This window comes from Phycodurus eques, chromosome 5 (assembly GCF_024500275.1).
Source record: "Phycodurus eques isolate BA_2022a chromosome 5, UOR_Pequ_1.1, whole genome shotgun sequence".
NCBI classification, from domain to species: domain Eukaryota; kingdom Metazoa; phylum Chordata; class Actinopteri; order Syngnathiformes; family Syngnathidae; genus Phycodurus; species Phycodurus eques.
The window spans coordinates 6,230,719-6,302,807 of NC_084529.1; the positions used below are offsets into that span (position 1 = coordinate 6,230,719).

The following is a 72,089-nucleotide window of genomic DNA, read 5'->3' on the forward strand; positions in this document are numbered from 1 at the left end:
AGAAGAAATTTGTGTTGTCTGAAGTAATTACTGAGTTGACGCAGTGACAGTATTACAGGTCTCAAATGATGGCTAGTAACGGATTGGAGTAAGTTTACAATTTATGTACCCATAACCCATCGAACAACACACACGGAGCAGCCCAGAGTGTTATATGCTTATTTTTTTATGATAACTATTAATGTGGACACAGAAAACTATTAAACGCCTACATTGACTGCATCTCTCTTCAGGATGTGACAAATTGATGCATGTCACAACAAATTACACTTTGGGGCAGGGGGGAGAGCCACAGAATTATTGAAGGGACAAACTTCAGGTGTACACAACAACAGGTTTTGCAGAAACTAATGCACACAGACATCCTGTACCTGCAGTTGAAAAACACACCTACAGCATGATGCTGCCACCACCATGGTTCACTGTTGGGACTGTACTGGACAGGTGATGAGCAGTGCCTGGTTTTCTCCACACATACCGCTTAGAATTAAGGCCAAAAAGTTCTATCTTGGTCTCATCAAACCGGAGAATCTTATTTCTCACCATCTTGGAGTCCTTCAGGTGTTTTTTAGCAAACTCCATGTGGGCTTTCACGTGTCTTGCACTGAGGAGAGGCTTCCGTCGGGCCACTCTGCCATAAAGCTCTACTGGTGGAGGGCCGCAGTGATGGTTGACTTTCTAGAACTTTCTCCAATCTCCCGACTGCATCTCTGAAGCTCAGCCACACTGATCTTTGGGTTCTTCTTTACCTCTCTTACAAAGGCTCTTCTCCTACGATTGCTCAGTTTGGCCGGACGGCCAGCCCTAGGAAGGGTTCTGGTCATCCAAAACATATTTCATTTAAGGATTATGGAGGCCACTGTGCTTTTAGGAACCTTAAGTGCAGCAGATTATGTTTTTTTTGCAACCCTGTCCAGATCTCTGCCTTGCCACAATTCTGTCTCTGAGCTCCATTGACCTCATGATTCTCATTTGCTCTGGGATGCACTGTGAGCTGTAAGGTCTTATATAGACAGGTGTGTGGCTTTCCTAATCAAGTCCATCCATCCATCCGTCCATTTTCTGAGCCGCTTCTCCTCACTAGGGTCGCGAGCGTGCTGGAGCCTATTCCAGTTAACATCGGGCAGGAGGCGGGGTACACCCTGAACCGGTTGCCAGCCAATCGCAGGGCACATACAAACAAACAACCATTCGCACTCACATTCACACCTATGGGCAATTTAGAGTCGTTTTTAAGGCCAAAAAGTTCTATCTTGATCTCATCAAACCGGAGAATCTTATTTCTCACCATCTTGGAGTCCTTCAGGTGTTTTTTTGCAAACTCCATGCGGGCTTTCATGTGTCTTCCACTGAGGAGACTTCCGTCAGGCCACTCTGCCATAAAGCCCCGACTGGTGGAGGGCTGCACTTTCTAGAACATTGACTTTCTAGAACTTTCTCCCATCTCCCGACTGCATCTCTGGAGCTCAGCCACAGCGATCTTTGGGTTCTTTTTACCTCGCTCACCAAGGCTCTTCTCCCCCGATTGCTCAGTTTGGCCGGATGGCCTCCTCTCGGAAGGGTTTTGGCCGTCCCAAATGTCTTCCATTTAAGGATTATGGAGGCCACTGTGCTCTTAGGAACCTTAAGTGTAGCAGAATTTTGTTGTAACCTTGGCCAGATCTGTGCCTTGCCACAATTCTGTCTCTGAGCTCTTCAGGCATTTCCTTTGACCTCATGATTCTCATTTGCTCTGACATGCACTCTGAGCTGTAAGGTCTTGTATAGACAGGTCTGTGGCTTTCCTAAGCAAGTCCAATCAGTGTAATCTGGACTTCATTGAAGGTGTAGAACCATCTCAAGGATGACCAAAAGAAATGGACAGCATCCATCCATCCATCCATTTTCTACCGCTTATCCGGGTCGGGTCGCGGGGAAGTAGCTTTAGCAGGGATGCCCAGACTTCCCTCCCCCCAGGCACTTCATCCAGCTCTTCCGGGGGGATCCCGAGGCATTCCCAGGTCAGCCAAAGGACGTAGTCTCTCCAGCAGTGTCCTGGGTCGTCCCCGGGGTCTCCTCCCGGTGGGACGTGCCCGGCATCCGGGAGGCATCTGAATCAGAGGCCCCAGCCACCTCATCTGGCTCCTCTAGATGTGAAGGAGCAGCGGCTCTATTCTGAGATCCTCCCGGATGACCGAGCTTCTCACCCTCTCTCTAAGGGAGAGCCCGGACACACTGCGGAGGAAACTCATTTCGGCCGCTTGTATCCGGGATCTTGTTCTCTATGGTCATGAGCTGTGGCTCGTGACCATAGAGAGCTTCGCCTTTCGGCTTAGCTCCTTCTTTACCACAACGGACCGATACAAAGTCTGCATCACTGCAGACGCTGGACCAATCCGCCTGTCGATCTCCCGTTCCATTCTTCCCTCACTCGTGAACAAGACCCCAAGATACTTGAAATCCTCCACTTGGGGCAGGATCTCATCCCCGACCTGGAGAGGGCACGCCACCCTTTTCCGACTGAGGACCATGGTCTCAGATTTGGACAGCACCCGAGTTAAATATATGAGTGTCACAGCAAAGGCTCGGAATACTTATGGCTGTGTGATATTTCACTTTTTCTTTTTTAATAAATCTGCAAAAATTTCAGTAATTTGTTTTTTTTCTATCAATATGGGGTCCTGTGTGTACATTAATGAGGGGGAAAAATGACTTTAGCAAATGGCTGCAATATTAAAACAAGTGAAAAATTTAAGGGTGTCTGAATACTTTCCGTACCACTGTATATCCCCTCCTGGACCCGTAGCCTTATCGTGGTGGAGGGGTTTGTGTGTCCCAATGATCCAAGGAGCTAAGTTGTCTGGGGCTTCACGCCCCTGGTAGGGTCACCCATGGCAAAAATGTCCGAGGTGATGGACCAGACAAAGCAGGGCGAAAAGACCACGATGATGAATAATATAAATGGATGTAGGTTTCCGGTCACCGGGGCCCCCCTCTGGAGCCAGGCCTGGAAGTGGGGTTCGAAGCAGAGCGCCTGGTGGCCGGGCCTGCAACCATGGGGCACAGATCAAAAGGGTAACGTGGGTCCCCCTTCCCATAGGCTCACCACCTATGGGAGGGTCCATAGGGGTCGGATGCAGTGTAACCTGGGCAGCGGCTGAAAGCAGTGACCTTGGCGATCCAATCCCCGGCTACAGAAGCTGGCTCTAGGGACGTGGAATGTTACCTCTCTGGCAGGGAAGGAGCCCGAGCTGGTGTGTGAGGTTGAGAAGTTCCGACCAGATATAGTTGAGCACGCCTCCATGCACGGCTTGGGTTCTGGTAATAGTCCTCTTGAGAGGGGTTTAACTCTCTTCCAGTCTGGAGTTGCCCATGGTGAGAGACGCCAAGCACGTGTGGGTATACTTATTGCACCCCGGCTTGGCGCCTGTACATTGGGGTTCGCCCAGGTGGACGAGAGGGTAGCCTCCCTCTGGCTTCGGGTGGGGGTACGGGGCTTGACTGTTGTTTGTGCCTATGCACCCAAGCAGCAGTTCAGAGTACCAAACCTTTTTGGAGTCCTTGGAGGGGTGCTGGAGAGCGCTGCCGCTGGGGACTCCCATTGTTCTGCTGGGGGACTTCAATGCTCACGTGGGCAATGACAGTGAAACCTGGAAGGGCGTGATTGGGAGGGAACCCCCCCCCCCCCCGGTCAGAACCCGAGCAGTGTTCTATTATTGGACTTCTGTGCCCATCATGGATTGTCCAAAACGAAGACCATGTTCCAGCATAACTGTGTCCACTTGGCACCAGGACACACTTGGTCACAGTTCGATGATCGACTTTGTGGTTGTGTCATCAGACTTGCAGCTGCATGTCTTGGGACACTCGGGTGAAGAGAGGGCCAGAGCGGTCAACTGATCACCACATGGTGGTGAGTTGGCTCCGATAGTGGAGGAAGATGCCGGTCCGACGTATTGTTGTCTGCTGGGAACGTCTGGCAGAATCCCTGTCAGAAGGAGTTTCAACTCCCACCTCCGACAGAACGTTGCTCATGTTCCAGAGGAGGCGGGACACATTGAGTCAGAGTGGACCGTGCTCCGCACCTCCATTGCTGAGGCGGCCAACCAAAACTGTGGCAGTAAGGTGGTCGGTGCCTGTCGTGACGGCAATCCCCGAACCCGTTGGTGGACACCAACAGTGAGGGATGCCGTCAAGCTTAAGAAAGAGTCCTATGGGGTCTTTTTGGTCTGTGGAACTCCTGAGGGAATTGATGGGTACCAGCTGGCCAAGCGGAATTCAGTTTAGGTGGTCGCCAAGGCAAAAACTCGGGAATGGCAGCAGTTTGGTGAGGCCATGGAGAAAGACTTCCGGGCGACTTTGAGGAAATCCTGGTCCACCATCCGGCACCTCAGGAGGGTGAAGCAGTGCACCAGCAACACTGTTTATAGTGGGGATGGGGCACTGCTGACCTCGACTCAGGACGTTGAGAGTCGGTATATTATTCGAAGACCTCCTCAATTCCCCAGACACGCCTTCCCTCAGTAAATCTAATCTCAGATTCAGGAGGAGCGGTGGAGTTTTCGTCCTAGCCGTGGACCTGATGAGGTGGCTGGGGCATCTGATTAGAATGCCTCCTGGACGCCTCAAAGGTCAAGTGTTCCAGGCACACTCCACCGGGAGGAGACACCGGGACGAACCAGGACATGCTGGAGAGACTATGTCTCCCGGCTGGTCTCTGAACACCTCGGGATACCCCCAGAAGAGGTGGATGAAGTGGCTAGGGTGAGGGAAGTCTGGGCATCCCTGCTAAATCGAATGCCACCGTGACCCGACCTCAGGTAAGCGGAAGAAAATGGATGGATGGATGGATGGACAATATTTATCGGTTAAAGAAAATCTTTTTTTTCCAATTTTGTGCTGCCCGAACTAAAGGTAACCATTCTCATCTGTGATCCGTTTTGATGGTAGGTAAATGTGTGAGGGGAAAAAAAGGATTTCTGGGATCCTGCATGTTTGGCACTGATGATGAAGGGTGGAGAGTTGGGCAGTCGAATTCGGAATTTGATCTAAAATGTAAACAAAAATATGGTCCCAAAAGTCACATCACAATCCAAAATAGGAACAGAAAGGTATAAGACAAAGCAGGTGATCTCCTGGCACACTTTCGTTTGATAGTTTTGGATGTGTGTGTGTGTTCTACATTGTGTATTAGGAATTAACAATATGGCTTAAGAATCATGGTAATTTTTTTTAGGAAGTAAGGCAAAATAATACGTATTAACAGTAATGGCAGTTGACGGGCTTCATTATTTATTCTCAAAGTGCATTGCAGATTCCAGTTTGTGGAGCAATGTTGCTCCCATTTTTTGGTACAAGACCATAGCCCATGCTGACCAGTTGTTGCTCTCACTCTTGGATCCTTGAGTGTTTGTTGCGCATGTGTGAGTGATAAACATACACATACACACATCTATGTGAGAATTGAAGTGTGCACGAGTTCATAACTGTGACCTTACTCTTGCCATTGTGCATGCGCAATGTGTCCAGGATATCTATTGTAGCACTGCCCAGTAACTCTTTCCTCAGAGTGTGGCAGCTCCACAGCTTCAGATCCAGACGACTCTGAGGTGTCACATTTCTGTAAAATGTAAAACAAAAACAAAACAAAATTAGGTCAAGACAGTACAAAACAGAACAGCGCAGTGGTAACTTGCAATGGTTGAGAAGCATTAACATGCAAATAAATTTCTTTTTCTAATAAGAAATGTCAGTTAAAGGTAATTTAAGATTCTTCAAATTTTTACAATGCTTTGTTATATCTATTGAACTCTTTGAGTTTGATGATCTATAGTTTCTTACAGGGTGAGGTCTTCATTCCACTGCAGCTCGTGTCCACTGCGTTTGGCTGTCTTTTTGGTTTCACTGGACAGGCCGTCTGCAGTCACCTCTACAAAGGAGCTGAGCCGAGAGTGACGGGTTGGCAGCTTGGGAGACTGAGGCTTCGCTGACACCACTATGAACAAATTAGAGGACGACTTTATTGCAGTGAAAATTGGCACTTATTCCAGAGTTCTATCCATCAATCTGCTTCCGCTTAGCAGAGGTCAGGTCGAGGGTGCAGTAGCTTTAGCAGGGATGTCCAGACTTCGCTCTCCCCAGCCGCTTCATCCAGATCTTCTGGGGGGATCCCGAGGCATTCGCAGGCCAGCTGGGAGACAGTCAGTGTCCTGGGTCGTCCCCGGGGTCTCCTCCCGGTGGGATGTGCACACCTCACCAGGGAGGTGTCCGGGAGGCATCCTAATTAGATGCCCCAGCCACCTTATCTGGCTCCTCTCAATGTGGAGGACCATCAGCTCTACTTTTGAGGCCCTCCCGGATGACCAAGCTTCTCACCCTATCTTTAAGGGAGAGCCCGGCCACCCTGCGGAGGAAAATCATTTTGGCCACTTGTATCTGGGATCTTGTTCTTTCGGTCACGACCCACAGCTCGTGACCATAGGTGAGGGTCGGCTCGTAGATCGACCAGTAAATTGAGAGCTTCACCTTTTGGCTTAGCCCCTTCTTCACCACAACAGACCAATACAAAGTCCGGATCACTGCAGATGCTGTACCAATCCGCCTGTTGATCTCCCGTTCCATTCTTCCCTCAGTCGTGAACAAGACCCCAAGATACTTGCACTCTTCCACTTGGGTCAGGATCTCATCCCGGACCTGGAGAGGGCACGCCACCCTTTTCCGACTGAGGACCATGGTCTCAGATTTGGAGGTGCTGATTTTCATCCCAGCCGCTTCACACTCAGCTGCAAACTGCTCCAGCTGAGAGTTGGCGATCACGGCTTGATGAAGCCAACAGATCTGCAAAAAGCAGAGATGCAATACTGAGGCCACCAAACCAGACCCCCTGTGCGCCTCGGATGCACCGAGAGATTCTGTCCGTAAAAGTAATGAACGGAATCGGTGACAAAGGGAAATCTTGGTAGAGTCCAACCCTCACCGGAAACGAATCCGAAATACTGCCAGCAATGCGGACCAAACTCTGACAATGGTCGTACAGGGACCGAACAGTCCATATCAGGGGTTTCGGTACCCCACACTCCTGAAGAAACCGCCAAAGGACTCTCTGAGGGACACCTTCTCCCAGTCCAAAAAAACAAATGTATACTGGTTGGGCGAACTCCCCTGCACCATCGAGGACCCTGCCGAGGGTGTAGAGCTGGAACTCTGCATCCTCATGGGTAAGCGTGTCGGTGGAATTGAGGAGGTCTTCTCCCCACCGAGTCGAGGTCAGCAGCGCCCCATCCCCACGATACAATGTTGATGGTGCACTGCTTCCCCCTCCCGAGACACTGTATGGTGGACCAGAATTTCCTCGAAGCGGCCCGGAAGTCTCTCTCCATGGCCTCACAAAAATCCTCCCATTTCCGAGTTTTTGCATCGGCGACCACCAAAGCTGCATGAGGACTCCTTCAGCTTGACGGCATCCCTCACCGCTGGCGTCCACACCAACAGGTTCGGAGATTGCCGCCACGACAGGCATTGACCACCTTACGGGCACAGCTCCGGTCGGCCGCATCAGCAATGGAGGCGCGGAACATGGTCCACTCGGATTCAATGTCCCCCACATCTCCTGGGACGTGGGTGAAGTTCTGCCGGAGGTGGGAGTTGAAACTCCTTCTGACATGGGATTCTTCGAGGCATTCCCAGCAGACGCTCATAATACCTTCCCCCACCATAGGAGCCAACTCACCACCAGGTGGTGATCCGTTGACAGCTTTCTCTTCACCCGAGTGTCCAAGACGTGTGGCTGCAAGCCCAATGACACAACCACAAAGTCGGTCACCGAGCTGCGACCTAGGGTATACTGGTGCCAAGTGCACGTGTGGACACCCTTATACATGGTGTTCATTAAGGACATTCCATGATGAGCACAGAAGTCCAATAACAGAACACCACTCAGGTTCTGATCGGGGCGGAGGCGTTCCTCCCAATCACGCCCTTCCAGGTCTCACTGTCATTGCCCACGTGAGCACAAAAATGGTGGGTACTCTAAACTGCTGTTTGGTGCATTGGCACAAACAACAGTCAGGACCCGTCCCCCCACCTGAAGGCGGAGGTAGGCTACCCTCTCATCCACCGGGGTGAACCCCAATGTACAGGCGCCGAGCCGGAGGAGCAATAAGTATACCCACAACTACTCTCAACGTGGGCAACTCCAGAGTGGAAGAGAATCCAACCCCTCTCAAGAGGACTGGTACCAGAGTCCAACCCGTGTGTGGAGGCGAGCCAGACTATATCTCGTCGGCTCGTCTCTCCATCATCAGAATCAGAATCAGAATCATCTTTATTTGCCAAGTATGTCCAAAACACACAAGGAATTTGTCTCCGGTAGTTGGAGCCGCTCTAGTACAACAGACAGTCACTTTACAGAACACTTTGGAGACATAAAGACATTGACAAAAAACAATTGTGCAAAAAGATGCAGAGTCCTCTAGCACTTAGAGCAGTTCGAATGACTAATATTGCAATAGTCCGGTGCAATGACCATTGTGCAAAGGGCGCTGAGACTTCAAGGAGTGTATGCGGTTTAAAGTGACGAGTAGTGCGATCATCTGGGACAATGTTGGTTGTGCAAATGTTACAGATACTCCTCAATCAGTGTGCAAATGGAGCAGATGCTACTCTGGCATGAGTGGCCAGTATATGCAAATAGTGCAGCATGGCGAGACAACTACAGTGAGTGCACGAGTAATACATAATTGGCCCCACAGAAATGTGACAACGAACTCAAGTCAAAAAATTTCCAGCTTGTTGTAATGGAATTATAGGTTAGGTGTTTAAGAAGTTGATGGCAAGAGGGAAGAAGCTGTTGGAATGTCTAATAGTTCTAGTTTGCGTTGATCGGTAGCGCCTACCTGAGGGAAGGAGCTGGAAGAGCTGGTGACCGGAGTGCAGACGGTCCGAGAGGATTTTGCACGCCCTAGTCTTAGTTCTGGCAGCGTGCAAGACCTCAATGGTGGGTACCATATAGTCCTCATACATCAACACGGGCTCAATCACCACCTGGTGGTGAGTTTGCGCCGATGGACGGGGAAAATGCTGGTCCGACCTGGCAGGCCCAAACGTATTGTGAGGGTCCGCTTGGAACGTTGTGGTTGTGGACCTAAAAATATTTTATGTAGAACGAATTCCCCCCCAAAAACATTTTTTATTTGAAGCCCTTTTTTATGATGGCTTTTAATAGAGCTTGGCCCACTCACATTTTGGTCAAAACCAAACTGTGACATATACACCAGAAGCTTGTCTGATTTCCCCATACTAGTTAACATACTTGGTTGGCTCACAAGCAAGCCTAGGGTGTCATTGTTGCTTATATTAAAGGCTGAATATGTTTTTAGTCGACAAGTGAAAATAGTACGGTAAAATTAATTTGTGTATCCTCTGTTGCGGAGCTTAACTTGGATGCCGGCGCACTTCCCCCTTCGTCTCCATGCACCATAGACCGGAGCCGCCCCCCCACCCCCAGTGAGTAACTCAGGGGGAAAAACTGAGCTGATTTGCAAATTTGTGGCCATTTGTTTTGTTTGGTCATGGGGCTCGGCAGACCAGGACTTTTATGCACCGCTAAGGGACACTTGATATGCAAGGCTGGACTTCGATGGGCACGGAAGGCCATCATACCGTATTCTCCCATTTCAATCTTTGACTGCGAAATAAATTTGCGATTGAACATAGTTTTGGGGTGCTTTCGATGTGTTCATGTGAGAGTGCAATCATATATGATTGCTTGGCTATGACGAGGAGTCTCGCAGCCACCGCGCTATGCTTACCATTTTAATCAGTGATACCCTAATAAATTAGCGAATTTTCAGCATATTAAATGGAACATAATTTTGGAGTGCTATAGCTGTTGTTTTCATTTCAGAATGCAAAGCAACGGTATATGACTGCATGGGTTCATTAGGCTTGCAAGGATGTGGAACGTGCCCACCTTTTTCCTTTGTTTCTTCTGTCATTTTAATTGATGACACCCTAAAAGATCACTGATTTTTCAGCATATTAAATACGCGATTTCACACAATTTTGGGGTGCTAGCTTTTGTTCATGTGAGATAGCTATTATTCATAGAAAGAATATTGAATCCAACTGATACAATTGAAACAAACTGAAGCAATTTAATAACACCTGCAGGTACTTTGAGTTTAGTCGATTAATGTCTGACACTCAGTTTAAAACATTTATGGCCTACAAAATTTGGGCTGATTTCTTCACAGTTTTCTATTATTTTGAACTCCTGATTTCATGAGTTTTATGAGCTGGAAGCACGAATTATGTCGAGGAAAGTTTTACATTGTGAATAGAATTATGGAAAAAAAAATAAACTTTTCCATGATATTAAATTTTTTTGGAAAGGGTCTGTGTACACACACACACACATATACAGCATCTGAAATAAGTATTTAACACGTCACCATTTTCTCACTAAATAAACTTCCAAAGGTGCTATTGAACTGAAAATTTCAACCCAACCCAAGTAATCCATACATACAAAGAAATTAGAATATAAACTCAGAAATTAAGTTCTGTGCAAAAATGTGAAATGACACAGGGAGGTGCAAAAAGGCATGGAAAGCCAAGACATCACCTAACATTTAATCAATAGTCAAACATCAATCCAGCCCCTTGAAAGTGCAAATGAATACCAGCTGGATCAGTCCTAATTGATGGCCCACAAAAAGGTCTCATTGCCAAGGTCTCTGAGTCAAGACACATCTTATAATGGGTAAGAGCAGAGAGCTGTCTCAAGACCATCGCAAACTAATTGTTGCAAAAAATAACGATGGCAATGGTTATAGCTAAGCTTCTGAACGTTCCAGTGAGCGCGGTTTGGGCCATAATACCCCAGTGGAAAGCTAATCATACCGCCATAAATTTGCCTTGATCAGGTGCTCCTTGCAAGATTTCTGACAAAGGAGTTCAAAGAATAATCATCAGAGTGGTCCAAAAGCTAAGGACCACATGTTGAGAGCTTCAAAAAGAGCTGGAATTAGCAGGTACTGTTGTCACAAGGAAAACAGTGAGTGATGTACTCCACTGCAATGGCCTGTATGCACGCTCACCACACGAGACCCCCATTGCTGTAAAAAAATAATAATAATAATGTCAAACTTGTTTAAAGTTTGTTAAACAACATTCGGACAAGCCAGGTAAATACTAGGAGAATATAGTATGGTCGGATGAGAGCAAAATTGAACTGTTCGGATGCCATAACGCACACCACGTTTGAAGGAGAAATGGCAGTGCACATCACCCTAAAAACACCATACCAAGAGTGACGTTCGGAGGTGCAAATATGATGGTGTGGGGCTGCTTTTCAGAAAATGGTACTGGTGAACGTCATATTATGGATGAATGGGCAAATGTATCGAGACATTCTTGACGAGAATCTGCTGCAATCTACGGGGATGAAAATGAAATGAGGGTGGACATTTCAGCAGGATAATGATCCAAAACATACTGCCAAGGAAACTCTCAATTGGTTTCAAAGGAAAAAAATAAAGCTGCTAGAATGGCCCAGCCAATCACCTGACTTGAATCTAACCGAAATTCTATGGAAAGAACAGAAAATCAAGGACCAGAAAAGAAGCCCACGGAACCTTCAAAGATTTGAAGAGTGCTTGTGTGCCGGAAAGGGCCAAAATCACACCACAGCAAAGCATGTGACTAGTTTCTCCATACAGGAGGAGTCTTGAACCTGTCATTGCAAACAAAGGCTTTTGTACAAAGTATTAAATAAATACCAGTTGGCGTGTTTAATACTTTTTCCCTGTGTCATTTCACATTATTACACAAAACTTAATTTATGAGCTTGTTTGTTCTACTTTCTTTGCATGTATGGATTACTTGGGTTGTTTCCAACAACTGGTGAAATGTTAATGTAAATAGCACCTTTGGAAATATATTTGAGAAAAATGGTGACGTGTTAAATACTTGTTTCAGCCGCTCTGTGTGTGTGTATAAATATGTATATGAGATAATTCTGAAGGAGAATGTTCAGCCAACAGTTTGCGACCTCAAGCTGAAGCGCACTTGATCCACAAAACATCAGCAAGTCAACTTCTGAATGGCTTAAAAAAAAGAAAGTGAAGGTTTTGGAGTGGCATAGTCAAAGTCCAGACTTGAAGCCGATTGAAATGCAGTGGCATAACCTTTAAAAAGGCCGTTAATGCTGAATTCAAACAATTCTGCAAGGAATATCTCCATGTGAGACACTCATTGCCAGTTATAGAAAATGTTTGATTTTAGTGGTTGCTGGTGAGGATGCCCCAACCAGTTATTAGGTTTAGGTGTGTGTGTGTGTATCCCCAAAGGTTTTCACTCACCTGTCTTGACTCAGATATGAATTTAAGTGATGTCACATACTCCCATTAAAATGACATTGGTCCCCCCTCAACAACTATTACAGCTTAAATTCTTCTGGGAAGGTTTTCCACAAGGTTTTGCAGTGTGTTTTGGGGAATTCATGATTTTTTCAGAAGCGCATTTGAGGTCACACACTTTTGTTGGGCGAGAAACTCCAGTTCATCCCAAAGGCTTTCTGTCAGGTTGTGGCCGTAACTCTATGCAGGCCAGTCAATTTCATCCACAACAGACTATGTCATCCATATCTTTATGGACCCTGCTTTGTGCACTGGTCTTGTTAGAAGAGGAAGGGGCCAGTTCCAAACTGTTCCCACAAACATGGGTGCATGGAATAGTCCAAAATCTGTTGGTATGCAGAAGCATTCAAAGTGCCATTCACTGTAACTAAGGGGCCAAACCCCACTCCTGAAAAACAACCCCCACACCATAATCCCACCTCCAACATACATTACAAGTGGCACAATTCAGTCAGTCAGTCAGTATCGTTCTCCTGGAAACCACCAAACCCAGACTCATCCATTAGATTGCCAGATGGAGAAGCGTTTTGCTTCCTCCCTTTTTTTCCTTTTAATATTGTAAGACTGAAATAATAAACAGAACATTTCAAAAGTATAATGTTGGTTGTGTCTTTTACACATAAAAGGTTTGCAGTATTTTTCATATTAACACTTTTACACACCAGACTATTCACCTGTATGTTCCAAATGTGTAGAAATGAACACACATCCACAGCACAGCAAGTGCATATGGCATGACACACGACGAAACAGGTCAGCCGTTTAACTGAGGTGTAGCGCTGAGACCATCTGCTGGGAGAATTGGGCACTACATGAGCCCGAGTGAGGATAAGCAATTCAGAAAATTGATGGATGGATCATGAATAACTTCGTTTTTCAGAACCTTAATGCTTACCACAAAGAAGACATGAATTACTGGCAGAACATTTTACTGTTTTACAACACTTCACATGCATGGTCCATAGAAAGAAAATGCACAATGCAATTCTTTTCAAAAACAAAACAAAAAAAGAACCCACCTTATGTATTTCTTAACTAATTTTTACATAATTTACATGCTATGCTTTTGTGCTTGAAAATTCCTCTTTGTTGTAAAGTTATAATATATAACACACACACACTATACAGGTGGCACGGTGGAAAACTGGTTAGCACATCTGCCTCACAGTTCTGAGGACCGTGGTTCAAATCTCGGTCTCGCCTGTGTGGAGTTTGCATGATCTCCCGGTGCCTGCGTAGGTTTTCTCCGAGTACTCTGGTTTCCTCCCACATCCCCAAAATATGCGTGGTAGGTTGATTGAAGTCGCTGAATTGCCCATGGGTCTGAATGTGAGTGTGAATGGCTGATTGTTGATATGTGCCCTGCGATTGGCTGGCGACCAGTTTAGGGTGTACCCCGCCTCTCGCCCGAAGTCAGCTGGGATAGGCTATAGCACGTCCGCGACCCTTGTGAGGATAAGTGGTACAGAAAATGGACGGATGGATACCACGCACACACAGTACATACCACATCTCATCATCACACCCTCAGTGCCTCGGCTGCGCATCGAAATTGTGTCCATAAAGTTATGAACATAACCTGCAACAAAGGGCAGCCTTGACGGAGTCCAACCGTCACTAGAATCCAATCCGATTTACTGCCAGAAACGTGGACCAAACTCTGACAGCAGTCATACAGGGACCGAACAGCCCATATCATGGGGATCGAGAACCCCATACTCATGCGACACGACCCACAGGACTCCCAAAGGGACAAGGTCGAAGGCCTTCCCCAAGTCCACAAAGCACATGCAGACTGGTTGGGCGAACAATCATGCACCATTTTTTCTTTCTTTTTAAATTCTTCTAATCACGTAAAGCACATTGTATGATGTGTGTGTCCTTATGTATGAAACGCGCTATATAAGTAAATTTGCTTTGCCTCTTAGTTAGATGTCGGCTACAAGCTAATTTGATGCATGCTGGGTTATTTCATTAACCCAATTCCTGGGTAGTTTGTGTTGGGTCAAATTTCTGGTTTCTTATTCTGAGATTTACCATTTTTTGGGTTATATGTCCGCTTTGCTCACCCAATTCCTGGGTTGTTTGCTTTGGGTCAAATTTCTTGGGTTATTTTTCCGAGTGTAACCAATTAGTTGGGTCAAACTTCCCCATTGTTGTGTGTGCCACACTGAATTCATGTCTGCCACAGCCTCTTCAACTGTCATTTGCTAAAGTGGTAAGCGATTTCAGTGATAACACTTTATATCTGTAAGGGTTTAGTTGTAGTAATGTTTCATCTGCATTTGATTTATCTTGACCTTTAGCACCCCCAAGTGGTGAAATGTGTTATACGTCAGCTTTTTCTTGAGCTAATTTCATTGTTCATTGACATGGCTGAAGAACTACAAGTGTCTGGTTAAGTCTTGGCCCATGCTGTAAGTCATTATTTGTGGTAGAACACATCCCGTAAAGATCTAAGGTGTTTACGAGTCATGTTTTTGGGAATACAAATGTTGCTAAAAATGTGTTAAAAATTAGTTTTTCAAAATGTTGCCATTTGTTAGCATTCTATGCAGCAGAACCTTCGCGCGCTAATCAGACTAACCATGTTAGACCTGCCGCACACTGCACGATGGAGGTCGAACCCAATTGTACCGCGCCATCGCATAAAACTAATCAGAGTTGCGGACGTGGCCCCGCAGATTGAGCATTTGGCTATATGGACGCCATGAATAGCGAGCCTGTATCGGCATTAGATACTTTATAAACAGTATATTGTACTTCATCACATTTCTTAAAGCACAAAAAGTTAGATTAGTAGTTAAGGAAGAGGCTGGTTGCTGAAGACAGTGGACACAGGTGAGAGTAAAACCGTGCGTGTGGATATTTTAAAGGAGTCTCGCTGACTCCATTCATTTGAACGTACCCAGCGAGGTACATGCCGTTCGCATACACAGGAATCGCTTTTTCATCCACTGGCACATAATACATGATGAATATTGTTAAGTATTGATGTAAAAGACAATATTTGATGCTTTATATACGCCAATTATATGGCTTGGGGCAGCGCGGCGGCCGTTTGGTGTCTCGCTTGCGTAAAAACCCGGAAATATATTTTCAGCGTGAGTGAAAGCTTGTATTCATTTTGATTGGATGTAAACTGCGACGTTGCGACGATGTACGCCGGCGATGCAAAAACAGTGGCCAACTGATTGGCCACTCATAAAAACAGTTGGCCTAAGCACACTGCGGCGACAATTCAGTCGGGTTCAGCTCCATCGCTCGGTGTGCGGTAGCCTTTAGCAGACTTTTGTTGTGTTAACTCCAATTTATAATGCATGTTTTGTGATTTAGTCACCCAGAGCTCCCTCCCCCCCAACCCCATTTTAACAACGTATCATCTACAGTGGGGCAAGGAAAACGGCTAAGATTAGTTAGATTTACTTCAGTTTTCTTTTTTTATCAGGTGTTAGAAGTTCTACTTTAATTCGAGAATCTGCTAATCATCTCTTAAATATTATGTTGTACTTTCAGTAGAACTCCATCTATCTGAGCTGTACCAAAGTTTTGGTGTGGGTGAAGTCATTTAATTAAAAATAAAGTAATTTAATTTCAGTAAGTTAGCACCCATTATTTCTATCATGTAATGTTGGTTTGACCTGACTGAGTAGAATACACGATCTGACTAGAGCACTGATTTCCAACTTCTATGGAGCCAAGGAACAGATTTTACAATTGAAAAATCTCACGGCACACCAACAAACAAAAATGTCACAAAAAGTGGATACATTCATTACTGTATTTACTTCCTGACATCTCTTCCGGCTCCTTCCATCAGGTAGGCGCTACCGATCAATGCAAACTAGAACTAGCAGACATTCCAACAGTTTCTTCCCTCTTGCAATCAACTTCTTAAACAGCTAACCTACAATTTCATTGCAACATGCTGCCAATTTTTTTTTGTCTTGAGTTTGTGGTCACATTTCTGTGGGGCCAATTATATATTAGTCGTGCACTCACTGTAGTAGTCTCGCCACGCTACACTATTTGCATATCTGTTGTTGACCAATCCTGGCCACTCATGTGCCTGAGTAGCATCTGCAACATTTGCACAATCAACATTGTCCCAGATTATCGCACCACAAGTCACTTTAAACTGCATCAATTTCTTGAAGTCTTGGCGCCCCTTGCACCGGACTATTGTTCTATTAGTCATTTCAAACTGCTCTAATTGCTAGAGGACTCTGCATATTTGTGCACAATTGTCAAGGAAAAAATATATATACATTGTACCGGCATTACCATATAACTGGTAACCTTTTATTCCTGAGTGACTGTTTTTCTCAATGTCTCAAAAGTGTAAGTGTCGTACTAAAGCGGCTCCAACTACCGGAGACAAATTCTTTGTGTTTTTGGGACATACTTGGCAAATAAAGATGATTCTGATTCTGATAGAAGACCATTCATTTGTTTTGTCTGTCACTATGCCTCACTGGCATAAATAGTACACAAGTATATACAGTAAATTAACAGGCCATTTAAATAGACACATTCCTCCATCTTGTGATCGGATCGGTGATCGTTTTTCTTTTTTTTTTTTTTTTAAACTCGGTGATCGGCCCCAAAAATCCTGATCGTGTAAAGCCAGCCATAGCTACACTTTCATTCAGAAAGGTTTACACTTTAGTTTTTATGGTGTGATGACTTCTAACATTTCCAAATTTGTGTAGATTAAAAATGATTTATAAATACGCAAGTTGTTTTATAAAAAGGTGCATACAGTTTCTTGATCTATTATGATCTGTAAGGTGCAAGTGGTAATGAAAACATTTTCATTTAAAAACTGTATTTTGTATTTACTTGGATTGTCATTGTGAGATATTAAAATTGGCTTGATGAGCTGAAACGCAAAATGTTTCCTCCACAAGGCGTAAGCAGGGAGGACAAGAAAGCCGTTTCAAGAGAGCTAGACAAGAAACTCCTTCAGTGTATCACTGTTGAACTGGATGAGGTGGCTGGTGATATAAATTTGGTCATCCCTACTTCTTCCACAAACTGGTTGGAAGATCAGAGTAAACTTACTTGACTGATAGCTGGTTGGCTGCTACCTAACATTTTTAAACACAACACTGAATGTGGATCTATACAGCAACAACTCCATCTTTTATCTAATTCTCTTGTGTTACATATTTTAATTTGAAGAAAAATTAAGAGGTTATTACCTTTTAAAATCAACTGCGACTTCTCAGTCGAGCGGACACCAGGTCTGGTCACAATGGCAGCTGCCATGACATCACAGCACTGAAACACAAACGGTCACATTTTCACTTGATCATGGAAAGAAGAAAGCAGACCATCCAAATGTCTTAAATCGTCTCCATAAAAGCAAAGACCACGTGTTTGACCTTATGCGATACAGTGTAAAAACCTTGAGACAAGGTTTACAACATCCCATTGTGCAAGGCTAGATATGCAACATACTGACTGGTACATCAATACATCGCCAGTCTAGTTGAACTTTAAAAAAATCCCAACAAGTGAGAAAGAAATTACGCTGCAATATCAGTGAAACATATTTTGCTGCAGTGCCAAGGTGACTGCGACTGGCACATCCACAAAGGCCAGGATGACGTGCTGCTAAAACTAATTGAAAATAGTTGCGTTCCAAACCAACTACCTCCAGTGTATTCCTGGTTTAGGACGAACAGGGTAACGTTTACGCAACTAAAACACACTTCTTTAGATTACGAAGTGATTACAAGCTAAACGACTGCGCAGTGTTAAGTGACTCCAAATACGCAGTGTGGAGTAAATGTTACGGGGATGACTGACCCATCCAACCTAACATGAATTCAATGCTGCGTAATTTAAATACCCTTGATTGTTGCGCATAAAATAAACACGGAAGAAAGATAAAGGCGTTCCTTTGCATAAAGAGAAAGCACAGAAGGCATACACACTTCCGATACGTTTTTCAAAAATCACAACATATATGTATTCTTACATGGAACTTGTTTATATTACCGTAAAGAATGCTATCCAGATATAAAAATCGTTACATATATAATTTTATTCTGAGTAAAGCGATATCATTTGCTCCAGAACAATTGAAATAATGTTGCTGTAACCGCTACCTGGACATTTGTTTTGAAGGGGAAATCAAAGGCCTTTCCGGTATATATGACTAACGTTCGAATATTTACCTGTAAGAAGCTAACTGTTAGCGAGCAGCAAGCTTTGTAGGGCTTTAGAGAAAATACGTGCCTAAAACCGGCTCTGACTAAGCGTCTGGTAAGAGGGATAGTTGACCTAGTGGTTGCCCACTTGTTACAGAATAACGTGCGCGTATTCACACACGAACCATGATTAGAATTGAAACTTTCTCATTACCTTTCTCGGTGGAGATCCGCTGGTGTTGCGAGTCAACTTTCATTTCCGCCACAGTTACAATACCACGTGATCTATCGTATATGTATTTATTGGACAACTCGCGTTGGCATTTTAAAATTATATTGTATTGCCAGGTATGCATTACGATGGAAAATTATAGCTGACATAGCTATTTAATTACAACATTTGAAACAGAATTGCTTTTTAGTAAAAAAAAAAAAAACAAATCACCGGCAAAAACGGTTTTCCCATCTATTAAAAAAAAACACACATTTATTTATTTAACTGGCGGGAATGGTCTTCCGTCGTATCGTGATGTTCGAGTGAGAGCTACAACATGAAACGGAAATCCATAAATGCCGTTTCCTTCCGTGATCAGAATCAGCTTTATTGGCCCAGTATGCTGCAAGACACACAAGGAAATTGTCGCCGGTAATTGGAGCAACTCTAGTATGACAACAAACAGCCACTATGACAAAATATACATATACATAGACACGTGTCTGGAGAGTCATTGAGCAATGAAAGTGTACCACTAGTGGTGATGCTGATATAATGGCAATTGTGCAAATGATGTTGAGTCCTCAAGCATTTAGAGCAATTTAAAGTGACTAATAGTGCAATGAACTGGTACAGTGACAATAAAACAGTGAGTGTACGAATAATGTAGAAGTGTCCCGACAGAAATCTGTAAAAATTTATTGATTGATTGATGTTACAATTAAATTGTAGGTCAACTGTTTAAGAGGTTAATGGCAAGAGGGAAGAAGCTGGTGGAATGTTTGCACTGATCATTAGCACCTACCTGAGGGAAGGAGCTGGAATCGGTACTGGCAAGAATGTGGGGAGTCCAAAAGGATTTTGCATGCCCTTGTCTTAGTCCTAGTCCCAGGTCTTCTCAAGAGTGGGTAGGTAGGTACGGATATATATTTTTCAGCAGCCTTAACTATCTGTTGCAGTGTGATTTTGTCCTTCTTTGCAGCAGCGCCAAACTGTATTGGATGAACACAGAACCGATTAAATGACTGTGGTATAGAACTGCCTCAACAGCTTCCTCAAAAGCTACTCCTGCAAACTTAAGAAGTTTGACAGCCGGGTGTGTTGAGGTGTAGTCATTTTGTGAAGAGAGAGAAGATTAGCGGAGAGAAGACACATCCTTGGGGGGCCGCGGTGCTGATGGTGCATGTTTATGAGGTGGTGTCCCCCAGCCTCAACTGCTGTGATTTGCCCGTCAGAAAGCTGTAAATCCACTGGCAGATGGCAGGCAAGATGTTGAGCTTTTATGCTGCGTTCTGTCATGCATTTTTGGGTCCTATCCTCTGTTCCGTTCATGACACGCGGAACATGGTCCACTCGGACTCGATGTCCCCCGCCTCCCCCAGAACATGAGCAAAGTTCTGTCGGGGGTGTGAGTTGAAACTCCTTCTGACAGGGGATTCCGCCAGACGTTCCCAGGAGACCCTCACAATACGTTTGGGCCTGCCACGTCGGAACGGCATCTTCCCCCACCATCGGAACCAACTAACCACCAGGTGGTGATCAGTTGACAGCTCCGCCCCTCTCTTCACCCGAGTGTACAAGTCCGATGAAACGACCACAAAGCCGATCATCGAACTGCGACCGAGGGTCTCCTGGTGCCAAGTGCACGTGTGGACACCCTAATGCTTGAACATGGTGTTCGTTATGGACAATCCCTGATGAGCACAGAAGTCCAATAACAGAACACCCCTCGGGTTCTGATCGAGGGAGGAGGGGGTGGCGTTCCTCCCAATCACGCCCTTCCAGGTCTCACTGTCATTGCCTACGTGAGCATTGAAGTCCCCCACCAAAACGATGGAGTATATCCACACCTGCTCGGCGCCTCTCACCGTGGGCAACTCCAAAGTGGAAGAGAGTCCAACCCCTCTCGGCAGGACTGGCACCAGAGCCCAAGCTGTGTGTGGAGGTGAGTCCGACTATATCTAGTCGGAACTTCTCAACCTCACACACCAGCTCGGGCTCCTTCCCTGCCAGAGAGATGACCTTCTCCAGAGTGCTCAGGACCTCAGACTGGACCAAAGGTTCACCTTCCAACAAGACAATGACCCTAAGCACACAGCCAAAATAACAAAGGAGTGGCTTCAGAACAACTCCGTGACTGTTCTTGAATTGCCCAGGCAGAGCCCTGACTTAAACCCAATTGAGCATCTCTGGAGAGACCTGAAAATGACTGTCCACCAACATTCACCACCCAACCTGACAGAACTGGAGAGGATCTGCAAGGAGGAATGGCAGAGGATCCCCAAATCCAGGTGTGAAAAACATGTTGCATCATTCCCAAAAAGACTCATGGCTGTATTAGATCAAAAGGGTGCTTCTACTAAATACTGAGCAAAGGGTCTGAATACTTATGGCTGTTCGATATTTCAGTTTTTCTTTTTTCATTAATGAGGGAAAAAAATAACTTAAATGCAACTTTTAGCAAATGGCTGCAATATAACAAAGAGTGAAAAAATTAAGGGGGTCTGAATAATTTCCGTACCCACTGTATACACACAGCGGCTGAAATAAGTATTTAACACGTCACAATTTTTCTCACTAAATATACTTCCAAGGGTGCTATTGACCTTAAAATTTCACCAAATACTGGGAACAACCCAAGTAATCCATACATACAAAGAAAGTAGAACAAATAAGAAATTAAGTTGTGTGTAAAAATGTCAAATGACACAGGGAAAAAGTATTGTACACATGAAGAAAGGGAGGTGCAAAAAGGCCTGCAAAGCCAAGACAAAAGCAAAAATCTATCAATCATCAAACAGCAATCCAGCTCCTTGTCAATGCAAATGAATATCAGTTGGTTAAGTCCTAATTGATGGCCCACAAAAAGGTCTCATTGCCAAGGTCTGAGTCAAGACACAGCTTCCTCTCCAAGGACTCCAAAGAGGGTGGGTACTCTGAACTGCTGTTTGATGCATAGGCACAAAAAAAAGTCAGGACCCGTCCCCCCACCGAAGGCGGAGGGAGGCTACCCTCTCGTCCACCGGGGTGAACCCCAACGTACAGGCGCCGAGCCGGGGGGCAATAAGTATACCCACACCTGCTCGGCACCTCTCACCATGGGCAACTCCAGAGTGGAAGAGAGTCCAACCCCTCTCGGCAGGACTGGCACCAGAGCCCAAGCTGTGTGTGGAGGTGAGTCCGACTATATCTAGTCGGAACTTCTCAACCTCACACACCAGCTCGTGCTCCTTCCCTGCCAGAGAGATGACATTCCACGTCTCTAGAGGCAGCTTCTGTAGCCGGGGATCGGATTGCCAAGGTCCCTGCCTTTGGCCACCGCCCAGCACGCACTGCACCCGGCCGGGCCCCATGGGTGCAGACCCAGCCACCAGGCGCTCGCCTTCGAACCCCACCTCGAGGCCTGGCTCCAGAAGGGAGGCCTCGGTGACCCGCGTCCAGACAATGGAAACCTCGATCCACTTATATTTTTCATCATAGGAGTCTTTTGGCCATGCTTTGTCTGGTCCCTCACCTAGGACCTGTTTGCCATGGGTGACCCTACCAGGGGCGTGAAGCCCCAGACAACTTAGCTCCTAGTATCAATGGGACACACAAACACCTCCACCGCAATAAGGTGACGGATTCTAAGAGGGAATGTCACCGATTCTGTTCATAACTTTTATGGACAGAATTTCGAGGCGTAGAGGGGGTCCGGTTTGATGTCCTCAGTATTGCATCTCTGCTTTTTGCAGATGATGTGGTTCTGTTGGCTTCATCAAGCGGTGATCTACAACTCTCACTGGAGCAGTTCGCAGCCGGCTGGGATGAGAATCAGCACCTCCAAATCTGAGACCATGGTCCTCAGTCGGAAAAGGGCGGCGTGCCCTCTCCGGGTCAGGGATGAGATCCTGCCCCACGTGGAGGAGTTCAAGTATCTTGGGGTCTTGTTCACGAGTGAGGGAAGAATGGAATGGGAGATTGACAGGCGGATAGGTGCAGCGTCTGCAGTGATACGGACTTTGTATCGGTCCGTTGTGGTAAAGAAGGAGCTAAGCTGAAAAGCGAAGCTCTCAATTTACCGGTGGATCTATGTTCCTACCCTCAACTATGGTCACGAGCTGTGGGTTGTGACCGAAAGAACAAGATCCCGGATACAAGCGGCCGAAATGAGTTTCCTCCGCAGGGTGTCTGGGCTCTCCCTTAGACATAGGGTGAGAAGCTCGGTCATCTGGGAGGATCTCAGAGTAGAGCCGCTGCTCCTCCACATCGAGAGGTGGCTGGGGCATCGGATTCCCTGGTGAGGAGTTCCGGGCACGTCCCACTGGGAGGAAACCCCGGGGACGATCCAGGACACGCTGGAGAGACTACGTCCTTCGGCTGGCCTGGGAACGCTTCGGGATCCCGCCGGAAGAGCTGGATGAAGCGACTGGGGAGAGGGAAGTCTGGGTGGCCCTGCTAAAGCTGCTGTCCCCGCGACCCGACCTCGGATAAGCGGTAGAAAATGGATGGATGGATGGATGGATATTTTTATATTTATATTTATATACAGAACTGTCAGGATGGCCGAGCGCTGCATTCAGGTTGCAGTCTCTATGGAGGCCTGGGTTCAAAATCCCGCTCCTGACAGTGTCTAATGTATAAAGACAATGTGTCCATCCCCGGCCCCGCCTGTGTGGAGTTTGCATGTTCTTCCCGTGCCTGCTTGGGTTTGCTCCAGGCACTCCGGTTTCCTCCCACATCCCAAAAACATGCATGCTAGGTTAATTGACGACTCTAAATTGCCCATAGGTGTGAATGTGAGTGCAAATGGTTGTTTGTTTGTATGTGGCCTGCGATTGGCTGGCAACCAGTTCAGGGTGTACCCTGCCTCCTGCCCGATGATAGCTGGGATAGGCTCCAGCACGCCCGCGACCCTAGTAAGGATAAGCGGTACAGAACATGGATGGATGGATGGATGGATGTATATACAGTATATTATAAAGAGTTAGGTGTTTGTAATGGTTGCTTATGTTTGATGAAGTTGATTTTCTTTTCTTCTTATTAAAATCCAAGATACTGCTCTTACTGATATAATCACTTGTATTATTGTCAGTGTACTGTATAAAGGGATAAGGACATGTATATATTAATATTTCTGACATATTGTTATTATATTGTCATATGATTATAGCGCAATATTGATGTTCTATGGGATTATAAGGAAGTAGAGCTTGGGGTAGGATTCGATAAGTTTTGTTTTCTTTGTGCTACTCCTTTTCGAACGTAGAAATTTCCTTTTTTTTGGTTCAAATCCTGTTAGTAATTCAGAGTGACCTTTGTAATGTGCTGAAACACACACTGAGTGTATGCATGGTATCGTGCAATTATTAACTCTGCAGATAAGGCAGATAAAGTATATTGTATAATGTTGAGCTGAACCAAAGAGGTTTGCTCAACAAAAAGTGAAGTGACGTCGGCCAAGAAAGCAGAAGGATATAGCCTCAGCAGTAGCAACAAGAAAGAAGGCAGCTTTGACTGTCGTATACAATATGTGCAGCCATACAACTGCCAGTTAAATGACCTACAGAGAAGAATCAAAAGTGTCCAGGTTTATAGAGCTGAATGATGGTTCAGAAATGCCACTGTTGGGTCTGGGGACATGGAAGGTAACCTTAACTTGCGCTCAACAGAAAGCATGCGCATTTGTCATTGCCTTGCTTTCACGGTGCATGTGCTATTTGTATCAAAACATTGGCTGAATTATTTTCTTTCCTTTGCGTATAGATTGTGTGCATGTCTGCATACACTGTTGTGAGATGGAAATTTGTGAGCTGTACCAAGAGTTGGACATTTTACACTATACCCTTCATTTTGCCTTATTTATACTGTACTGGTTAATTGAAGACTCTCATTTGCCTGTAGGTGTGAATGTGAGTGCAAATGGTTGTTTATCTATAAGTGCCCTGCAATCGGCTGGTGTCCAGTTCAGGGGTGTACCCTGCCTATCGCGAGCCTAGTGAGGATAACCGGTACAGAAAATGAATGGATGGCTACTGTAATAGACTTTAAATGTCCCATTCCATCAAAATCACCAATTTTCTACTTTTTTTATGCACAACATAGGTCAAAATGAGTCTGTAGCATGGTTTAAGTTTGACATACAGTATATGCAGTTTGTCGATTGAATGCAAAAGGCAATAAACTGCATAAGGCTTGCAAAACAGGTGGATTTGGAATAGCCGTCATTGTGACATAATTTCTGCAATTAATATTCAAGTACTTGTCCACTTCACTTTGGTACCCATCCACTCAACTCAGACTATAAAGTATACAGGATGTTGCATTTTGTAACCAGTGTTGACGGTAACGCGTTACTAAGTAACGCATACAAATATATATAAATATATTTAAAGTATAATTTTTGGGTGTTTTTTAAGTTAATACGTCACTATATTTGTAATTTATATTGTAACAGTGGATGAAATTGTGAAGCTTGTGGTCACTGTTGTCAAAATGTGCGCGAGCGATAAACGTCTGGTTATGTTTAAGTGAATGGGAGCGGAGGATGAGCTTGACCTCAAAATATACCCCTCCTTTTTATTTTCACCCACGTCCCTTTTCTACTGAAGTTACCTATTAGTGGGCCAACGATCCAACGCTTGGGGAATTCTGCTTCACAATGATAGTAAGACCCCACTCAAAGGATCCAAACTCGAGCCATAAGCTGCAAGATGCAGTAATATCACAAAGGACCAATCAGAGCAAACCTGTTTTCCATATCTAAATCAAGAATAACAGCAATCAAATCAGAGCAAAGCTTATTTACAAATCAAATATTAATGAGAAACCCCACAAAATCTTGGTAATTAATAATCCTTAACGGAGTAAAAATCTCCAACAGTGAAGACTGGTTTGACATTCATCCCAGTGGATTAGGCCAGCTTGTTTTGTGTAATTTAAAATAAGTATAGTTCTTGCTCCTACAAAGAGTAATACCGTATTTCTCCAATGTTTAAGACGTTTTAACAAAATTGTAAAATGATTTTGGAATTTTGAATTGTCAAAACATTTTAATTAGTAACGTAATCCAAGTACCATAATATTAAAGTAATGTAACTTGATTACTTTTAATTACTTTTGGATTACTCCAATACAAAATATGCTCCAAAATATAAAAAATAAAATAAAAAACACAAAATAATTTAAATGTCAATATAATTTATATGTATCTCGTCTTTTCGCTCTTATGGATGTTTATAATGCATGGTTTTGGAATGCTGGAGGAAGCCGGAGCAGCTGGAATTCAAATCCAAAACATCAGCGGACATGAGAAGGATGATGTGATTAAATCTTTTGGTGCGAATGAGTATTCTGGCAACACTATTTTGTAAAAGTTGTCACTTTATTTTGGTGTATAGGGGTATGTGGGAAAGAAGGACATTGCAATAGTCGGATCTGGAAGAAAGGAATGGATGTATTAGGGTTTCGGCATCTGCGGTTGTTAACATTGAGCAAATCTTGGAGATGTTATGGGGGAGAAGAAGGCTGTTTTGGAGAAGTCTTGAGCTGCAGGAAAGATCGACTGGAGTCAAGGAGGATGCACTCTTTTACTATGAAGCCACGCTGTTGTAACACGTGCAGAATGTGGTTTGGCATTTTCTTGCTGAAATAAGCAGGGGCGTCCATGAAAAACACGTTACTTGGAAGGCAGCATATGTTCCTCCAAAACCTGTATGTACCTTTCAGCATTAATGGTGCCTTCACAGATGTGTAAGTTAGCCATGCCATTGGCACTAACAGCCCCATACCATCACAGATGCTGGCTTTTGAACTTTGCGTCCATAACAGTCCGGGTGGTTCTTTTCCTCTTTGGCCTGGAGGACACGACGCCCACAATTTCCAAAAACAATTTGAAATGTGGACTCTTCGGACCACAGAACAGTTTTCCACTTTGCATCAGTCCATCTTGGATGAGCTCGGGCCCAGAGAAGCCGGCGGCGTTTCTGGGTGTTTTTGATAAATGGCTTTTGCTTTGCATAGTAGCGGTTCAAGTTGCACTTACAGATGTAGCGCCGAACTGTATTTACTAACATTGGTTTTCTGAAGTGTTCCTGAGCCCATGTGAGGATATCCTTTACACATTAATGTCAGTTTTTGATACAGTGCCGCCTGAGGGATCGAAGGTCACGGGCATTCAATGTTGGTTTTCGGCCTTGCCGCTTACATGCAGTGATTTCTCCAGATTCTCTGAGCCTTTTGATGATATTATGGACCGTAGATAATGAAATCCCTAAATTCCTTGCAATTGTACATTGAGGAACAATGTCCTTCAACCGAACTCGTCCAATGCGCAGGTTTTTGCTTCAGTAACCACCAAAGCTGCATTCCGCTTGGCCAGCCGGTACCCATCAGCTGCCTCAGGAGTCCCGCAGGCCAAAAAGGCCCGATAGGACTCCTTCTTCAGCTTGACGGCATCCCTCACCATTGGTGTCCACTAACGGGTTCGGGGATTGCCGCCACGACAGGCACCGACCACCTTACGACCACAGCTCTGGTCGGCCGCCTCGGCGATGGAGGCGCGGAACATGGTCCACTCTGACGCGATGACCCCCGCCGCCCCCGGAACATAAGCAAAGTTCTGCCTGTTCGTTTTAGGATTCATTTTAAAATTATTTTATTTGCTTTGAATGGGGCGGCACGGTGGTTAGACCGTCAGCCTCACAGTTCTGAGGACCGGGTTCAATCCCCGGCCCCGCCTGTGTGGAGTTTGCATGTTCTCCCCGTGCCTGCGTGGGTTTTCTCCGGGCACTCAGGTTTCCTCCCACATCCCAAAAACATGCATTAATTGGTGACTAAATTGCCCGTAGGTTTGACTGTGAGTGCGAATGGTTGTTTGTTTGTATGTGCCCTGCGATTGGCTGGCAACCAGTTCAGGGTGTACCTCGCCTCCTCCCCGATGACAGCTGGGATAGGCTCCAGCACGCCCGTGACCCTAGTGAGGAGAAGCGGCTTAGAAAATGGATGGATGGATGGATGCTTTGAATGGCCTTGCCCCACTGTACCTCTCTGAGCTGCTGCACCCCTATTTCAGGTCAGCTGATCAGCTGCTCCTGACAGAGCCCAGAGCCAGACTTTGTCAGAGCTGCTCTTTCAGCACCCTGAGTTCAGCCTGTGTGTGTGTGTGTCATGGGTGCTTTGCAGGGTTGACGTGTTGGAGTCTAGCAGCTGCACCTTGTTATCCTAATTACACCTGACTGCTCTTAAGACGCTGTGGGACTCCAACTCGTCGCCAGACTATCAACGCTCTACGTCGAGTTCATGGCCGAGCCACCTTGCCTATGTTTTTGCTTCCCGAAGACCTAGTGAGTTACCGCTACCTAATTATTGTTCTTTGTCCCCAGTCTGCCATCTGCCCTTGCTCACTGCAAAGCAGTGCTCACCTCTTGCGGCCCACCGACAACACGGACTCCTACCCTGCCAAACCGGTCCTCGTTGGAACCCTGCCAATCCCGGATTTAGTTCTCGGAGTTCCTTTGTGCTGCAGTGGGCCCATTCATCGCGACTTACCTGTCACCCTGGAATCCGCAGAACGTTGGCCTTCCTCCGTCAACGCTTCTGGTGGCCCACCATGGAAGATGACACCCAGTCCTTTGTCTCTGCATGCACAGTATGTGCTCAAAATAAGACATCCTCTAAACCAAGCTCTGGTTTACTGCGTCCGATTCCCATTCCCAGATGCCCTTGGTCACACATTGCCCTGGACTTCGTTTCTGGGCTTCCCCCGTCAAATGGGAACACAGTCATTCTCACTGTGGTGGACAGGTTTTCGAAAGCTGCACACTTCCTGGCACTTTCCAAGCTTCCATCTGGCAAGGAGACTGTCGACCTGTTGGTCCAGCACATTTTCCGCCGGCATGGCATCCCATCTGATATAGTCTCTGACAGGGGCCCCCAATTCGTAGGTTTGGAGAGCGGTTTGCACAGCGCTTGGTTTAGGTGTTATAGGTGGCCATGTCCCTCTTTTCAATGCTCCTTAGGCCACCAACCTCCACAGTTCCCATCCCAGGTGCATGAGCTTGAAGTCCCTTCAGTGCTTGCAGTCCCTTCTCCGGTTTCCTCCCACATCCCAAAAACATGCATGGTGGGTTGATTGAGGACTCTAAATTGCCCATAGGTGTGAATGCATGCGTGAATGGTTGTTTGTTTATATGTGCCCTGCGATTGGCTGGCGACCAGTTCAGGGTGTACCCTACCTCATGCCCGAAGATAGCTGGGAGAGGCTCCAGCAGGCCTGCGACCCGAGTGAGGATAAGCGGTACAGAAAATGGATGGATGGATTGAATTGGATCATCAATCCATACAATAGTCAAGTCAAGTTTATTTGAATAGCCCTTAATTACAGTTTAGTTCTCAAAGGGCTTCACATGCCCACAGTTGACAAAGCTTGATGACATCCGCTGAACTAAACCCCCCAATTAGGCAAGTGGGAGAAGGGAAGAAACCTTGAGAAGGGACCGCAGATGGAGGGATTCCCCTTTCAGGGTGACCAGGTTGCAATGGAAGTCGAGTGGTCAATATTTATCACATAGTATGTGGGTAAACAGGCATGCGTGTATTTTAACTGAATGCCAAAGATGCTGTACAATGTTAATTAAAATGGCATGAGTCCATTTGAAGAGAAAGGGTGCCGCCCTTTGGGAAAGTGGGTCTGCCTCAGGACCTGGCTCGGTCAGTCGGAGCAGAATCCTGTATGCGAGAGGGTCGCCAGACGGGTATCAGCCTGAGCCTTGTTTTTATTTCAGTAAACTGTCGTCCCATGCCTACAGAAGACCTCAAGTTTTGTTGCACGCCATTTGAGCTCCAGCTTCCAATAGTATGTCAATAGCACTGCGGAACATCCATGTGCTGCTTTGTAAACTTCAAACTGGACAGAAGTGGCTTCCTATGTGGTGTCCTCCAATTACATCCATTCTTGTTTAATGTTTTACCTGTCCTGGATTTGTCAGCAGAGTTTTTAGCATGTGCCAACAATTTCTGTCTTGAACAGATGACAGGATTTTTTTATCACCTCATTGTGCATTCAGCACTGTGCTCTTGCAGTCAGAGCCGCTCCTAGAGTAGCAACTGTGCTGAACTTTGTCCATTTATAAACAATCTGTCTTACCATTGACTGATAAACATCAAAGATTTTCGAGATACTTTTGTGACCTTCACCTTCATCCAAGTTAACAATTCTTAATCAAAGGTGTTCTTTGTGCGAGACATGGTTCACATTGGGCACTGCTTCTTTACAATAGAAAAGTCAAAACTTCTTTTTTTTTTTTTAAATCAGTCAATCAATCATTCAATCATTTTCCACAGGGTTCACATGTATTTTCATGCAACTGTATACCTACTGTATATCAGTGGCATGCATTGCATTTTGGAAACGGGCCTTCAGTGGGGGCTTAAGTGTCCAAAGCCACATCTTAATTACACCACTATCACGACACAAAATAATGTAGTAAAATGCAATGTAATTATGCATAGAGAGCGAGGCAATTAAGCTTATTTGAAGATTTATACCATTATTACTCAAGCAAGAGACATATACAGTGGGTAAACCTTTATCTTCCAATACATAACCTCCAAAAAAGTACAAACCTCTACACTACAATATAGCAGTTCCAATAACATGACAAATGCATTAAAAATGTAAATAAAATGCATCATTCTCACCAGAAATGCATACTTTTTATAGACAAACTCCATAATCATTTGCTCCTCCTATAGTTGTTTTGGGTAGTCAGAGCTACCTGTAGCTAGCAGTCACAACTCGGAAGTTGTTGCTGATCTAGTAGTGAAGCGAATAAACCCTTGTTGAAACATACCATATGCACTGTCCTCACAATGGCCATTTTTTATTGAAAAGTCACGCTTTGATATTAATTTTTAATCATATCCAATATTCATCCGTCTTTAAGGCACCTGTGCGAACTCCAATGAATCTCATTGAGTTCAAGGCAGGACACTCTGTGTGATGAGTTCGTTGTGATCAACTAATCAGAGGATGGGAAAATTCAGCCATGACTCTGCACCAGATTGAAGGCAAAGAGTGATGTGAAAATGGTGAATCTGACACTCGATTGGTCAAGAAATATAGCCATTCTTTATAGTGTCTTTATAGTGTGTGCTACGCCAGTGGTCGAGATTCTGAAGCCCCCGGGCAGATTACATTGATATGGCAACACATAGAAGCTGAAATCTGATTGGACAAAAAAAATCTAATACAGACAATTGGAAGCTGATTATGCCCCTTGGATGTTGTGGACACCAAGCTCAAATGTGTTGTCTCCTTTCGTTCGGATTGATGAAGAAGTTGAGACTTAAGACTATCATAGACCTAATACCTCAACTGCATGTATAAATGTTTAATAGGGCATTCAGCAACAAAAGAAATAATCGTGTATAAACCTATAATATACTGTAGGAATATTTTATGCTCAAGGCATACTTCTTGATCTGCAACTACACTAAATGTGGAGTTTATTCCAATAATAGCAAATACTGGTGGAAGAAAATTTTAAATAATGCTGACTTTAAATATACTTGTCTTGTTGCAGCCCTCCGATCTTCCCCATACCTCACTTCAGGGTGCAGTAGAAGCTGCCATTGCTGCTGGGTATCGCCACATTGACACTGCCTTCTGTTATGGCAATGACGTGGAGATTGGCAAGGCTGTCCGCTCAAAGATACAGCAGGGCATCATCAGGCGCCAAGACATGTTTATTGTCAGTAAGGTGGGTGGCCTGTGAATGGATGTGCTGGAGCAGCGCCAATGTGTAAACTAATATTTACCTTTTTCGCCATTTTGGATTTAATTAAACATTTTAAATACTAATGCCATAATTAGTAAGATCATTTGATGTATTTAAAAAAAATTAATATCACTATTCATTTTATATTATGAATATGCAGAATATATATATATATATATATATATATATATATATATATATATATATTTTTTTTTTTTTTTTTTTTTGGTGTATACTTTAAAGCAGTATGAGCAAATGGCATGTATGTTTATATTTTAAATACGTTTTAAGTTAAGCCTTTTAAGTGTTTATTTTCCTCACTTTTAATGTTCATCCTTCTGTCTGGCACTTTTCCTTAGTTGTGGTGTACCCATTATAAACCAGAAGACATCCCACTGTGCCTCAATAAATCCTTGACAGACCTCCAGCTGGATTACCTGGATCTCTACCTCATGCATTTCCCTTTTGGACTCAAAGGTAGCTATTAATGAGACCAATTTTTGTCATGCAAAATCTAAGAATATCTTTTGCCTGAGGCTACAATTTAAAGCAGCATATGAATAGATGTGTATTGTGTAATATTAGGGAAAAAGATCGAACATGCCTATCAATGCTTTCTGAGTTAACAGAATAGATTCACTATTAACTACTGTATGTAATAAGGGGCATCAAAACAGGTAACTGTGAATTTAACTGAAATTTTAGCGATTGTTGGAAATGAGGAAAAAGGTGAAGCTACTGTATTGTGAACATTAAATGTAAATGGAAATTCCCTGAAATTTCTCTGTAGAAAATGGGTGAGGAACATTTCCAAAGGAAGGATGGGCAGATTGAAACTTCAGAAATTGACTGTAGAGATGTATGGAGGGTAAGAACACTTTGCTATTTGCCTGCATGTACACTGCACATGCCTTTTCCCAACATTTAAAATATCAAAGCAAATATTTAATGGCGCAATGCTTTTTTTTTTTTTTTTTTAAATTTAGACATTCTGTTTACAATCATTATACAGTACGCGTGTAGTGTATATGTTCAGAATAGGCCAACCAGACAAGTCCTGCTACAAAGTCTTTTCGTACGTCGTACTTAGTACAAGTCAAGTCAAGTAGGAATGCAAAATAAAACTTTTGTTTCTCATCAAAACCTTTCCTGAATCTGTCCTGTTTTTAGGGAATGGAAGCACTGCAAGCTTCAGGTAAAGTAAGGAGCATCGGTGTATCCAACTTCAATATTATGCAGTTGAAGAGACTTCTTCCTTTTTGCAAAGTACCTCCTGCAGTCAATCAGGTACATCAGGAATGGCTATATATTAGTGGACTTTCAATGAGCTATATTAAATCCGTTTCTTTCTGTTGAGCTAGGTGGAGTTACATCCACACCTGACACAGCCTGAGCTGATAGAGTTCTGTAAATCCAGGAAAATTGCCATGACAGCTCACAGCCCATTTGGCTCACCTGCAAGATCACCACCATTGTAAGGCATCATTTTAAGTCTTGGATATAGACTGATGATTAAAATCGTATTCAAAGTCTTTACAGCTGGTCCCATAAAAAATGCTTGTGATGATTGAAAACTAACTAGTACACCTAACCAAAGGTCTCCTTCGGTTTACTGTGCGAAGAAACGGCTTCTCAGGACACTTGCCTTCATTGTTATACAAAGAGAACTGTTTACTTTTCTGTTGTTCTTTTAATCTTATTAAATACAGAAAAGACAACGATCCACATCAACTCCGAGATGACCTATTAATTGCAGATATAGCAAGGAAATACAAACGCAGCCCTGCACAGGTCAGCTTGGTGTATAATATTTTTATGGGAATGTATGATAGAATTTTTATGGAACCATGTTATTTTCCACAGGTATTGCTGAGGTACCATGTACAGCAAGGTATTGCAGTCATCCCGAATAGTGACAAGTCCCACCATATTCTTGAAAACACAAAGGTATAGCACATGTAAAGATGTAACAATATGAACATTTCATATCACAATTATCATGACCAAAGTCATCACGATTGTTGGTGTTGTTGCAATATTACAAAAGAAAACATACTTAAACAAAAGACATCACAGATGTGCTCCGAAAACAACCATATGTACTTCTTGACATTAGAAATAGTAAACAGCAATAGCAAATAGTAAATAGCTTCTAAGTCAACATCCTTGCCGCTAACCGACGGGAACAAAGAAAGTTAAAACGCAGAAGTATTCCGCATTTATAGGACCGCCGATGCCAAGGGCGTTACAGAACCAGTCGGTTCACCCTTGTTTGTATCCTTAAAAGGCTAAATCTAGCAGGATAACTATCAAAACATGGACTACCTTAAAAGGGCAAGAGACCTTACATCCACTTCCCGATGCATCTATTACAGCGCACAGTGTGTTTCCTGTGTTACTATGGAGACGACTTTCAGTTTTAAGGAACTTGTCGCCCAACACTTACCCCTTCTCAGCTCCAGAGGACACCTCAAATGATGAACTTTTTAAACAGTACATGCATGTGTAACATTTACTCATTATTCCGTTCATGACAAACCTTTTTGAACTGTCCATTTGAATTGGAGTCGTGCATTTTGGGTCCTGTCCTTTGTGGCCATAACATGGACCCAGCAAACTCAGACCCGGTGGGCAAAGCCCTTCAAGCGCAGGGTCAACGCATCTCGAAGAGGATGAGCAGCTTGCTGCACTCCACCTTCATCTAAAGGGACTGTCAGAGCATCAGGACACTATGATGAGACAGGTGGCCTCACAGTTTGAAGTTCTAATGAATATGGTTCATAAGAAGGAACCAGCTGGCACAGCACCCGATGCCACCACTGTACCATCGTTTCCATGTGAATCAGTCACCATGCCGCCACCTGCCACCTCCGCTGCTGTCTGACCACGGCTCTCTCGACCGGAGAGGTTCTCTGGAGATTCTGGGAAAATTAAGCTGTTCATCACTCAGTGCGAACTCCACTTTGAGCTGCAGGCAGCCTCCTTCCCCACCGAGCGGGCAAAGATCGTTTTTGTCATTTCCCACCTGACTGGCCATGCGGAGGCGTGGGCGACTGCTGAATGGAGCCACAATTCCGCCGCGTGTCATTCGTGGGCTTCTTTTGTAAAGACTATGGAGCAAGTTTTTCAGTATTCCACACCAGATCGTAAGGCAGCTTGCTACCTTGTCACCTTACAATAAGGCAAGCGCAGGGTGTCAGATTACGCGATTGAGTTTTGCATTCCAGCAGCTGAGAGTCAGTGGAATAACAGGGCACTACACGATGCATTCTTTCAAGGACTATCCCCCGCCGTCAAAGATCATTTGGTCCCACTCGACCTGCCGACCGACTTGGGGACAATCATCGCTCTCGCCATAAAGATCGACAAAAGGCTTTTGGATTGCGAGCTGGATAGAGATCAGCGGACTTGGATGACGAGCCTCGGTGACTAGCCAAACCGAGGCAGATCCCCCTGCTGCCAGACTCAATCCACTGGCTAGCATCACCACGGATGAACCCATGCAACTGGGCAGGTTCCGTCTCTCCCCTGAGGAACGTCAACGCCGGCTGAGGGAAGGGCGGTGCTTCTACTGCGGGCAATTGGGTCATTCCGTGAGCAACTGTCATGTCAAAGTTGCCGGTGCCGGTAACAAGGGCACGGGAGCGGTGAGTCTAAATATCATATAAGGAAGACCTTATGACTGTGCAGTTGACTTGCTGCCTGGAACCACACCTCAACGGGGGAGGTTGTTCTCTCTTTCAGCGCCAGAACACAAGGCTATGAAGGAGTATGTCGAAGAATCACTGGCAGCCGGGATCATTCGCCCATCTTCATTCCCTGCGGGAGTAGGATTTTTCTTTGTGGACAAGAAGGACAAGACCCTGCGACCCTGTATCGATTACCAGGGTTTCAATGAAATAACTGTGAAAAACAGGTACCCTCTTCCTCTCATCTCCACCGCCTTTGAGTTCCTGGAGGGAGCCAAGGTTTTCACCAAACTGGACTTAAGAAATCCGTATCATCTAGTCAGGATAAGGGAGGGAGGGTGAATGGAAAACAGCATTCAACACACCAACGGGACATTATGAGTATTTGGTGATGCCTTTTGGACTCACTAACGCTCCAGCTGTTTTCCAAAACTTTGTCAATGATGTCTTGCGTGACATGTTGAATGTGTATATTTTTGTATATTTGGACGTTATTTTGATATTCTCCCTCGATGAGGAGACTCACATTATTCATGTCCGCTCTGTGTTGCAGCGGTTACTGCAGAATGAACTATATGTCAAGGCTGAAAAATGTAAGTTCCACAAGACTGTCCGTTTCTTTTCTGAGTTTTGTGCTGGCTCAAGGTGAAGTCAAAATGGGCCCTTGCAAAGTTGATGCGGTGACTAATTGGCCCACTCCCACGTCACGCAAGGATGTACAAAGGTTCTTAGGGTTCACATATTTCTACAGAAAGCTCATTAGAAATTTCAGTTCAATAGCCTCACCTTTGCATGATCTTACCTCGCCACACAGACCCTTTTGTGTGTAACCCGGTTTGTCAGTCAGCTTTACAGAAACTAAAATCAAGCTTTACCTCCGGTCCCGTACTCACTTTGCCAGATCCCAAACAGCAGTTTGTTGTGGAAGTTGATGTGTCTGATGCCGGAATAGGAGCAGTGCTCTCCCAGAAATGTTTCAAGGATGGTAAGTCACATCCTTGTGCTTATCTTTCTAAAAAACTGACTCCAGCCGAGAGAAATTATGACAGAGTTGACCGTGAACTGGTGGCTGTCAAGGTGGCTTTGGTGAAGTGGAGGCACTGGCTAGAAGGGGCTCAGACTCCGTTTTTAGTATGGACAGATCACCCACTACCTGCCCCTGAGTGTGGGAGGTGCCTCCACCCCAAACCAGGCAGGAAAAAGAACCACACAGCAGGCCCCACAGCCCGCAGGGGACCGCCCGGCTCCCCCACAGGAAGAGGAAGATGCGACCGCAGCGGGAACGGAGAGAAGAGGAGGAACCAGGCCCGAGGAGCGACAGGGGGGCCTGTAAGGTGACGTATTGATCTTGCCCATACCCAGTTCAAAGATTCATTAAGCCACAGTTCACGGATCACATTTTTGTAATCCGTTTTTATGGTTTTTAAATATCGTGCCCTACTTGTGCTACCTACTAGACGATGAGATGAGATTCTGTCATTGATGTTATGACATGGTAGTGACGTTGACAAAGACCACCAAGGTTCCAAAAGCAGAGGTTGAGGGACTTATGAATGTATCGGAGGCAGGTCGAGTCTGTTGGAGCTCCTTTAACCTGGACCTTTTCCTGACTCTCTCTCTGAAGGTCCATAGAGTGTCCCTGGCATCATTTGTTCCTTGCTGGAGAGGGTAAAATTATTTTCTTTGACTGTGATGTCATGGAAGTCACATATGGTATCATCATGGATGCCGGAAGGTTTCCAGGGTTCCTTGTCGGTTGGAATGCAGGTTCGGGTCAAGCAGTGCCAACAGGGTACATGCTCACACAGGTATCCTCCACATCGAGAGGAGCCAGGTGAGGTGGCTGGGGCATCTGATTCGGATGCCTCCCGGACGCCTCCCTGGTGAGGTGTTCCGGGCACGTCTCACCGGGATGAGACCCCGGGTACGACCCAGGACACGCTGGAGAGACTACATCCTTTGGCTGGCCTGGGAACGCCTTGGGATCCCCCCGGAAGAGCTGGATGAAGTGGCTGGGGAGAGGGAAGTCTGGGCATCCCTGCTAAAGCTACTACCCCCGCGACCCGGCCTCGGATAAGCGGTAGAAAATGGATGGATGGATGGCAACTTGGCTTGCCACTGAGAAAATAAGTGACATGGGACAGGAAGGATATGAATTGTTTGTAATCAATAGGGAGAACAGAAGGTAGGGGGAATTGTGATATACTGTACTGTATGTGTCACTGACGGTGTAGTGCTACACTCGCCTGACTTTGGTTCAGGCAGCGTGGGTTCGGTTCCCACTCAGTGACTGTGTGAATGTGAGTGCAAATGGTTGTCCGTGTTGCCCTGTGACTGACTGGCGACCAGTTCAGGGTGTAGTCCGCCTTTCGCCCGAGGTCAGCTGGGATAGGCTCCAGCATGCCGTGAGGAATAAGCAGTTAAGGAAATGGATTGATGGACGGATGGATGTACTGTATGTGGATAAAGCTCTTTGATGTAGTAGGGTTGAATGCCTAACAAACACTGTAGATGACATGATGGAATATTTAACCCTTGAAATACATTTCAGTAAAGCATCAAATGTAATTATAAGATGCGTAGACTGAGCACCAGAATCATGCCTTGACTTATTTAATGAAAAACTAGCGGACATGCTCAGCAACTCAAATGGTAAAAAAAAATGCAAATACTGTGTGGTGATTTTAATGTTGATTTATTAAATCCAAATAGACATGGAAAAACAACTGACTTTATCAATACAATGTATTCACTCAAAATCTCACGATACATGGCCCCATTCATTCTGTCCTTTACACGGATCAGTCATCCTGGTCCCTTTGCAGAAAAACAGCCCCAAAGCATGATGTTTCCACCCCCATGCTTCCCAGTCGGTATGGTGTTCTTTGGATGCAACTTAGCATTCTTTCTCCTCCAAACACGATAAGTTGAGTTTTTACCAAAAGGTTCTATTTTGGTTTCATCTGACCATATGACATTCTCCCAATCCTCTTCTGGATCATCCAAATGCTCTCTAGCAAACTTCAGACGGGCCTGGACATGTACTGGCTTAAGCAGGGGGACAAGTTTGAGTCCCTGGCAGCGTAGTGTGTTACTGATGGTAGGCTTTGTTACTTTGGTCCCAGCTCTCTGCAGGTCATTCACTAGGTCCCGTCCCATCCCCCGTGTGGTTCTGGGATTTTTGCTCATCGTTCTTGTGATTATTTTGACCCCAAAGGGTGAGACCTTGCGTGGAGCCCCAGATCGAGGGAGATTATCAGTGGTCTTGTTTGTCTTCCATTTTCTAATAATTGCTCCCACAGTTGATTTCTTCACACCAAGCTGCTTACCTATTGTAGAGTGGAAGACAGAGGAGCCTCTTAAAGTTACAGGTCTGAAATCTTGCTTGTTTTGTAGGTGAGCAAATACTTATTTTCCACCATAATTTGCTAATAAATTCTTTAAAAATCAGACAATGTGATTTTCTGGATTTATTTATTCTGATTTTGTCTCTCATAGATGAGGTATACCTATCATAAACATTACAGACCTCTCTCATCTTTTTAAGTGGGAGAACTTGCACAATTGGTGGCTGATACTTTTATTACTTTTACTAATACTTTTTTGCACCACTGTGTGTGTGTGTGTGCGTGCGTTCGTGTGTGTGTACGTGCGTGCGTGTGTGTGTACATGCGTGCGTGTGTCGAACCCCGATCCTCAGAACTGTGAGGCAGATGTGCTAACCGCCTGCTGGAAGCCTCACATACAAAATATCAAAAGAAAATTGTCAAAAACCATTGGCATACTTTACAAAACCAAGGATGTCCTGAACAAGAAATCATTGTCCACATTATACTGCTCATTGTTATTGCCATAACTGACTTATGGTGTGGAGATATGGGGTACCACCTACAAAAGAAACACTCAACCTGTTTTCAAACTACAAAAAAGAACAATAAGAATCATCAATCGTATGTACTCGTATTAAAATCTTGCCATACTCGTGGTGTTATGTGCAGATTTTTGACTTCAGTCTCAGAGAAGAAGACATGACAGCACTGAGAGGATTGGAACGAGGGTTGAGGGGCCTCAAACTTGAGGAGTAAGTCCACAGCATAATCATAATTACACAGGCTTAAGATCTACAAAAATACATATCGGTATCACGTGAATTATTATTTTTTTTTCCCAAATGCATTTATAGCTAAGAATTCAATGTCAAAATGAACCCAAAATATCAGTGGAATCTTATTGTAAAAAGGTTATTGGTTACTCTGGTTTTCATATGGTGCAATTATGCTTTTGTTATTGTCGTTTTACCTGTCTTTCAGAAACAAGACTAAGCCCTAATCCCGAATAAGGCTTAAACCCCTATTTTACTGGTGGAGAAGTCGTCGAGACTGCCGAGACTGATTAGTCGCGGCGACTCTGGGACCCGGGAAACAAAAATGTTTTTGCACTGTCACCTGGAAGATGTCTGGGAGACTTCTCCAGACAACATGACAACCAATTGACCCGGAGGTCGCTGATATAGCCTTATATACACTATATTAATTCTTCAAAACAATATATGATGTATATTACGTGTGTTTGTGTGTATATGTGTTTTTGTGTGCTCCGCGCTTAGCCGCCACAGCGTGGACACCAGGATAGTCCTCTGATGAGGAAAACGCTTTAACCTCCATAAAATCCAAAATATTTGGGCGATCAGAGGTTGAAGTGGGCATATGTAGAGATGTGCACATTATTAGTTTTTTGTTTTGTTTTGTTTTTTTACATTAGGCTACATCAAGGTTTTTCTCTATAAGGAGCATATAGAGGAGTCTCCAAAAGTTCTCCAATTAAATTTAACATGTTCGATTTCACCGCCATCGTGGTCCGGGGTCATGGTTCGGGGTCGCTTGTGCCACATGGTGATGCAACAATGGAAAAAGTGGGAAGGGGGAGGTTTTGGCCGGAGTTGAGCGCCGTAGCTGACGAGATGTTAGCCAGGAGGAGAGAGAAAGAGAAGAAGGGATGTTGAGGCTTTTTGTGCCAACTGTGGCGGGGGGGAAAGACCACACCCATCAACCCGGGTTTCCATGTTAAATTTTGTTCTACAAACCCAATTGCAATGAAGTTGGGCTGTTGTGTTAAACGTCAATAAAAACAGAATACAATGATTTGCAAATCATGTTCTACCTATATTTAATCGAATACACTTCAAAGACAAGATATTTAATGTTCAAACTGATAAACTGTAATGTTTTTAGCAAACAATCATTAACTTATAATTTTATGGCTGCAACACGCTCCAAAAAAGCTGGGACAGGGTGGCAAGAAAGACTGAGAAAGTTGAGTAATGCTCATCAAACACCTGTTTGGAGCGTCCCACATGTGAACAGGCTAATTGGGAACAGGTTAGTGCCATGATTGGGTAGAAAAGGAGCTTCCCTGAATTGCTCAGTCATTCACAAGCAAAGATGGGGCGAGGTTCACCTCTTTGTGAACAAGTGCGTGAGAAAATAGTCGAACAGTTTAAGGACAATGTTCCTCAATGTACAATTGCAAGGAATTTAGGGATTTCATCATCTAGGGTCCATAATATCATCAAAAGGTTCAGAGAATGTGGAGAAATCACTGCATGTAAGCGGCAAGGCCGAAAACCAACATTGTGAAAAGGATATCACCACAGGAACACTTCAGAAAACCAATGTCAGTAAATACAGTTTGGCGCTACAGCCGTAAGTGCAACTTGAAACTCTTATTATGCAAAGTAAAAGCCATTTATCAACAACACCCAGAAACGCCGCCGGCTTCTCTGGGCCCGAGCTCATCTAAGATGGACTGACTCAAAGTGGAAAAGTGTTCTGTGGCCCGACGAGTCCATATTTCAAATTGTTTTGGGAAATTCTGGACGTTGTGTCCTCCGGGCCAAAGAGGAAATGGTGCTATGTTAGTGCCAATGCCATGGGTAACTTACACATCTGTGAAGGCACCATTAATGCTGAAAGGTACATACAGGTTTTGGAGAAACATATGCTGCCATCCAAGCAACATCTTTTTCATGGACGCTTATTTCAGCCAGACAATGCCAAACCACATTCTGCACGTGTTACAACAGTGTGGCTTCGTAGTAAAAGAATGCGGGTATTAGACTGGCCTGCCAGCAGTCCAGACCTGTCTCCCATTGAAAATGCGTGGCGCATTATGAAGCGTAAAATACCGACAACGGAGACCCCGGACTGTTGAACAGCTGAAGCTGTACATCAAGCAAAAATGGGAATGAATTCGACCGACAAAGCTTCAACAACATTTTACGGGTGCTTCATAGAGACGCAATGTTTATCTATTTCCAATATTTGTTTTTGACTTCATTATATAAGCTCGTTCAAATGTCCAAATCGATCACAGTCGTGTCTTATTCATTGAATACATCAATTATTTTTGACTGAAGACTCTAAATTGCCACGGAGGTGTGAATGTGACTGTGCACGGTTGTTTGTTTGTATGTGCCCTTCGATTGGCTGGCGACCAGTTCAAGGTGTACACCGCCTCCCGCCCGAAGATAGCTGGGATGGGATCCGGCGCACCCGCGACCCGCGTGAGGAGAAGCCGTCATGAAAATGGATGGATGGATGATTTGTTACACATTTGTAACCCTGGTATGTCTAATTTGTAGACGGTCCCTAACACAGAATGTGCATTTATAGTGACAACAAATCCAGAAGCTTGATTTTTTTTTTTTTTTTTACAGCTATTTTCTGAAATTGTGCTCCACATTCTACACAGTGTGATATAGTCGAACATGTAGCACTGAGGCCGAGTACGACTTACTTTGCAAGCAAGCGTAAATTTGGAGTATTGCGGTATTTCACTGCGGTCAAGCCAGCCTCCACTCGTAAAGTAGCAGTCAAGGCAGCCGCCCCTAATTTTGTTCATACTAGGCATTACGGTAATAGGTCGCCAACTCGATGTGGCATTTCAAAATAAAAGTCCACTGAAATTGGTATATTGTTGGAGACCTGGGGTCGTGTAGTGTCCCCCAGAACTAGTCTGGTGTTGTGATAACTAAGAGATTTCTTTTTTTAAATTTTAAATCCGTGATTATGACAATGAAATATACCAATTTCAGTGGACTTTTATTTTGAAATGCCACATCAGATTTTGATGGGACCTCTTTTGTTGGAGACCTGGGGTGGTGTAGTGTCCCCCAGAACTGGTCTGGTGTTGTGATAACTAAGAGATTTGTTTTTAAGAATTTTTGAAATCCGTGATCATGACAGTGAAATATACCAATTTCAAGAGTATTTTATTTTGAAAAGCCACATCAGATTTTGATGGGACCTCTTTTGTTGGAGACCTGGAGTGGTGTAGTGTCCCCCAGAACTGGACCGGTGTTGCAATATCTCATTAAAAAGATTTTACAGATTTTTTCAGTCAGGGGTAATGAAAGCAACATATGCAGTTTTCAGAGATTTTTATTTTATTTTGAAATACAATATCAGATCTTCATCAAACCTGGTCTGTCACACAGATCTGGACTTGTCCAATGGGATTATGTTGGGGTGGCTTTGGGTCAGTAGGTAGAACAGGTTCGAATGCCTGGTCCGACTGTCCGCATGTCGAAGTGTCCTTGGGCAAGACACTGAACCCTAATTTGCTCCCAGTGGGCCTGGCAGTGCCTCGCATGGCAGCAGTCGCCCATTGGTTTATTAATGTGTGTGTGAATGTGAGGCTTTGGGCACTGTGATGATGCAGATAAAGCACTATATAAGTGGAGCCCATTACCATTTATTTGTCCTAAGATATCAAATAAAGTAAATTTTTTAATGTATGTATGTAATGTTTTTCAAGATTCCAATTAACTTTGCTGGTTGCATTCCTAAACCGAAGAGCACTGACGTCCGTATTATTGGAAAGCTTTTATTTTGAAGGTGGCTTCGCTGCGAGTTGGCGACCTATTACCGTAATTCCTAGTATGAACAAAATTAGGGGCGGCTGGTTTGACTGCTACTTTTCGAGTGGAGGCTGGCTTGACCGCAGTGAGATTTCCGGTGAGTTTTCAAAATAAACTCACGGGAAGGAGGCAGCGCACCGAATGACTTATTCGCATCACCAACGCCCATTTCGTGGCCATATACAGGAAATGACACCAGAACATCGCCCCCCTCCCCCGTTAATCGATCCGGATCATTCTTTTTGTGCGGTTTGCGCGACCGTCGGGTAACGGCTTCTGTGGCAACATCTGTAATCGTCTGACTTGTCACTTGTATGCGTTTGGTACTTTTCGGGTACGTCGACTTGCAACAACTCCCCCTTGTCCCTTTTTTGTTTTGTCCTTTCCGTCCGCAGAATGACAACCCAGATTGATAAAGAGGCTTGCAGAGAGGCTTACAACAAAGTCAGAGACGACAACACGGACACTAACTGGTGAGCATGTCGCATGTACATCTACGTTGACCAAAAAAAAAAAAAATTACAATAACCAGGAGTCCCGTTAATAATTCATCATTCGTCAGCTCGTTACCGCCCACGAGGCTACATTTGTGTTATTAAAAAAAAGAGAGAGAGATACGTCATGTCTTTTTGCCATTTGAAATAAATCATGAGTAAAGACTGTTACATGCTTTTGTGTAGCAAGCAAACCGAACCATGTGCAGTGCAGCATTAGTTGCACTGCTCCCTGGTGAATGAAGTCTGTTTCGCGGCCCCAGTCGTAAAAGCACAGTTAAAGCAGGTCTCGAGGAGTACAAGTCATTTCCTTTGTTCGGTATTCAGAGCGAATGACATTCTGCTTGTGATACAGAAGTGTGCCACCTTGCATGGGCGTCCGAGGGATGCTCTTCTGCTTGACACAATGCGGCTGTTGTGGCTCGACATTTTATGACAATGATCCGCGGTCAGAGAAATAATTGGCATTATATTTTACATCTTCCAGGGCTGTGTTTAAATATCAAGGCTCCACGATCGTACTTGCCGACCAAGGAACTGACTACGAGGAGTTAAAAAAGATGTGCACAGGTTAGTAGATCAACCCACTTGCACATGGAGGTCGATCTAATGCTAAACACTTGAGTACTTGCATGAAACTTTTTTTAAAAAATGTCAGCCAGTGCAGTTTTGAAAGTGCCTGTATGGCCAACAGCTTGGCTCTGGAGTGCACTAATCTTTTAAGACTCTGTCCTCTGTAACCCATTAGCCTTGAGACTTGAAACTATGTAAGCATAGCAGTTAGCAGTGTTGCATTGCATAAGACTGGTTACAATGGCCCATTCCGAGCTTCAAGAAAAAAACAGAAACATGCTGGCTTTTTGTATGACTGAGTAACAATGCACCCATAGGAAGTCCACTCAGAATGCAATCAGTTTTAACTCCAAAAGATGCTTGGACAAAAACATATTTTTGTTGCAAAATATGTAGCTGAATTGCATTAACTACCTGTGAGCCTCTTCCACAACTACTACTTGACACAACATGCACCGACACAGGACAATAATAAAGATTATTGACTGTCTCCAATAAAATGCTGCCCCCATGGGGGGCACAAGCCAGTGCAAACTGAAGCCGGTCCCAAGCCCGGATAAATGCAGAGGGTTGCGTCAGGAAGGGCGTCGGGCTTAAAACTTTGCCAAACAAATATGAGCGTTCATCTGAAAAATTCCATACCGGATTGGTCGTGGCCCGTGTTAACAACGTCCGCCCCCGGCACCATTAACATGCAGGGTGCTGGTGGAAATTCAGCTACCGTGGGTCGAAGACGAAGGAGAAGAAGCGGTGGAAAGCGGGTTCTTCTGCAGAAAGAGAAGAGGAAAGCACAGAGCCTAGAACTGAATGTGGGGACTTTGTATGTTGGGACTATGACAGGAAAATCTCGGGAGTTGGTTGACATGATGATTAGGAGAAAGTCTGCTCTATTGTGTGTCCAGCAGACCAGGTGTAAAGGCAGTAAGGCTAGAAGTTTAGGGGCAGGGTTTCAATTACTTTACCGTGGTGTGGATGGGAAGAGAAATGGAGTTGGGGTTATTTTAAAAAAAGAGTTGGCTAAGAATGTCTTGGAGGTGAAAAGAGTATCAGATCGAGTGATGAGGCTGAAACTTGAAATTGAGGGTGTTATGTGTAATGTGATTAGTGGCTTTGCCCCACAGGTAGGATGTGACCTAGAGTTAAAAAGAAATTCTGGCAGGAGCTAGATGAAGTAGTTCTGAGCATCCCAGACAGAGAGACAGAGAGAGAGAGAGTCGCGATTGGTGCAGATTCTAATGGACATGTTGGTGAGGAAACAGGGGTGATGAAGAAGTGATGGGTAAGTACGGCATCCAGGAAAAGGGACTTGGAGGGACAGATGGTGGTAGACTTTGCAAAAAGGATGGAAATGGCTGTAGTGAACAGTTTTTTTCCAGAAGAGGCAGGAACATAGGGTGACCTACAAGAGTGGAGGTAGAAGCATGCAGGTGGATTACATCTTGTGCAGACGATGTAATCTGAAGGAGGTTACCTACTGTAAAGTAGTGGTAGGGGAGAGTGTGGCTAGACGGCATAGGATGGTGGTGTGTAAGATGACTCTGGAGGTGGGGAGGAAGATTAAGAAGACGAACCATGTGGTGGAAGCTGAGAAAGGAAGAGTGTTTGAGAAGAGGTGAGACAGGCTCTCGGTGGACAGGAGGAGCTTCCAGAAGACTGCACCACTGCAGCCAAGGTGATCAGAGAGACAGGCAGGAGAGTACTAGGTGTATCTTCTGGTAGGAAAGGAGAGAAGGAGACTTGGTGGTGGAACCTCACCGTACAGGAAATCATACAAGGAAAGAGGTTAGCTAAGAAGTGGGACACTGAGAGGACTGAGGAGAGGAGAAAGAAATACTTTGAGATGTGACGTAGGGCAAAGGTCGAGGTGGCAAAGGCCAAACAAGAGGCATATAATGACATGTATGCCAGGTCGGACACTAAAGAAGGAGAAAAGGATCTATATAGGCTGGCCAGACAGAGGGATAGAGATGGGAAGGATGTGCAGCAGGTTAGGGTGATTAAGGATAGAGATGGAAATGTGTTGACTGGTGCCAGGAGTGTTCTGAATAGATGGAAAGAATACTTTGAGGAGTTAATGAATGATAAAAATGAGAGAAGGAAGAGGGAAGTGTGGTGGACCAGGAAGTGGCAATGATTAGTAAGGGGGAAGTTAGAAAGGCATAAAAGAGGATGAAAAATGGAAAGGCAGTGGGTCCTGATGACATTCCTGTGGAGGAGAGATGGCTATGGAGTTTTTGGCCAGTTTGTTCAACAGAATTCTAGCAGGTGAGAAGATGCCAGAGGAATGGAGGAAAAGTGTGCTGGTCCCCATTTTTAAGAACAGGGGTGATGTGCAGAGCTGTGGAAACTATAGAGGAACAAAGTTGATGAGCCACACAATAAAATTATGGCAAAGAATAGTGAAGGCTAGACTCAGAACAGATGTATTTGCGGGCAACAGTATGGTTTCATGCCTAGAAAGAGTACCACACATGTATTATTTGCCTTGAGGATGTTGATGGAAAAGTACAGGAGGTCAGAAGGAGCTACATTGTGTCTTTAGGGATCTAGAGAAAGCCTATGACAGAGTACCCAGAGAGGAACTGTGGTACTGCATGCGGAAGTCTGGAGTGGCAGAGAAGTATGTTAGAATAATACAGGACATGTACGAGGGCAGCAGAACAGTGGTGAGGTGTGCTGTATGTGTGACAGAGGAGTCTCAGGTGGAGGTGGGACTGCATTATGGATCAGCCCTGAGCACCTTCCTGTTTGCAGTGGTGATGGATAGGTTGACAAATGAGGTTAGACTGGAATCCCTGTGGACCACGATGTTTGCAGATGACATTGTGATCTGCAGTGAAAGCAGAGAGCAGGTGGAGGAACAGTTAGAAAGATGGAGGCATGCACTGGAATGAGAGGAATGAAGATTAGCCAAAGTCAGACCGAATATATGTGCATGAATGAGAGGGAACAGTGAGGCCAAAGGGAGAAGAGATAGCAAGGGTGGAGGTCTTTAAATACTTGGGGTCAACCGTCCAGAGCAATGGTGAGTGTGGTCAGGAAGTGAAGAAACGGATCCAAGCAGGTTGGAACGGGTGGCGGAAGGTGTCAGGTGTGTTGTTTGACAGAAGAGTCTCTGCTTGGATGAAAGGCAACGTTTCTAAGACAGAGGTGATGTCAGCCATGATGTAAGGATTAGAGACAGTGGCACTGAAGAGACAACAGGAAGCAGAGTTGGAGGTGGTGAAATGAAGATGTTGAGGTTCTCTCTAGGAGTGAGCAGGTTGGATAGGATTAGAAATTATCTTATCAGAGAGACAGCCAAGGTTAGATGTTTTTCATTATTTGCTGATTTATAGCCCAAGGAAATCGCCTTCTTTTGCCATATTGTCTGCATGTTTACAATCTGCGGCGCACATTTTGGAGTGACTGGAGTTTTCTACTATCACCACAGTCTTCAATTAGTCCTTGTCACATATCATCATCCCATCCTGCCTTAAAATCTCAAAAAGCCATCAATGGACAGCCTCAACAAGTACAGGCCTTTAGTCATGAGGTGTTTTGAAAGACTACACATTTTTCCAACACATCAGAGTGTGTCGGGCAACCACCAGTTTGCTCACAGGGCAAACTGATCAACAGATGACGCCATAACCATAGCACTCCACACTGCACTTGAATCACCTGGAACACCAAAGGAGCTATGCGAGGCTGCATTTCCTCGACTTCAGCTCAGCCTTCAACCACATCATCCCTGATGCAGAAACGTCTGTATCTGGGCTTGTCCTCCCCCATCTGACAGTGGTTTAAGGACATATTTACAAGCCCCGCACAATCCGTGAAACTCGGCCCCCACTCTTCCACCCTCAAACTCTGTACCGGTTCGCCAAAAGGTTGTGTATTGAGGCCCCTCCTCTTCAGTCTATACACATATGACTGCATTCTGACCCATCTCTCAAACACCATCATGAAGTTTGTGGATGACACCATCATGGTCAGGCTCATCTCTGGGGGAGATGAGTCTGACTACAGAGATGAAATCAACAGACTGACAGCATGATGTTCAGAAAACAACCTCCCACTGAACACCACAAAACCACAGATGATTAGCATGTATTTCAGGAAGGGGAGATTAGACCTGGCGTCGCTCTACTTCAGTGGGCACTGAGTGGAAAGGATCCACTCCATCCTATTCCTGGGTGTGCAGATCTCTGATGACCTCTCCTGGACTGCTAACACCTCAGTGGTGGTGAAGAAAGCCCAGCAGTAACTCGACTTCCGGAGGGTGCTTAGAAGAAACAACTTGGAGGAGAACCTGCTGGTGACATTCTACAGAGCCACCATAGAGAGCACCCTGGCGTACTGTATCACAGCGTGGTACACGGGGTGCTCGGCAGCGGACAGAAGAGGGCTGCAGAGTGATCAACACAGCCCAGAAGATCATTGGTTGCTCTCTGCCGAGCCTGGTGTACATCGTTGCTATGCCACCTTTTGCTACCTCAGGAGAGCTGCCCACATCATCAAGGGCTCCTCTCACCCCAGTAACCACCTGTTTGAACTGACACCCTCGGGCAGGTGCTACAGGTCACAGAGCTTAGACAAACAGACTGAGCGCTTCTTTCCCGAGGCTATTACCACAATAAACAATTCAAAATTCTAACCACAAGAACTGTCTTAACATGAACCAGACATGCAGTAATGCTGATTTTCTGTGCAATTTTATGCACTTAACCTGTAATAATTTACACTCTCGCCAACTATTTGTCTTACTGTTCTTATGTACATTGCCCTATTCTTACTTTATTCGCGTAATTCTTATTTATGGCCAATTCCTTTCTTTTCTTTTTTGGTACTTATTTTATTGTACAAGTTCGAAATATTTTAAGAGGCACCAAAGCAAGCAGTCAAACTGGAATTTCGTTGTAATGCATACAATGACAATGAAGGCAACTCTGATTAAGTCATGGTCCATTGGAGAACATGAAAACTCCAGCCACTACCCTTATTCTGTGTCGCTAATTTTAGTGATCAATTCAATACTTCCATCCAGCCATTTTCTTCCGCTTATCCGAGGTCAAGTCGCAGGAGCAGCAGCTTTAGCAGGGAAGCCCAGACTTCCCTCTCGCCAGCCACTTAATCCAGCTCTTCCAAGGGGATCCCGAGGCGTTCCCAGGCCAGGCGGGAGACATAGTCTCTCCAGCGTGTCTTGGGTTGTCCCCGCGGTCTCCTCCTGGTGAAACATGCCCGTAAAACCTCACCAGGGAGGCGTCCAGAAGGCATCCTAATCAGACCACCTCATCTGGTTCCTCTCAATCTGGAGGCGCAGGGGCTCTTCTCTGAGGCCCTCCCGGATGACTGAGCTTCTCACCCTCTCTCTATGGGAGAGCCCTAACATCCTGCGGAGGAAACTAATTTTGACCGCTTGTATCCGGGATCTTGTTCTTTCGGTCATGACCAATTCAATATTGTACAGACCTATTCACGTTTGTCCTTTTTTTAGATGATGCACGGCTGTTTTGCTTCCTGCGGATTATGACAGGAGACGCAATGAGCAAACGAGCCAAGTTCACCCTCATCACTTGGATCGGGGAGAGTATTGGTGGGCTCCAGCGTGCCAAGATCAGCACAGACAAAGCGCTGGTGAAAGAAATCGTGCAGGTCAGTGCAGAATTGTGGGTATAAAACCTGACACGAATCAACACAATGTGAAAAACAAAAAATATTGATCAAATTCATATAATTTGATCAATAGATCAATCAAATTCATATAATTTGATCAATAAAGACAAGACACTTGTATTTAAAAAATAATAATAATAATAAAATTCATTTTTTTGTGCCACCTTGGTTTTTGTATGGGTAAATGTCTCCCATGCTGAAACTGCCGCACTTAAATTCCTATTTAAAAAAAAAAAAAAAAAAAAAAAGTTGATTTAAAATTTTAGGCATTCATCATAAAGGCAATCCTTATTGACAGATGGCAAATGGTGGTGGCCCAATGAAATACACTTATTTTTATGATGGTAAAGACAAAAGTGCAGAACAATAAAGACAAACAGCTTCATTAAAATTGTGAGTTCCATGATTTTGTGCCCTTCAATCTCTGCGGATACAAGTGCATAAAGGATCCTAACGACGCATTAGAACAATACACTTGTCTATACAATTGTAATAACGGTAAAAAAAAAATGCAATGGTTCCAACCCTTTCACGAATTAATTTTAAGTTCATAAATAAACAAATTTACATAACATCCATCAATTTTCTTCCACTTATCCGTGTTCGGGTCGCGGGGGCAGTAGCTTTAGCAGGGAAGCCCAGACTTCCCTCTCCCCAGCCACTTCCTCTAGCTCTTCCAAGAGGATTGCGAGGCCAGCCGAGAGACGTAGTTTCTCCAGCATGTCCTGGGTTGTCCCCGGGGTCTCCTGCCGGTGGGACGTTCCCGGAAACCCTCACCAGGGAGGCGTCCAGGAGGCATCCTAATCAGATTCTGAGCCACCTCATCTGGCTCCTCTCAATGCAGAGGAGCAGCGGCTCTACTCTGTGGCCCTCCCAGATGACACCATATCTCTAAGGAAGAGCCCGGACACCCTGCGGAGGAAACTCATTTTGGCCGCTTGTATCCGGGGTCTTGTTCGACCCACAGCTCGTGACCATAGGCGAGGGTAGGAACGTAGATCGACTGGTAAATTGAGAGCTTCGCCTTTCGGCTTAGCTGGCTCCTTCACCACAACAAACCGATACAAAGTCGGCATCACTGCAGACGCTGCACCAATCTGCCTGTCGATCTCCCGTTCCATTCTTCCCTCACTTGTGAACAAGACCCCGAGATACATGAACTCCTCCACTTGGAGCAGGGTCCCATCCCAGACTCGGAGAGGGCACTCCACCCTTGCCCGACTGAGGACCATGGTCTCAGATTTGGAGGTGCTGATTCTCATCCCAGCCGCTTCAGACTGCTGCGAATCGCTCCAGTGAGAGTTAGAGATCACGGCTTGATGAAGCCAACCGAACTACATCATCTGCCAAAAGCAAAGATGCAATAATGAGGCCACCAAACCGGACCTCCTCTACGCCTCGGCTGCACATAGAAATTCTGTCCATAAAAATTATGAACAGAATCGGTGACAAAGGGGTCAGCCTTGGTGGAATCCAACCCTCACCGGAAATTAGTCCGACTTACTGCCAGCAATGCGGACCAAACTCTAACACTGGTCGTAGAGGGACCCAACACACCGTATCACGGGGTACCCCATAATCGCAAAGGCACCCCCCACAGGATTCCTGGAGGGACACGGTCGAATGCCTTCTACATGGCCACAAAACACGTAGACTGGTTCGGCAAAGTCCCATGTGTGACTAGGTTGAATAGGATTAAAAATGAGCTCATCAGAGGGACAGCCAAGGTTAGATGTTTTTGAGAGCAAAGTTAGAGAGAGCAGTTCGAATGGTTAAGCTGCCGAGGGTGTAGAGCTGTTCCACGGTCAGGACGAAAACCACACTGCTCCTCCTGAATATGAGGTTCGACTTTCTGATGCACCCTCCTCTCCAGCACCCCTGAATAGACCTTACCAGGGAGGCTGAGGAGTGTGATCCCCCTGTAGTTGAAACACACCCTCCGGTCCCCCTTCTTAAAAAGGGGGACCACCACCCCAGTCTGCCAATCCAGAGGCACTGTCCCCACGCAATGTTGCAGAGGCATGTCAATCAGGACAGCCCCACAACATTTAAGAACTCCAGGCAAAGAAGGCCGTTTGTTTATACTTGCCCTGCGTTTGGCTGGTGACCAGTGCAGGGTGTACCCCTGTGTCTCGCCCAGAGTCAGCTGGGATAAGCTCCAGCACACCCGCGACCCTAGTGAGGATAAGCGGTACGGAAGATGAGGATTCCCCCTTATTTCAGCAACACAATACAAAGCCACATTCTGCACGTTACAATAGCATGGCTTTGTAGTAAAAGAGCGAATGCTAGACTGGCCTGCCAGCAGTTCACACCTGTCTCCCATTGCAAATGTGTGGTGCATTATGAAGCGCAAAACATGACAACGCACTGACTGTTGAACAACTGAAGTTGTGCATCAAGCAGGAATGGGAAAGAATTCCACCAACAAAGCTTCAACAATTTGTTTTCTGAGTTCTTCAACACATTTTGAGTGTTTTAAAAGGAAAGGTGATGTAATACAGTGGTAAACATGCCCCTGTCCCAGCTTTTTTGGAACGTGGTGTTGCGTATATTGGTTTGGATTAAAACGTAATTCATTTAGGAGAAAAGAATAAGCCCGAAGCGACGCCTGCATTACTTCCAGTTTAACGTGATTTTAAGTTTAAGCGTTAAAATCAAAATTATTTTATCTCGAAAAGTGGCCCAAAGTCTCTTTTTTAGATGTGTAAAACGACAAAAAAACCTCTGTCTCATAATTTGAAGGTTGCTACAGGAATTGGATAAGAGCTCTTGATAACCAGAGGTCTTTTTGTCCAACCCAAACACACACAAATGATACAGTTAGTGGATTTTTATAGACAATTTAATGAAATCTAACAGGGGAATCTACAGGAGAACAATGCAGGGGAAAGCAAAACAAAGGACAGACAAACATTGGTAAAGGAGATTGAACTTGTGCTGTGAGGATGGAAAGAGCATGCGGTGACAATGCATAGAGCTGGGGTTCCCTGTTCTCGTTAATCTAGACCCAAATATGCACCAAAATGTACTTTAGTAGACCGCAAGTTGGATTTACGTTGCATGGAACACAATTTAGGCAGGCTGGTTGATCTCTCGAATGCTTTGCCTGTCCGCTCCATACGAGCAACAGGTGGATTTGGTGGAAAAAGGAGGAAGACTCTCACAAGGGTCACATCTAGGGCACAGATCCACGGGTTCCTGGGGGACTGGTATGGAATTGGGAGGGTGTGGGTGTCGGATGGGGCTTCCGCACGTTTGTGCTGTTTCCCGGTCCGGGCGCCCTCCCCCTCCGCCCTGCCTGCCACCCTCGATTTTAATGCATCACACACACTCAACTTTGTCTTTTGTCTTCGTTTCTTTTTCCCCCCTCTAGAAATGTTGTTCTGTTCGACTGATCGATTGTGATTCTCAATAAACATCAATTATAATAAAAAAAAATTATATATATATATATATATATATAAAATAAAAAACACAGCGATAGCTTAAAAACTCCACTGTGACACAGTAAAACTGTTCCGACATAAAAGGGATACAGATCCTCCATTCTGCAAGGAGGAAGAAAAAAAGAAGCGAGATGAAGAGTTCCAAGCGCAGGGCGGCCGAAGCCTGGGAGCGTTGCTGAGCAGACGTTACCGTAAGATGCCCCTCAGCACACGGCAGGGTAGCTCGGGCACTGGCAGGATGACCTTCTGCGGGAAAAGGTCTGATGTTTCCTCGTCATCTCGTAGTGTCTGTCTTCATGGAACACAGATGTGAAGCAGTTTGCAGAAACACTGGTTTTACTGTTAATTTAGTGAGCCACAGGACTGCTAAATCATCGTTTTCTCAGTTAATACAGTTATAGTTTGGAAAGAAGAATGAATACACTGCTGTTTTTAGCAGCCCAATATAATAATAAGTATTTCTAATTCTTAATCTTTTTCTTTGAAATTTAATGCCGGTTCCCATCGCATTAAAATAAAAACTATCAGGATTTCAAGCATCACTCACTGTTTTAAAACACATTACTATTATTTTGTACTGTATTTTTGCTAAACTCACTCCGACAGCCAACTTTTCCGCTCCTTATCCATTTGTACAGAACTTTTCCAAGGAGTTCATGATCAGCGATCCAAAAGAAGTGGATGAGGACTACCTTCGCACAGAGCTGAAGAAGACGGGCGGCGCCAACTATGATGCTCAGGCCGAGTAGAGAAGTGCTACAATTCAAATGGAAGAAGGAATGGTTTTAAAAATTGCTATATCTTTTAGAGAGGATTCGGGATTGAAGATGGCGAACAGCAATGACAACAGCACCGACACAAATAACATACAAAGAACATAGAATTTAACTTTTAAAATTAGTCCCACAAAAGAAGCCTCACGGCAAGGACTTTGAAGAGTACAGGGTCATCCAAAAGAGTGGACCAGGTGACATGTAAATCCAGTTCAAGAGTATAAACCAAGCACTGTTCTTTCTGTACTGGTGGCCCTTTTTTCCATTACAAGGCCATGAATACAATTTCAAGATCTTTCAAATTTTATGGAAGAGTTAAAAAGAAGAGTTAAAAACCGAGATTTGCGATACTATACTTGTTGGATTACTTAGATATAGTGTTGAGATTGTGTAGAATCTTGGAAGTTCTCCTTTGAAGACTGTAAAGTATCTCCGAGATACTACTCATGCATAGATCCAGTTTGGAAAAGAATGTTGCAATGTGAAAGAACGGGAACATGCATGTATGTAAGTGTGAAGATAAAAGCAGTACGGCAGCACGGTGAAACAATGGTTAGCAGAGCTGCCTCACAGTAGAGGACATCTGGGTTTTAATCTGTTGAAAAATCTCTGTATGGCGTTTTCATGATTTCCCTGTGCTTGCCTATGTTTAGGTCTGCAACCAAGGTTAGATCCATCCATCCATCCATCCATTTTTTTCTGCTTATCCGAGATCGGGTCGCAGGGGCAGTAGCTTCAGCAGGGAAGCCCAGACTTCCCTCTCCACAGCCACTTCCTCCAGCTCTTCCGAGGGGATCCCGAGGCGTTCCCAGGGAAGCCGAGAGACGTAGTCTCTCCAGCGTATCCTGGGTCGTTCCCGGGGTCTCCTCCCGGTGGGACGTGCCCGGAACACCTCACCAGGGAGGAATCTGTTTAGGAAGCCTGAGCAACCTCATCTGGCTCCTCTCAATGCGGAGGAGCAGTGGCTCTACTCTGAGCCCCCTCCCAGATGACCGAGCTTCTCACCCTCTCTCCATGGCAGAGCCCTGACACCCTGTGGAGGAAACTAATTTCGGCCGCTTGTTCTTTCAGTCACGACCCACAGGTCGTGACCATAGGTGAGGGTAGGAACGTAGATCGGCCGGTAAATAGAGAGCTTCGCCTTTCGGTTTAGCTCCTTCTTCACCACAACGGACCGATACAAAATCCGCATCACTGCAGACGCTGCACCGATCCGCCTGTCGATCTAGCGTTCCATTCTTCCCTCACTTGTGAACAAGACCCCAAGATATTTGAACTCCTCCACTTGGGGAAGGATCTCATCTCCAACCTGGAGAGGGCACGCCATCCTTTTCCGACTAAGGACCATGGTCTCAGATTTAGAGGTACTGATTCTCATCCCAGCAACTTCACACTCTGCTGCGAACCACTCCAGTGAGAGTTGGAGATCACGGCCTGATGAAGCCAACAGAGCCCCATCATCTACAAAAAGCAAAGATGCAATACTGAGGCCACCAAACTGGACACCCCTCTACGCCTCGGCTGCCCCTAGAAATTCTGCCCATAAAAGTTATGAACAGAATCGGTGACAAAGGGCAGCCTTGGCGGAGTCCAACCCTCACTGGAAACGTGTCCGACCTACTGCCGGCAATGCGTACCAAACTCTGACCCCGGTCGTACAGGGACCGAATAGCCCCTATTCAGGGGGTTTGGTACCCCATACTGCCAAAGCATCCCCAACAGGACTCCACAAGGGCCTTCTCCAAGTCCACAAAACACATGTAGACTGGTTGGGCGAACTCCCATGCACCCTCGAGGACCCTGCTGAGGGTGAAGAGCTGGTCCACTGTTCCACGGCCAGGATGAAAAAAAACACACTGCTCCTCCTGAATCTGATATTCGACTTCCCGACTGACCCTCCTCTCCAGCACCCCTGAAGAGACCTTACCAGGGAGGCTGAGGAGTGTGATCCCCCTGTAGTTGGAACACATCGTCCGGTCCCCCTTCTTAAAAAGGGGGACCACCACCCCAGTCTGCCAATCCAGAGGCACTGTCCCCGATGTCCACGCGATGTTGCAGAGGAGTGTCAACCAGGACAGCCCTACAACATCCAGAGTCTTTAGGAATTCTGGGCTTAATCTCATCCATCCCCGGGGCCTTGCCACCGAGGAGCTTTTTAACCACCTCGGTGACCTCAACCCCAGAGATAGGAGAGCCCGCCTCAGAGACCCCAGACTCTGCTCCCTCATGGGAAGGCGTGTCGGTGAAATTGAGGTCTTCGAAGTATTCTCCCCACCGACTCACAACGTCCCGAGTCAAAGTCAGCAGCGCCCCATCCGCACTATACACAGTGTTGATGGTGCACTGCTTCCCCCTCCTGAGACGCCAGATGGTAGACCACAATTTCCTCGAAGCCGTCCGGAAGTTGTTCTCCATGGCCTCACCGAACTCCTCCCACGCCTGGGTTTTTGCCTCAGCGACCACCAAGGAACATGGTCCACTCAGACTCAATGTCCCCCGCCTCCCCCGAGACGTGGGTGAAGTTCTGCGCGAGGTGGGAGTTCCTTCTGACAGCGGATTCTGCCAGACGTTTCCAGCAGACCCTCACAATACATTTGGGCCTGCCAGGTCGGACCGGCATCTTCCCCCACAATCGGAGCCAACTCACCACCAGGCGGTGATCAGTTAACAGCTCTGCCCCTCTCTTCACATGAGTGTCCAAGACATGCGGCCGCAAGTCCGATGACACGACCACAAAGTCGATCATTGAACGCCAACCTCGGATGTCCTGGTGCCAAGTGCACGTGTGGACACCCTTATGCTTGAACATGGTGTTCGTTATGGACAATCGGTGGTGAGCACAGAAGTCCAATAACCGAACGCCACTCGGGTTCTGATCGGGGGGAGGCGTTCCTCCCAATCACACCCTTCCAGGTGTCATTGTCATTGCCCACATGAGCATTGAAGCCCCGCAGCAGAACGATGGAGTCCCCAGCGGGAGCGCTCTCCAGCACCCCCTCTAAGGACTCAAAAAAGGGTGTGTACTCTGAACTGCTGTTTGGTGCATCGGCGCAAATAACAGTCAGGACCCGTCCCCCCACCCGAAGGCGGAGGGAGGCTACCCTCTCGTCCACTGGGGTGAACCCCAATGTACAGGCGCCAAGCCGGAAGGCAATACGTATACCCACACCTGCTCGGCGCCTCTCACCGTGGGCAACTCCAGAGTGGAAAAGAGTCCAACCCCTCTCAAAAGGACTGGTACCAGAGCCCAAGCCATGTGTGGAGGCGAGCACGACTATATCTAGTCTGAACTTCTCAACCTCACACACCAGCTCCTTCCCTGCCACAGAGGTGACATTCCACGTACCTGGAGCAAGTTAATTTCGGTCACTTTATTAAAAAACATTATTTCAAATTGACAGTGCACAAACTGAAATTGATTATAATTCACTTCCTGGTTTGATGCGTAACATGTCAGAAAATGGGCAAACACGCTGATCATTGTTTTCCAAAGTAAAAGCATGTTTGCAAATGTCTTTTTTTGAATAAACAACAATAATCAGTCTGCGTTCATGGAGTACACCAGAAATCAGAAAATATTTACTGTTGAGAAGCTAAAATTCCGAGGATTTGGACAATTTTGCAGTGCAAAAAGGTCTCTAAACGATTCATTGATTATACAAATAATTGATAATTGGTTAATTATGAATTGTTGCACCTCTACTTGTATTCTCCTGGTACAGTAAACTCGTTTATTGCGGGGGTTACATTCCAGAAAACCCTACCATAACAGAAAGCAGGGACCAATTATATAAATTTCATATGCAATTCAATGCCAATACGTGAGAGGTGCACGTATTTTATTTTGTTCACTTGAGGTCACCATCCACACACACTCCACAAAAACATGCCTATTAAAGGCTATGCTTGAGTGATGTGTACAACAGGCTATATGGACATGGTGTGAACAAGTGATTGCCTACCCTTAAATATTGGCACTGATTCTAACACTGAAGGTTCTGGCAACGAAAAGCATTATGGGAACCCAGAATTCATTGCGGCAGTGTTTTTAACTACAGTACTGGAGTTACAGAAAATCAGGCTAAACGTTGCTCTTTGCTTGCATTTGTTTCTGCCAATATTGTTTTGAGTGTGTGCGTGTGCGCGCATTCGCCATCCTTGGTCAAAGGTTAGTATTTGTGAATTCATAAAACTGACTGACTGTGGCTTGTTTTAAACAGCGGCTTTCCAGTCACATTCTTAGTATCCTCATGCAATTTGGTGAGATACCAACTGTCATGGTTCCACCCACATTCCGAACACATGCACGTTGAGAAATCGAAGATTCTAAATTGTCCATTGCCGACTCGTAACCCTAATAAGGACAAGTATAGAAACAGGATGGATTACATTACTTGTTAGCGTAGCATAGCGTAACAATTATAGCGTAGCATAGCGTAACAATCATAGCGTAACGGAAACAACTATCCAAACATTTGTCCAGTTCCAAGAGGTTAAAAATCAATATAGTAATCTTTAAATTTGTTTTAGTCTATAGAAACATTATACAAGTGTCCAGAAATGTCTACAGATTAAAACAGAGAGTTAAATTACCGGGATACAGCATACTAAATGACATACATGGGGTATCTCGATATAGCCTAAAAATAAGATATTGATTTGGGGCCATAATGTGCAGCCCTACTTTAAAGAGTTGGTCGCAAAATGCTAATTCTCACTATTCTGTTTGACTTGACACAAACACATTTTAAGATTGAAATGGTCTAATTTAAGAATTACTACAGTCAGTTGGTGGGAGGGAGCCACCAGCCACCACATGGTTGCTTATTTAATGAACTATGCATTGTCATCTCAAGCTCATACTCAGCTGGGATGCAGTTGGCCAGGAAGAAGTGAATGCACATCAAGGCTTCAGCACTGTTATATCAGAATAATGCCACAAATTGTGAAATGTAAGCACGTCTGAAATATTGTGTATGCCACTCGTTATCATACAATGTACATCATAACAAAAAGGTTTTCTAATATTATCCTTGCTGATGTTTGTCATCTTGTTTTGTGTGTGCCTCAGACCACTCAGCACAAATTAAGAGTTTGGGCAGTCTCAATCTGTAATTGCTTGTACATTTTGACTAGTGCTTCGTATTGTTTTTTAATTGCATATTGTATTTCCATATTGTTAATCTGTTTGGAAGAAGTACAAGTGGTAATTTAGAGGGATATCTGTAAATACTATGCTACAGAAATACAATGATTACATTGAGTCATTTTTCATTCAACAGCAGCTCTTGTTTTGATGTAATGTTCCATAAAACGACCCCCCCCCCCCCCTCCCCCTTCAGAGGTCTCCTCATCGTATTTGACTGCCTTTGTCTCCCTTGGAAAGCGGCATCATTGAACCTTGTTCACAGCACACTGCGATTGTTGACGCCTCACGTTTGGCAGTGCTTCCGTCAACATCAAGGTCATAGCCAACTGAGGAGATTGGCCATCTCTCAGTTAAAGCATCTTTTATATGTCTTCTATGTTTTTGGATTAAACTGTGTCTGCAGAGTTTAGGAATTTGAAGTCTTTATTTCTATACTTTGGTGGGAAAAGTCATTTCAAAATAAAAATCTAAACACTTCGTAGTGTTTTTTGTTCCCCCCCCCCCCCCCCTCCTTAAAAGTACACCTTAAACTGACATCACATTGTGATACTTTACTGGAAAATGAAAGCAAACGACACATTTTGTTAGAGAACAGTAAATTGTGCAAGAAATATTGAACAGTCGGACAAAAGTTTAGAGGTCAAATGAATTTACTATGTAAAGTGTCATGGTCTGGTTTGGTTTGTGTTTAGTTTTGTTCCATGTTTGTGACGTGCTCATTTAGTTATTGTGTCCACCTGTTGTCGTCAACCTTCTGCCTTGTGTCGACCAATCAGCTCTTTCCAGCCACTCGCGTCTTGTACAGCTGTTCCTCGTTGTCTCGTCAATCATGTTTGTATTTAGTTCCCCGGTTTCTTTCAGTTCATTGTCCTTGTGGTATGTCATTATCAGTTGTCATTGTAGTCTGTCTGTGGCACATGTCAAAGTCGCCTGTAGTTTCAGTAGTCATGTCCTGTTCCAGTTTTAGGTTTGTTCAAAGTGTTTCTTTGTTTTTTGATGATCAGTTTTGGGACTCAGTTTAGTTTGCTTTTTCCATGACCCTTGTTTACCTTTGATTTGGAATTAAATATCATTTTCGGGACTTCTACCTTGCCTCCCTGCTTCCCTGCACTTGGGTCCTCCATGTTTTTGGCTTGCCTCCCTCGCCTTCGCCAACCAACCGTGACATAAAGGTTACAGCACATTTAAAGACATTTTACCTGAAGGTCGAACATCCCCATTTTGTGACTAGTGTATTTTAATGATTTTAATGTATTATACTCATTACAATCCCTCAAGGAGAAATTCACACTCACCTTCCTGTAGGGCCAATGACAAATAAAACTTCTAAAAATATATTTTAAAAAGTTATTTCAGTATAGATCTCATGCATATTTTTTTATAATGTTTGAATGTATCATTTATTTAATAACCTGTTTTAACTCATGAAACTATTCTTAACTTCCAGTGGGGATTTTTGCATTGTATTGTTAACATCCAATTTTACATTTAAAGACTGGAAAATAATTACAGAAATACATCTATCAATTCAGGTTTAAACATTTTTTGATTTAGCATGAAATTTCTGGGGGGGAAGTTTGTTATCCTCAGAATTATTCATTGAATGCAAGAAATAAACAATTCTGTATGATAATGTACGACCAACACAACATTGGATACACCTAACAAACTCTTTCCTGGAGGTCAGGCCTAAGTGTTATGATGAATTCATTGTAATAATAAATCTTTTTAGTAAAGTCACTGATGGTGTAGTGGTACATTTGCCTGACTTTGGTGCAGGCAGCATGGGTTAAGTTCCCACTCAGTGATGGTGTCAGTGCGAATCGCTGTTCAGGTCTACAGTGGGTACGGAAAGTATTCAGACCCCCTTAAATATTTCACTCTTTGTTATATTGCAGCCATTTGCTAAAATCATTTAAGTTATTTTTTTCCCTCATGAATGTACACACGGCACCCCATATTGACAGAAAAAAAACGGAATTGTTGAAAGTTTTGCAGATTTATTAAAAAAGAAAAACTGAAATATCACAGAGCCATAAATATTCAGACCCTTTGCTGTGACACTCATACATTTAAGTCGGGTGCTGTCCATTTCTTCTGCTTATCCTTGAGATGGTTGTACACTTTCATTGTAGTCCAGCTGTGTTTGATTATACTGACTGGACTTGATTAGGAAAGCCACACCCCTGTCTATATAAGACCTTACAGCTCACAGTGCATGTCAGAGCAAATGAGAATCATGAGGTCAAAGGAACTGCCTGAAGAGCTCAGAAACAGAATTGTGCAAGGCACAGATCTGGCCAAGGTTACAAAAAAAATTCTGCTGCACTTAAGGTTCCTACGAGCACAGTGTCCTCCATAATCCTGAAATAGAAGACGTTTGGGACAATCAGAACCCTTCCTAGAGCTGGCCGTCCGGCCAAACTGAGCAATCGGGGGAGAAGAGCGTTGGTGAGAGAGGTAAAGAAGCCAGAGCCCTGACATAAATCCAATTGAGCATCTCTGGAGAGACCTGAAAATGGCTGCCCACCAACGTTCACCATCCAACCTGACAGAACTGGAGAGGATCTGCAAGGAGGAATGGTAGAGGATCCCCAAATCCAGGTGTGAAAAAATGTTTCATTCCCCAAAAGCCTCATGGCTGTATTCGCTCAAAAGGGTTCTACAAAATACTGAGCAAAGGGTCTGAATACTTATCGCTGTGTGATATTTCAGCTTTTCTTTTTTAATAAATCTGCAAAAATATCAACAATTCTGTTTTTTTTCTGTTAATATGGGGTGCTGTGTACATTAAGTGGAACGTGACACAAGTGATGTTTTTCATCACCATCATGTGAGTATTCAAAGAGCTTGAAATGGTAAACTATCCTAAACGTTGATTAATGTTCTCATCAATTACGGTAAACGTGTTGAGATAATTCCCTTGTAATAATTTTCAAGAAGGATCTTGAGCACTTTATCTAGATCAGTGGTAAATATTAATAGGTTAACTTAAACTGTCAGACAATTGTAACCGAATTCAAAAGTAGGGCAAACTGGTCGAAATTACACAACTCAACTTCGGTCAAAATGTAACTAAAGTACATCTTCAGTTAATGTGGATGTGGGGGAGCAAATAACGAGCTATGGCCCTGGGCTGAGCCAGTGAGGCCGCCGCTCAGCCTGACACAACCAAACTGGGATTAGCAGCACTTGTGTGGATGAAGAAGGCAGCCAGCTAGCTGCGAGAACTAACGTGAACTGCAGGATACTTTTGACCATTTGCATCGCCACACCCTGTTTCAATTCGCCATTGGCGAGGTGGCAAATAGACAGTGCAAACACTGCAGAGGCATAACGCTGTTAACCAATTCAAATGTCTAACTCAACTTTTATCTTCCTACACTGTGTGAAGTAATGACTTGAACCTTGCAGCATTAGTGCTTTGCATTGTCCGCCTCAGAGAGTTTGCAATGCAAGGTCAGCTTTCGTGGCACAGACCCTTTTAATATAAAGTGCGGTTGTGCATTTTAATGATGCTCTGAATGGCCACTCTTTAATCAAGACATGGATCAGCTCGAGAGTTGTGTCAAATCAGGCACTGATCTGGAAGCAATGACCAAATTCATTTAGCCTGATAGGCTAAAGCCATCCTATCTAGCCTTTGAGCGTGAACCGTGGCCGGCTACACGCAGGGGTAAGAAAGGGCAAGACCCCGTCAAACAAACAGCTTGCCCACTCAAATGAAATCTACCGAAGCTTCCTCAGCTGTCTGTCCCGTCTCCTCCACTTTGTGTTTGTGACTGTCTGATGTGAGATTTACATTAAACTTCACAGAAAACAACACTACTAATGCGTCATCACATCGATATACCTCTCAATCGTGTCGAAATCCTATGAACGTGTGATTTTGGACGCTGAAATCAAGGAACATTTTGATCTTTGTGGGAAGTACAAAGAAGAGTGGAAAGAAAAGTATGCGTTCATCCTACCTGCATTTATCAATGCCAAGCCAACTTTTCTCATCTGCAACGAGGTTGCAGCCGGAATGTGGGCAGTGTTGGGAAAGTTAATTTTCTATGCGAACTAGTTCAAAGTTCAGTTCACCCTTCCAAAAATGAACTAATTCAGTTCATAGTTCATCCATCCATTTTCTGAGCCGCTTATGCTCACAAAGGGTCGCGGGTGTGCTGGAGCCTATCCCAGCTATCATCGGGCAGGAGGCGGGGTACACCCTGAACTGGTTGCCAGCCAATCGCAGGGCACATACAAAAAAACAACCATTCGCACTCACATTCACACCCACGGGCAATTTAGAGTCTTCAATTAACCTTTGGGATTGAACCCCGGTCCTCAGAACTGTGAGGCAGACGCTCTAACCAGTCGTCCACCGTGCCGCCCAGTTCACAGTTCATTATTCACTAACTTCACAGTTCTTTTTTTTTTTTTTCTTTTCTTAAATACTATATGTTGCTCACCCTAAAAATACTGGTATTTCATTTCCCCACTCTTTTCACCCTTTCAGTCCACACTAGTAGCCAGCTGCAGCTTTCACCCTACAATCTCAAAAACATAAGTAAAAACTTATATATTTAATGGTCTTTTTTAAAATGAGGAATTAAAACAAAAACAGGGCTTTTGTCCTTAATGTGCAAACCAAAACACGCAACACAGTATGACAGGAACGATGGTGAAAGGACATTGATAACTTTGCATTCCAAGCAGCTCTGGCTATATGAACAAAATATTTGATCTTATCTAGTCTGATATTACAAAATAAAATTCCATATTATAGATGTGGCATAATAAGGTTGTAAAGTATTAATATTTTGCTGTTTATTCCTTTGCTTAATTATCTTGTAACTCTGAATACTGAACATGCAGGCCTCTACGGGCTATAATTAAGAAGTCCAGACACAACTGCTTCTTGCTGACAGGTGTGACCAAAACAACTGCAAGCTCAAAGGAGACAAGGCGCCAGTTAGTCTAAGTTAAGTTGCTTACATGTGTTGTGAAGGCCAAATTTGGTAAAAGCTTGATGACATCTACAGATATATGTTTTCCGACAGTCTAAACGGGGAGCCTCCAGCAAGGCCTGAGTTCGTAAGCACATGTGTTGTGAAGGCCTAATTTGGTAAAAGCTTGATGACATCTACAGATATGTTTTCCGACAGTCTAAACGGGGAGCCTCCAGCAAGGCCTGAGTTCGTAAGCCCATGGTGCCACCAAGAGGGGAAAAGAGGAATGTTATAGCTATCTCGTGAGCCTGACTAAACCAGGGAACTTCAGACACCATTAAAAACTAAACACTTAATAGAAAGTGCATATTACATGACCTAATTAAACTGAGATACAATAATAAAAGATGTTTAGACACGATTATAAATCAAAGTTTGAACAACATATAAATATCTAGCCTTCTTATGATACCATTAAAAACACATGCCAGATTAGGTTATCTTGATTCTAGCCAATCAGGACTAAGGAGTGGACTCAAAAACAAGATGGGCGAGTCCCAGAGAGAGGGTATTTAAGGCAATGCATTAATTTTGCTTCTTCAGTTTTTTCTCATCTTGGCAATTTTTCAATTGTTCATTGTTTGTTCAAAGCTTTGAATAATCTTCCTGTGATCAGATCAAGCTATTGTCTTTTGTGTTCTTCATCTGGCCATTCAAGTCTTAAGTCTATTTTTGCTTCCTGACAAATTTAAAACATTTTGCTCAACCAAGTTCACCACCAGCCTATCATTTGATGGAGAGAACTGTCCAGAGTACTGAACGGGCTGAGGCCCCACCTGCGGGCCGCACCGCACCAACGGGCATCCTCTTGTCCATAGCGACAGATCGAGACACATCAATTGACGAGCGTAGCCAGGAGATGCCAAAGGCCTGGCAGAAGTTCTAATTGGGAGGTGATCAACGTGTACTAAGACCCCAAACTAAGCCAACCAAATTCTAGCTAAGCAAACCTTTTCCTTCTGCATAATTCTGGTGTCTGAGTGCTCGTGAGAGCTCGGCCAGATTGGGGTTTGCCTCCCAAAATAGGCCTAACCTCAAAAGAGCCTACATTTAGGAAAACTGACAAAAGGTTGGAAATGTTTAGCAAACATAAACAACTAAGCAGAGCTGATCACAACTGCATGTTTGTATGTCTTATATGTAATAAATAAAAACTCCCATTTCTCGTTGCGGAAAGGTTGAATGAAGTGTGAATGATTGAAAATTAAAATTTTTATGTAATCGATCATTATTAAAGTGACTGAAGGATGATCACTTTTGTTTATTTGCCTGTGTGTGGTGAATGGTATTTTGTTCATAAGAGGACCTGATTGTGTCCTTATTAGATTAAAGTGACTGAAGGAACTGTCATGAGCTGTGCCCTGCAGTTCCTTTTTGGAGCTTGGGGGGCGCTTTGTGCCTCGCTTTCCCCACTCTCTCGCTCTCTCCCCAGCAATCATCACCTCCTCGCCCGCGTACCTGATCCCAATCAGCACTTATCACTTATTTAAGCCTGTCTGACCCAGGGATCCAGGGCCAGAGTATTTGCATTCCTTCTTGGTACACAGGCCGACTCTCTTGACTACTACTACTCTTGTGTGTAAGTTAATTACCTGGCCACCCGCACTTGTACTCATCCTCTTGTGTTCTCCTCCGCTTCAAATCTCCCTTTCATAGCCAAGATTGTTGAGAAAGTTATTTTTAACCAACTCAGCAATTTCTTGAACTTAAATGGACTTTTTGACAAATTTCAATCAGGGTTCAGAACTCATCACAGTACACAATCTGCTCTTATCAAAGTGCTAAATGTTATAAGGTTGAATACTGACTCGGGAAAGGTGTCAATTCTACTCTTGTTGGACCTCAGTGCGGCTTTTGACACGGTAGATCATAATATACTGCTGAACAGGTTGGAAACGTGTGTAGGACTAAATGTGGGACCTTGTAGGACTAAATGGGTTCAGGTCCTACCTGGAGGAAAGGAGTTATTTTGTAGCCATTGGAAGTGTTCAATGTCATGGCATATATATATATATATATATATATATATATATATATACACACACACACACACACACACACACACACACACACACCGATTCAGGAGGAGCAGTGTGGTTTTCGTCCTGGCCGTGGAACAGTCGACTAGCTCTACACCCTCGGCAGGGTCCTCGAGGGTGAATGGGAGTTCGCCCAACCAGTCTACATGTGTTTTGTGGACTTGGAGAAGGCGTTCGACCGTGTCCCTCGGGGAGTCCTGTGGAGGGTGCTTCGGGAGTATGGGGTACCGAACCCCCTGATACGGGCTGTTTGGTCCCTGAACGACCAGTGTCAGAGTTTTGTCCGCATTGCCGGCTGTCAGTCTGATTCGTTTCTGGTGAGGGTTGGACTTCACGAAGGCTACCCTTTGTCACCGATTCTGTTCATAACTTTTATGGACAGAATTTCTAGGCGCAGCCGAGGCGTAGAGGGGGTCTCAGTAATGCATCTCTGTTTTTTGCAGATGATGTGGTTCTGTTGACTTCATCAAGGCGTGATCTCCAACTCTCACTGGAGTGGTTCACAGCAGAGTGTGAAGCGGTTGGGATGAAAATCAGAACCTCCAAATCTGAGACCATGAAAGGCGAAGCGGTCCATTTACCGGTCGATCTACGTTCCTACCCTCACCTATGGTCACGAGCTGTGGGTCGTGACTGAAAGAACAATATCGCGGAAACAAGCGGCCGAAATGAGTTTCCTCCATAGGGTGTCCGGGCTCTCCCTGAGAGATAGGGTGAGAAGCTTGCTACTTATCAGCATTGAGAAGAGCCAGATGAGGTGACTCGGGGATCTGATTAGGATGCCTCCTGGACGCCTCCCTGGTGATTCCATGTCCCAGCGGGAGGAGACCCTGGGGGCGACCCAGGACACGCTGGAGAGACTACGTCTCTCGGCTTCCCTGGGAACACCTCGGGATCCCCCCAGAAGCTGGATGAAGTGGCTGGGGAGAGGGAAGTCTCAAAGAATATGCCAGAAGTTAACGCCTGTGTTACTTCCAGTTTAGTTCGATTTACGTTTAACGTTAGAATCAAACTCTTTGTCTCGTAAAGGGACACCACGTCTTTTTATATTCGTACATTTTAAGGAAAAGTTGACGAAAAACCTCTATGCCTCATTATCTGAAGCTTGCTACGGGAGTGATTTCAGTGGTTTTAACTATTAAACTCAAATGCACACACCAAGCACAACAGGAAGTGGAACATTTATGGAAAAATTTCTGAAATCTACAGGGAAACAATACAGAGGGATCTAACTACAAAAAGAAAACACTATTAATGGGAATAGAAAGAAACTCGGCATATGTAAAAGGAAGGTAGGACATGGTGTGTGGTGGGAATAAAAAATGTGAGCGTGAAATGAGTTGAATCACAGTGAGGGAGAGTAAATAAATTTCTGTGTCCAAGTGTCACACGTCGCGCCAAATTCTGAACCACGCCCTGAAGCGGTCACATGGTACAGTCGGGCAGCGACGCTTCGGACGTCATCATTTCCGGCCCCGCCCCCAAATGACGCAAGCCTCGCCCCCTTCATTACTCGACACACACCTCGAAGACTCGGCACATCCCATAACATCACTTCTCTTATGCCTACCGACAGAAATGTTGCCATTCAAAAACCCTCTGTCCTGAAGAAGCACAATGAAGTCGGTTACATTAATTTAGATTAATCCTGTGACGTTAAAAGGTCAATGTTGTTTTACTGCGCCTATTTAGACATATGGTGAACGTGATTTCCAGGCTGACGTGTGCGAGCTAACTTGTGAGCCGATGTTTAACTAATGTACACCAATGAAGAACAAATAAATCAACAAATAAAATAAAATAAAGCATTAAAAATACTCAGTTTCTTGGTGAAGGTCTTGAAGGCCCTCGCACGCGATATACTGATGCCGTGATCACATATAGACTTATTTGTGCACTGTTATGTTGTGCAACCTAACCTCAGTAGCAAAATGTTCTGATAATCGCGCAACTGTGAAACTACATGTCAGCAGGGCGCACCCAAAAACGGCTGCATAACAGGATGTTTGTGCCAAGAAGAGATATTGCTTCGGCCTTGGATCCGCCCTGCTCAAGTTTTAACACCGTATACACAACGTGTATACGGTGTTAAAACACTGTATATAATCTCGCACTGAACGCTGAAAAAGCGCACATTTGAGCATATTTGAGAAGCTGCAGACTTTGCCTGTAGTACATTTGTGCCCAGAATATTCTGCAATAAAGATCTTAAAAAAGTTCATTTCCAGTCTCTGATTCTGACCAACATTCTCACCATCCGAAATTCAACGAACACGCAAAGGACTGGCGGAGAAAAGCCTCCTACAACAATTGGTGACCCTGACGTGATTTCGGGCTGAGGTGTTGGGCGACAGGCACATCGGGCCCACACGAATGTAAGGTAAGAGGACATTTATCCTCCCAATTGATCTTCTGTCTGTCGACTGATACAAGGCAATAATTTATGTTCTATTGGAATCTAAATTGAATTTTTGACTGAATGAACTTTAAATAACACAATTTGGTATACAAGGTTGACTTGTTTCATGTTACAGTGAAATCCTAAAGTCCGTAAATCCTTATATAGGAAATTCTGTACAAAATACCGTTGAAACAAGTAACAAGGAGATAATAAAATAAGAAAAATAAGTATTGAGTGGTTTTGATAAATTAAGGTTCGAGTACTTTTGTTTGGATGAAATGTCAAGTACTTTTGTTTAAGAGAAAAGAGTTTCGACCACCTTTGCGAAATTAAGGTTCGGACGCTTTTGTTTGGCTAATAATCAGAATCAGAATCATCTTTATTTGCCAAGTATGTCCAAAACACACAAGGAATTTGTCTCCGGTAGTTGGAGCCGCTCTAGTACAACAGACAGTCAATTTACAGAACACTTTGGAGACATAAAGACATTGACAAAAAACAATTGTGCAAAAAGATGCAGAGTCCTCTAGCACTTAGAGCAGTTCGAATGACTAATATTGCAATAGTCCGGTGCAATGACCATTGTGCAAAGGGCGCTGAGACTTCAAGGAGTGTATGCGGTTTAAAGTGACGAGTAGTGCGATAATCTGGGAAAATGTTGGTTGTGCAAATGTTACAGATACTCCTCAATCAGTGTGCAAATGGAGCAGATGCTACTCTGGCATGAGTGGCCAGTATATGCAAATAGTGCAGCATGGCGAGACAACTACAATGAGTGCACGAGTAATACATAATTGGCCCCACAGAAATGTGACAACGAACTCAAGTCAAAAAATTGCCAGTTTGTTGTAATGGAATTATAGGTTAGGTGTTTAAGAAGTTGATCGCAAGAGGGAAGAAGCTGTTGGAATGTCTACGAGTTCTAGTTTGCATTGATCGGTCGCGCCTACCTGAGGGAAGGAGCTGGAAGAGCTGGTGACCGGGGTGCGGAGGGTCCGAGAGGATTTTGCATGCCCTTGTATTAGTTCTGGCAGCGTGCAAGTCCTCAATGGTGGGTAGGGGGGTACAGACAATCCTTTCAGCAGTTTTGATTGTCCGTTGCAGTCGGAGTTTGTCCTTTTTTGTAGCAGCACCAAACCAGAATGTGATGGAAGAACACAGGACTGATTCGATGACCGCTGTGTAGAACTGTCTCAGCAGCTCCGGTGGCAGGCCGTGCTTTCTCAGAAGCCGCAGGAAGTACATCCTCTGCTGGGCCTTTTTGAGGACGGAGTTGATGTTGGTCGCCCACTTCAGGTCCTGAGAGATTGTAATTCCCAGGAACTTGAAGGTCTCGACAGTTGACACAAGGCAGCTGGACAACGTGAGGGGCAGCAGTGGCGAAGGATGCCTCCTGAAGTCCACGATCATCTCTACTCTCTCTACTCTTAAAAGCAAGTGTCTTTGAAGTTTGAGAAATAAAGGTATATTGTGGATCCACGAAAAATAAGTTCTTAAGAAGAAAAACAGCTGAAAAATGGAAGGAGAATTCAATCGAGAATCGGAATGGTTCGACTTGCATGTCATTCCAGATCATGGTCAAAAAATACTGTTAAGAGAGCAAGTAAAGAATGCATGTGATGTATGTGTGGGAGGATTGTCTGAGAAAGATAGACAGGGAAAGAAAGAACAACTGCATAAATGGATGAATGAATGCTGTGAGGATGGCTGGTTTCCTCCATTATCAACTGCTGCTTGTTTAGTTTCACTGATGAAGGAAGTCGAAAGAGTGTGTTCAAAAAGAAAAGACAAGTTAGAGAATTCCACTAAAGGCAGAAAGGTAAGAGAAAAATCACAAAAAGACAGAAAAGGTAATGGCAAAAGCTAGAATGCTGGCAATGGGGTGTGCGTTGAAACAGTCAAGAAAGGAAGTAAAAGACAGTAGTGTGGGTGTGACTCAGCCGTTGTCCGCACCGCCGCCATATTGTGACAAATTGGAAATGAATGATACAAAAGGGCCAGTGAACCCATTCACTGAGTCACCATATGCAGATGCGAGACAGACGCTGCAAAACATACAAGCCCCTATTTTATCTGTAAATAGAGGAACTCTGGATGTGGATTGGAATGGCAGTACTGACTCGGTGGGATCGCAACAACGTGAACCCCTGATTCGGCACGCAGCAGAAAATTTGGCCGCGGGCGTAACAGTCTCAGTTAAAATGCTCGAGGAAAGACTGGAAAAAGTGTCAAACATGCGCGGAGAACCATATAAAAAGTTAAACCAAATAGGAGCGTTTATGGTGGACTTAAATAGACACCCTGAAGTGCCACAAAAGGTAAGAGAGCAGTTCTTAGCGCGTGCTTCCCGTTTTGAGAAAACTGTTAACGCTGAAATAACAGAAGCAGCGTGAAAAAGCGGAACGGGATAAAATATTCAGACAAAGGGAACAGGAAATAGCAGCAGAGGAAGCTCAGAAGGGGCTTCCCCATGCGGTCCCAAACACTTATCACATCGCACATTTGCAAAATCAGGTTGCTGACTTAAAGTACCAAGTGCAGACTTTGTCAGGAACACACCCGGACTCCCTGTTACAACAGACACAAGAAAATAAAAGTCCGCCCCCTTTTGCTGAATCCACTCCACTGCGACCAATGACACGCTCTCAAACTATTGTCCAAGCTCAAATGCTGGCCAAGGTTGATCCGGCTACTGGAGCCACTGCCATGTTTTATAAACCTCTTTCTCCTTCTAATTAAAGTGTTTTGATGCAGAAACTTCCGCCAATGCAGAATGGAGGATAGAACTGGCTGAGATCGGTACAAAGGGCTGTCACAGGACAAATTTTAACAGCAGGAGACATGCGCGCATTGTTGACACATGAGTGTCCTCTCTCCCAACTGGAAACACTGATGAAGAATTCTGGTCTGATAAGTATAATGGACAATGAGGCACTCACAAGAGAGTATTACTTAACATTGTTCACTCCACTAAGCGCGTTGTTTCCCATTCCTGATCTAGTCATCTCCGACTTAGTATTTGCTCCTAGAACAGATGAGGAAGCAGCGGCATATATTGACCACGCTCTTGTCGAATATTCTTCAAAAACAGGCCCTTTACCAACTGACTCTGCTCTGTATTCTCTAGTATTTAGAGCAGCAGTGCTGAAGGGCGTTCCCAAGTCTGTGGTGCAAGCCATGGAGGCGAATCCGGACCTTCCCGGAGCAGATCATGCTCGCTGGTTGTCACATCTGAAACACCACCTAAGGAGAAGAGTCAAAACATGAGAAACACAGAACCACCGAATCGCAATTAGCTATAATGCAACTACAAAGTCTCAAAAAACAAGAAGAAAATATTAAAATCACACCTGTGGCTTCCGTTGGGGCCTCGCTACCTAATGTTGTTTCTGAGTGCATGATGTATCAAACAGGGCCATTC

At 44.7% G+C, this 72,089-nt stretch overlaps 3 protein-coding genes across 6 annotated transcripts in view; 2 read left to right on the forward strand and 1 right to left on the reverse strand.

The window, feature by feature from the left end:
* wwp2 (WW domain containing E3 ubiquitin protein ligase 2) overlaps window positions 1–18,829 on the reverse strand; it is a 122,133-nt gene extending 103,304 nt beyond the window's left edge. For 2 of the 4 annotated variants that reach the window (XM_061677221.1, XM_061677219.1), the window contains exons 1-4: window positions 18,771–18,829; window positions 17,603–17,681; window positions 5,821–5,974; window positions 5,478–5,599 (exon numbers count right to left, since the gene is read on the reverse strand). In XM_061677221.1, the coding sequence (XP_061533205.1) occupies window positions 5,478–5,599; window positions 5,821–5,974; window positions 17,603–17,669 (343 nt within the window). In that variant the 5' untranslated portion in view covers window positions 17,670–17,681; window positions 18,771–18,829. Of the gene's footprint in view, window positions 1–390; window positions 464–5,477; window positions 5,600–5,820; window positions 5,975–17,602; window positions 17,682–18,255; window positions 18,292–18,770 lie in introns of those variants that run through there. The other 2 variants (XM_061677220.1, XM_061677223.1) reach the window with 2 other exon arrangements.
* A 5,422-nt stretch (window positions 18,830–24,251) lies between these two features.
* Window positions 24,252–40,328, forward strand: zgc:56622 (uncharacterized protein LOC326033 homolog). The gene is made up of 10 exons (XM_061677225.1): window positions 24,252–24,397; window positions 31,334–31,510; window positions 31,888–32,002; window positions 32,317–32,396; window positions 32,699–32,815; window positions 32,890–33,002; window positions 33,238–33,319; window positions 33,392–33,475; window positions 39,216–39,298; window positions 39,528–40,328. Exons 1-10 carry the CDS (start codon window positions 24,308–24,310, stop codon window positions 39,544–39,546), a joined length of 960 nt encoding a protein of 319 aa, XP_061533209.1. The 5' UTR covers window positions 24,252–24,307; the 3' UTR covers window positions 39,547–40,328.
* A 2,954-nt stretch (window positions 40,329–43,282) lies between these two features.
* On the forward strand, window positions 43,283–60,318 carry cotl1 (coactosin-like F-actin binding protein 1). The gene is made up of 4 exons (XM_061677226.1): window positions 43,283–43,608; window positions 44,117–44,199; window positions 49,682–49,839; window positions 53,948–60,318. Exons 1-4 carry the CDS (start codon window positions 43,532–43,534, stop codon window positions 54,056–54,058), a joined length of 429 nt encoding a protein of 142 aa, XP_061533210.1. The 5' UTR covers window positions 43,283–43,531; the 3' UTR covers window positions 54,059–60,318.
* The last annotated feature ends 11,771 nt before the right edge of the window (window positions 60,319–72,089 follow it).

Coding starts and splice junctions, on each gene's coding strand:
- zgc:56622 (XM_061677225.1), top strand. CDS start 24,308: ATGACCTACAGAGAAGAATCAAAAGTGTCCAGGTTTATAGAGCTGAAT. Junction 32,816..32,889: donor TACCTCCTGCAGTCAATCAG/GTACATCAGGAA, acceptor CTGTTGAGCTAG/GTGGAGTTACATCCACACCT. Junction 33,003..33,237: donor CCTGCAAGATCACCACCATT/GTAAGGCATCAT, acceptor TATTAAATACAG/AAAAGACAACGATCCACATC.
- cotl1 (XM_061677226.1), top strand. CDS start 43,532: ATGACAACCCAGATTGATAAAGAGGCTTGCAGAGAGGCTTACAACAAA. Junction 43,609..44,116: donor GACAACACGGACACTAACTG/GTGAGCATGTCG, acceptor TACATCTTCCAG/GGCTGTGTTTAAATATCAAG. Junction 49,840..53,947: donor TGGTGAAAGAAATCGTGCAG/GTCAGTGCAGAA, acceptor CCATTTGTACAG/AACTTTTCCAAGGAGTTCAT.